We start from the raw sequence: 72,089 nt of genomic DNA, 5'->3' as shown, positions 1-72,089 counted from the left end.
TAAACATTGCAAAATGAAGTAGTTATCTCGCCATTAGTACATTACTATACGTGGGAGTTCACTGTGTGCAAATTAGCTGCTGTGTTTACTAAATTGCAACAGTGATGATTATATTTCAAAATTACTTCATTGGCTATAATGCGCTTTGAGCCATCCGCTGGTCATGAAAAGCGGCATATAAATGTAAATCTTTCTTTATGTGAGGGCCCTAGGCAGGTAGCATCCTCAGACTATTCCACTATGGGTGTATCACAGCTGAGGTCCATCATGTTCTGAGTGGTTGTTTGATGCGTTGTGATGTTATTTCATTCCCTTGGCCACAATGCTATTCTCCACACATTTCATCTCCTTGTGTAAGAACCATAACAGGGTGTCACTGACAGACGTGTGCTTCGTGTTTTGCCAACCCGTTTACAATTGTCCTGGGGTCTCCAGGAATCAAAGATTAATCTCCTAATTACTCTACTGCCATGAAAAATCATAGGGATATTACAACAGTGATTGTGCTCCAAGAGTGCTTCATTGAATGTAAAGCCTGAGGTTGTGAAAGGTGCTTTATAAATGCACGTCTTTCTTTTACTCATTATAAAAATGTTTTTTTTTAATTTTCCTTGAAAATTTGTGTTTGAAAATCACTTGTGTTTGTTAATTGAATAATAATTGGAAGCTGGAGCAAAGAAAGCTTGATGATTGGAAGTAGGAGGCCATGGGAGTTAGGCTCCAGTTATGCATCCAGCCATGGTTTGCTGCTCTCAGAGGTTTCAACCAGTTTATGAAGCCTTCTCTCCCTTGCAGCCCTCTGATGTCTTGCGGGTCCTGCCCTCATTTACTTGTTAATGGAGCGTAGATTTGGAATTGCACCATTTTCACAAAGATATAGAAATTATTCGTCCTAAATCATAAATTTTTACAAACAGGTTGTAAAAGAGGCATTTTCCATGTAATGCTGTATTTAATAGGACTGATACAGTTTACATTTTAACATTTAGCACCCAGCCATGTCTGTGAGAATCATTGTGTGCTGCTGTATTTGTTTATCATAGAAAGGTTGTGCAATATATTATGTCGAGTCAACGGTAGTGAGTTGGTAGCAAGCTCATCTCTGGGTCAGAAAGCGTGAATGAGGTTTGCACTGTTTGCAAACGTGTGTTCAGCTCTTGTGACTAATGAGTTCACATTCAGACTGCTGAATGGTTTCCCAATCTACACCCACACCAGTGAAGGGAGAACTTTGCTCCTCCATCGTGGTGGTCCAGTACTGCTGTTGCTTCTTGTCAATTGGCCTATGCTCAAACTCTCCCACTTCTCCTCTGGGTACTCACTGTTCTCTCATGGTTGCAGAGTGCGTTCCCTGAACCACTTCAGTCACAGGATTTCTATTTTCGTTCATGGGATGTGGGCATCGCTGGCTAGGCCAGCATTTATTGCCCATCCCTGAGGGCACTTAAGAGTCAACCACATTGCTGTGGGTCTGGAGTCACATCCAGGCCAGACCAGGTAAGGATGGCAGATTTCCTTCCCAATGATTTTAATAATCTTTATTGTCACAAGTAACACTTACATTAACACTGCAATGAAGTTACTGTGAAAATCCCACACTCCGGCGCCTGTTCAGGCACACTGAGGGAGAATTCAGAATGTCCAAATTACCTAACAGCACATCTTTCAGGACTTGTGGGAGAAAACCGGAGCACCCGGAGGAAACACACATAGACACAGGGAGAATGAGCAGACTCCGCACAGACAATGACCCAAAACGGGAATCAAACCCAGGACACTGGCGCTGCAACCACTGTGCTACCGTGTCGCCATTAAGGACATTAGTGAACCAGATAGGTGTTTACAACAATCGACAATGGCTTCATGGTCATCATAAGACTTTTATTTCCAGATTTTCTTTTTATTGAATTCAAATTTCACCAACTGCTCTGGTGGGATTCGAACCCAGGACCCCGGAGCATTACCCTGGATCTCTGGATCACTAGACCAGTGACAATACCACTACACCACTGCTTCCCTGAGATTCCTTCCTCACTCTCATATGCTCGTTTATACTACGCTGCATTGGGACATGATTGGCTGTTAAACTCTTTGGAATGCCTTATGGTCATGAAATGGGCAATATGAATACAAAACTTTCTGCCCTCAATTCCTCCCTTTCTTTGTTTCCAATTTTTGATTTTCCCTTCTTTTCTTCCTTCTCACTCTCCTGCGCCTGCAGGTTTTTTTTCCTGCCCTGCCGCAGCTGTTAGTTACTTTCCCATTTGCTGTCCCACAGCTACTTATATCTCCGGGGCGGGTGGTGGAGTGTCACCAGAGAAGTGGTTCTGAGTGGATTGTTAAAGCTGCAGGCTGATAAGAGCCCGGATACTGATGGACCTCATCCTAGGGTCTTCAAAGAAGTGTCTAGTGAGATAGTTGATGCATTGGTTTTAATTTTCCAATCCTCCCTGGATTCAGGCAAGATCCCATTAGATTGGGAGGTAGCAAATGTAATTCCTTTATTCAAAAAGGGAGGGAGACAGAAAGGAGGAAACTACAGGCCAGTTAGCTTAACATCTGTCATAGGGGAAAAAAATTAACGTTATTATTAAAGAAGTTACAACAGGGCACTTGGATAAGCTCAAGATAATCAGGCAGAGTCAACATGATTTTGTGAAAGGGAAATCATGTTTAACAAACTTATTGGAGTTCTTTGAGGAACTCACATGTGCCATGGATAAAGGGAAATTGTTGGATGTACTCTATTTAGACTTCCAGAAGGCATTTGATGAAGTGCCACATCAAATGTTACTGTGAAAAATAAAAACTCATGTTATAGGGGGCAACATATTGGCATCGCTCGAAGATTGGCTGGCTAACTGGAAGCAGAGATTAGCCATAAATGGGTCTTTGCAGGTTGGTAAGATGTAACGAGTGGTGTTCCACAGGGAGCAGTACTGGGACCGCAACTGTTTTTTTAATTTGTTCATGGGATGTGGGCATCGCTGGCTAGGCCAGCATTTATTGCCCATCCCTGAGGGCATTTAAGAGTCAATCACATTGCTGTGGGTCTGGTATGAATGTGAGCATGTGGACGATCACTTGGTGCACATAAGCCACTGAGATGCTTTTGTGGATTAGTTGTACCTGAGTGCAAACTATTTCATGTGATGAATGCCAAGGGGTTGATTTGAAAAGGCGAGGCCTAGAATTACAGCCGTATAGCCACTGTTCCTTTAAGTTCTAACTAGACTCCCAAGCCACCAAGATGGTGGTCATGAATTGCATTTTTATTATGAGCCTAAAGTATTGGTAAAATATCAGATTATTGGTAAAGGCCAAATAAACAATGCACAGAATTACTGGCTGAAACAGGCATTAAAGTCCTTTGAAACTCTTACATTCAAGGGTTTTATTGCCTCTTTGAGACCCTGACAGTAAGATACCATCTTTTAGTAACATGAGGAAGCCAGCAGTAAGCGAACAGAAGTTTATTTAACCATATACACTATTCTGCTTGAGGCAGCAACTTGCTCCCAGTGCAGTCCTTGCTGGGAGAACTAACCACACCAGGCCCTGCTTTGGGCCTGCTTTTATGTTCATTAGTAACAAGCTCCAGCTGGGTGGTTTCCACCCCTAAAGTCCAAAAGTCCCCCTTCAGCCAGCAACAGTTAGGACCTTCTGTACCACTGTGAAGGTCCTGCAGCAGGGTCTCCTGACCCTGCGGTGGGATGACCACGCAAACTCTCCTCAATATGTTTTTTTAATTTAGAGAATCAATTCTTTTTTTCCCAATTAGGGGGCAATTTAGTGTGGCCAATCCACCTACCCTGCACATCTTTGTGTTGTGGGGGTGAAACCCACGCAAACACGGGGAGAAAGTGCAAACTCCACACGGACAGTGACCCAGAGCCGGGATTGAACCGGGCACCTCGGTGCCGTGAGGCAGCAATGCTAACCACTGCGACACCGTGCTGCCCTGCTCTCCACAATATGACACTATCTTCCACGCTAGGTTCTGAGAACCTCTGAACAAAAGGCCAAAGAACCCCGTTTTCTCCACCGCTCAACTGCATGAGGCAAAGTTTTGCCAGTCCCGGATCCCGCTCTGTCCATGCAAGCACCTGAGTAGCTGTCACTGGTAAGCTGTGCATAAAGTTGAGAGTTGTAACCACCTTATCTGCCACTGGTGGCAAGGGTAGACTGCTGAAGGAGTCGGCATGGGCAATCTGCGCACCCAGGCGGTATTGAAATTAATATTTATACATGGAGAGCAGAAGCATCCAACACTGAATTCTATCAGATGCAATGGTGGGATTCCCATATCCTCCCTAAAAAGGCCGAGCAGTGGCTTGTGATCTGTCGCAATGGACCACTCCTGGTCCTTCCTTAATAATGCGTGGAGTGAAGCTCATAAAATAGTCAAGTTTGCAGTGAACTTCCCATCATAGTTAATCAGGCCTAGGAATGACTGGGGCTCAGTGGTATACTTTGGGGTCGGGGCCCCTTTTATAGCCCTAATCGTATCCACTAGGTGTTGACCGTCCCTGTCCACCCTGTAACCTAAGTAGGCCACCCCTCTAGCGTGGAGCACACACTTGCGCCTCTTCAGCTGGGCGCCTTCTTGGGAAACCACCGAGCACTTCCTGCAAGTTATCGATATGCTCCTTCTCCGTTATGCCCATGATGAGCACGTTGTCCAGATCGACGGCCATCTTCGGCAAGCCCTGCAAGATATTCTCCATTTCCCAGCGGACTTCTACAAAACATTTGCGACAGCACTGGCCCCGCACCTACGTCAGTCAGCGCTGGCGTGAACCTATGGTTGTTACAGATGGGAGCTTTACCTGACATTTTGGTCAGGCCAAATTGCTGACGTAGTTGGTTCCAGGATTGGAGGGTGGCTATTACCACCGGGCTGCTGGAGTGTTGTTTGGGTGGGGATGGGAGTGCCACCGTGGCGAGGGCCCGGAGTGAGGCCCCCTGCAGGAGGCCTCCTCCGCATGCACCCACTCGGCTTCTGGCTCTTTGATCCATCCCCTTACACGCTCAGCCGTCGCCGCCCAGTGGTAGAGTTGTAGGTTTGGGAGGGCACGCCCCCCCCCGGATTTTGTTTTTTGCAAGACCTTCTTTGGGATCCTAGCATTCTCCCCCCCCCCCCCCCCCCCCCCCAAATACAAACACCATGATTAGTTTGTCTAGTGCTTTGAAAAAGGCCTTGGGATGTAGATCGGGGTGGATCTGAATAGGAAGAGGTACCTGAGCAGCAAGTTAATTTTGATCGTCTGGATTCTCCCCGCGAGGGTGAGTGGGAGTGTGTTCCATCTTTGCAGGTCCTTTTTTACTTCCTCTGTCAGACTGGTGAGGTTCCATTTGTGGATCCCTTTCCAGTCATGGGCTATTTGGATCCCCAAGTAGCGGAATCCAAGGTGGGCCCTGCCAACGGCTTCCTCTGAGCAGCCATGTTATTTATGCCACACACTAGCCTATCCCTCAACAGTTCGGAGGTGGATGGCCGAAATTCAGCTTGCCGTCTTCGGCTGGTCAAGAATCAGTGACTGATTCACCCAGAGACCGGACTGCCGTATTAAAACAATACCACTGTAGAATGGTGGACGGCTTGGGATCATAATGTTCAGCAACCATCTCATCAAATGATTTGGAGACAAGTGCGGCTAGATAAGTCAGGCTTTTTATGATCACAAAATTTCTGGCTGCAGGCGGTCAGGAGGAAGACTTTCTGGCAGTCTTCCCCCAAAATCCTATTCGCCTGGAAGAAACACCTCGGGTGGGATTCTCTGCCGGTGGGATGCTCCGTTTTGCCAGCGCCTGGGGGTTTCCCGACGGCGTGGGACTGCCCCACAATGGGAAACCCCATTGACATGCTGGCGTAACGGAGCATCCCGCCGGCGTGGTGAGCCAGAAATGTGGCATGGTGAGGCGCAGCGTCCTGCCCCTAATGTGCTCCACATGCTGGCTCCTGCGTTTAAAGGCCTGGATCAAAGGCTTTCAACTGTATTTTGAACTGCTATGTCCCTGCACGCAAATTACCAGGAGGCTCGGCGGTTCCACGAGCGAGTCCGGAGTTTCCTTTCTCTCTCGTCGCCAGTTTATTAACTTGAGGAAGTCAACCGTAAGAAAACAGAGATTTAACCATATACAATATTCTGCTTGAGGCAGCAGCTCGCTCCCAGTACAGTCCTTGCTGGAAGAACTAACCACAGCAGGCCCTGCTTTGGGCCGGCTTTTATGTTCATTTGTAACGAGCTCCAGCTGGGTGACCTCTGCCCCCTATCTGTGAAGCTCATACTGCATGAGTCCTGTGGGGAGATCAACAATGGTGCAGGTCATTGTATGGGTTTCAATGTTGTTCAATGTGGTTCGAGCTGCAACATTCAGGTGGAGGGGTTGTTCCACATGTCACCTGCAATAATTCTCTTATTTCAAATATTCAGCTGAATGCGCAAGAATGAAAATAAAATGAGACAAATAATTAAACTGTTTGACTTTGGGAAAACCATCACTGATCCTGCCTCTGTTCCCAGTTACGAGAGAAAGGCTTCCATTATGAGCAACGCTTTCCCTTGATAACTCAGGCGGGCACTCATTAAGTATCCATTTAAATACAACTAGGAGGCCTCCTGCTGTCTTCAAGCATGCTCTGAATTTGGCACATGTAAACATGGAACAAATTGCACATGGTGTTTAAGGCCTCCAATAGTCACTGGTGAGGCTCTGTCTGTGGTGCAGGGTTCTTGGAAAATTAAGGTGTAGTGCCACATTTGACCATGAACAGTCTTCCCTGTCCCTCCACACCAATCTCCCCCCCCCCCCCCCCCCCCCCCCCCCCCCCCCCCCCCCAGACCTCCGCCGCCCACCACCTCACCTCCCCCACAGCAGTTAGCCTGCTGAAGCACACACATGGTGAGTGGTCCCTTGGGTGGAGTGGTGAAGCTATTGACGGCTGCGGAATTGTCTCACGGTAAGGGATCAACACTTTGAGGAGGGCAAGTGGGAAACGTTGATCATAAAGCATCTGGAGAAACGATTACTGCCACGTTCCTAATGCTACACACAGTAAAATTTGGGGATTTCAATCCCAAGGAAGGATGTGCTTTTATCGTCTCAGGAGCCTGTCAGCTGCCGCAAATGCAGATTTTCTCCATCACTGGTATTAACAGGAGATTCTTGCGGAAATATATGGAGCTGCAAAGAGATTGGTGCAGCACTGTCTGACAGGAGTGGGAGGAATCCTGATTAAACAAGACCTTTTCTGCTGATCTTGCCATCTCCAGATGTTTCCTCAAAAGTCTGATTCAAAATATAAAGAAGTAAATGTAAGTTGTTCATCATCTGCCTCAGCTAAATGTGAATGATGATAGGCGGAGGCAGGGGGAGTGGTGTTGTTGTTGTGAATCACAGGCATCGGGAATGAAATTTCCCTTTTAAGATCAGAAAAACACTGTTTGCTTCCTTAATCGAGGACCTTGGGTTGAGCGGGGGGGGGGGTAGAAATTAGTTTCAGCCCATTTTCTGTCCTTGAAGCAGGCACTAAGTGGTTGGGTAAGAAACTGGGTCAGAGGTTTGCTCAAAAAGTGGGCCTCAGATCTTGGAACTCATCAGCATATTACCAGAGAGCTGCTGACATCAATCGGGTGCCTATGGAGACAGCTCGCCAGTTCCACAGGGGTGAAGCTGGTCAGGTTGCCTCCCTGGCAACGCCCCGCAGGTCGGTGGGTGAGGACGGGGTAGGCTGATAGTGGGCCAGGTGCAGTCTTCCAGAACATCTGTGGAACTGGGAGGAGCATGTTGCGCCCTGCCCTTGCCCCCCCCCCCCCGCCCCCCCCGGCCGCCCCACCACTCCACACAATGTCACATAGCGTGCATTTGAAAGATAACTCATCGGGATGACGCAAGCATAAACTAGAAAGCTGAGGGGAGCAACGCCCACAGCACTCAACTCAAGGCCAAACAACTTCACTGAATGATGACAGGGCACCTCATGAACCCGGCTTTCCATGTGCCATGTCTGGGCATGTGTTTAGGTCTTCAATTAGGGAGAAGGGAAGGAACTTTTTGTTTGGCGAGAGAAATGCATATTTTTATTGAGAACCCACAACTGAGGAACACCTGAAAAATGTGGAGAAACATAAAGGTCAATCAGTAATAGTGGGCAGCACAGTAGCACAGTTGTTAGAACAGTTGCTTCACAGGGTCCCAGGTTCGATTCCCGGCTTGGGTCACTGTCTGTGTGGAGTTTGTACGTTCTCCCCGTGTCTGCGTGGGTTTCCTCCGGGTGCTCCGGTTTCCTCCCACAGTCCACGATGTGCAGGTTAGGTGGATTGGCTATGCTAAATTGCCCTTAGTGTCCAAAAAAGGTTAGGTGGGGTTACGGGGATAAGGTGGAGCTGTGGGGATAGGGTAGAAGTGTGGGGATAGGGTAGAGGTGTGGGGATAGGATAGAGGTGTGGGCTTAGGTAGGGTGTTCTTTGCAAGGGCCGGTGCAGACTCGATGGGCCAAATAGCCTCCTTCTGCACTGTAAATTCTATGATTCTATCTCTAGCCACCTGTGCATTTCCACGTTCATCACTCCACAGTCAGGAGCCATGCCTTTCAGCTGCCTAGGCCCGAGGCTCTGGAAATTCCTCCCTCAAACCTCGGTACCATTCTCCCCCTTTCAGTCACTCCGTAATTCATACCTCCTTAGCTAGCTATTGGTCACCCGTCCTAATGTCTTCTTGTGTGATTTGTGTTGAATTTAATCTGATTCGGCCCCTGGAAAATACTTAGAATGTTTTTAAAAAAAATTAGGTTGAAGGCACTATATTAATGCAAGGTGTTGTTGTTGTACCGAACTGGTGCAGATTGAATTGTAAGAACCTGAATAATGTAGGGAGAAAGGACAGCTGAAGCAAGTAATGCATTGCAATAAAGCTTAATTTGAACACAGATGCAAAGAGGAGGAAAAGCCCTAAGTGTATCTGAGTTGTCACTGACATTGCTTCAACAATGTAAAGGCGCCCCTGTGTATTGATGCACTGTATAAATCACTTGTGTATACTCCTTGTCCAATGCTTTACTAGTTGAGCTTAAGTTTATAATCAATCGGGGTCTCTCTGCTATCAGGTACTGTACTTTTGGCCAGTGAAGGGGGCCATTGTGTTTGGCTGGGATTCGATATCTGTGAATCTGCTGTGTTGAACCTTGAAGCCATTGCGATGAATAAGGCTGGGAAGGAACGTGCAGCTGGAACTTTTGCAGCTCAGTCAGACGAGGTCATGGAAACCAGACTAAATAGCCTGACTTCAGGGCACGGCTCTGCATCTGTCTGAAAACCGATCCATGTGAGGAAGAGGGATTAAAATCCAGGCAGTGAGGGGGATGGGGGAGGGGGAAATCGAGAGAGAGCGAGACAGTGAAAGAGAGGAATGCAAAGAGAGAAAGGAACAAGAAGGATAGACGTACACTAAATTAAAAGAAATTAGATTGTGATTGAAGATCAAAAAAGGCAGGAGGAATTCAGGGAAGGGAAAAATAGGTAATGGATTTAAGCAGCACAACATCGAATACATGCTCACGTGTACCTTGTTCAGCTGGAGGGCGAGTGGGGCGAGACTGAGAGCAAGTGGGGATATGATGTTAGCCTTATTATATCTCTTCTAGTGCGGGTATGCCAAGCCCTATGGCACACATCAGCAAGCACGGTATTTGCCAGGTTACTTGCTTCAACACAGACACAACGGAGGTGGTTTGGTCTTTTGGCTGCCGTTTTTTAAACTCTTTTGGACAGGCAGAAGTACAAATAGGGCAGAGGCTATGTCAGTGAAAATTCATTGCACCTTGTATGTTGCTGCAATTTAAGTCAGAGCTTGTGAACAGAGACGCAAATGGATTCAGCAACAGCGCGCATGACTTGGGCAGATGGAGTAGAGAAAGGACATTTTGTGAAGGGAAGCATGTTGGATTACTGCGCCTTTTTATTTTTCATTCGTGAGGTATGAGTGTTATTGGTAAAGCCAGTATTCATTGCCCATCTGTAATTGTTCTTGAGAAGGAGTTGCAGAGCTGCCTGATGACTCAATTTATTCCTACATTTGTATTTGAAATTGTATGAATGAATATCAGGTGAGAACAGGGTCAGGCTCAGCCAAGAGACCATCTCAGAGTCAAATAGTCTACAGAGAACTATTGCCTATTGGCCCACACATGCAGACCGGCCATTTTGATGAAGCAACCAGTGCCTGAGAAACCATACTCCGGGAAGACGTCATTGCACTGCATAGAGGGAGCTTCGCATTCCCTCCCATGATAAACTAGAGCACTGTTTGGTCAAGACCATACAGGTAAAGTGCAAATTATGCCATTCACCCAACTGTACTTGTCCTTCTAGATAGAAGTGAATATGGGTTTAGAAGGTGCTGCCGAAGGAGCCTTGGTGAGTTAATGCAGCGCATCTTGTAGATGGTACACACAGCTGTTACTGTGCGTTGGTGGTGGAGGGAGTGATGTTTGTGGAAGGGGTGCCAATCAAGCGGGCTGTTTTGTCTTGGATGGTGTCAAGCTTCTTGAATGTTGTTTGAGCTGTCATCCAGACAAGTGGGGAGTAGAACAAAGAACAAAGTAAAGTACAGCACAGGAACAGACACTTCAGCCCTCCAAGCCTGTGCAGACCATGTTGCCTGTCTAAACTAAAATCTTCTACACTTCCGGGGTCCGTATCCTTCTTTTCCCATCCTATTCATGTATTTGTCAAGGTGCCCCTTAAACATCTCTATCGTCCCTGCTTCCACCACCTCCTCCAGCAGCGAGTTCCAAGCACCCACTACCCTCTGTGTAAAAAACTTGCCTCGTACATCTCCTCTAAACCTTGCCCCTCGCACCTTAAACCTATGCCCCCTAGTAATTGACCCCTCTATCCTGGGAAAAAGTCTCTGACTATCCACTCTGCCTATGCCCTTCATAATTTTGTAGACCTGAATCAGGTCGCCTCTCAACCTCCGTCGTTCCAGTGAGAACAAACCGAGTTTATTCAACCGCTCCTCATAGCTAATGCTCTCCATACCAGGCAACATCCTGGTAAATCTCTTCTGCACCCTCTCTAAAGCCTCCACATCCTTCTAGTAATGTGGCAACCAGAATTGAACACTGTACCCCAAGTGTAGCCTAACTAAAGTTCTATACAGCTGCAACATGACTTGCCAATTTTTATACTCAATGCCCTGGCCAATGAAGGAAAGCATGCCGTACGCCTTCTTGACTACCTTCTCCACCTGTGTTGCCCCTTTCAGTGACCTGTGGACCTGTACACTAAGATCTCTCTGACTGTCAATACACTTAAGGGTTCTACCATTCACTGTATATTCCCTACCTGTATTAGACCTTCCAAAATGCATTACCTCACATTTGTCCGGATTAAACTCCATCTGCCATCTCGCCGCCCAAGTCTCCAAACGATCTAAATCCTTCCGTATCCTCTGACAGTCCTCATCGCTATCCGCAATTCCACCAACCTTTGTGTCGTCCGCAAACTTACTAAACAGATCAGTTACATTTTCCTCCAAATCATTTATATACTGCGAACAAGGCAGCACAGTGGAGCAGTAGTTAGCATTGCTGCCTCATGGCGCCGAGGTCCTAGGTTCGATCCCGGCTCTGGGTCACTGTCTGTGTGGAGTTTGCACATTCTCCCTGTGTTTGCGTGGGTTTCACCCCCACAACCCAAAGATGTGCAGGGTTGGTGGATTGGCCACGCTAAATTGCCCCTTAATTGGAAAAAAAATGAATTGGGTACTCAAAATTTTGAAATATATATATATACTACAAACAGCAAAGGTCCCAGCACTGATTCCTGTGGAACACCACTAGTCACAGCCCTCCAATCAGAAAAGCACCCTTCCATTGCTGCTCTCTGCCTTCTATGACCTAGTCAGTTCTGTATCCATGTTGCCAGCTCACCTCTGATCCCGTGTGACTTCACCTTTTGTACCAGTCTGCTATGAGGGACCTTGTTAAAGGCCTTATTCCATTACAATCCTGACTTGTGCTTTATAGATGGTGGACAGTTTTGTGGGGGTGGGGGGGGTCAGAAGGTGGGTTACTCGCCACAGGATTCCTAGTCTATGACCTGCTCTTATTGCCACAGTATATGGCTAGTCCAGTTCAGTTTCTGGTCAATGGTAACCCCCAGGATGTTGATAGTGGGTGAATTCAGTGATGATAATGCCATTGACTGTCAAGGGGCGATGGTTTGATTGGAATGATTTTTCTGGAAGAGATCCTTGCTTAATATCCGTGAGATGCTTGAATATTTTTTATTGTTTCAATGTAGTTAGCTCCTTTCCTCTGAGCCTGTACGGATAAAGTAGAGCTTTCAGTAAATCTGAGCATTGGGCAGTTCATGTAAAGACCTGTTTTACCCAGTGGAGCAGAAGCAGACTTATGGTTTCCTGTTATTATTTCGTCCCCGTTGAGTGTTCAGTTCTCAAAGTGCTATAAGGGAATGTTGTTCCATCCTCAGTACCAAGTTAGCTACTTTCAGACGGTCTACAAAAGAATATTTACAACCTTCACCTTTAACCCCCTTAAGTGAGGTGTCATTAGTCTCCTCCCACCAGTGATGGAGACTGGAGCTTCAATGATGACTCTTGAATCTTCCCTTCACTGTAACCAATCGATCTCTTCCACTCGCATGAGTATTTCACATCTGATTTTTTCTGCGGCCATAAAATGCATCTCATGTTGTTTATTTCTGAATTTTTCCTTCAAATTTGTTTTGGTATTGCTTTTCCAATGTTGAAGGAAGAAAGACTTGAATATTATTGAAAAGGGAAACATTTGCCAAAGATTTTTGCCCTGCCATGATCAGGACAAAAGCAAGAATGCCAAATTTCAAAGGATTGCCATAATTCTTTTTAAAATAAATTTAGTGTACCCAATTCATTTTTAGGGGCAATTTAGAGTGGCCAATCCACCTACCCTGCACATCTTTGGGTTGTGTGGGTGGGCTAACCTCTTGATGAGTGCACAGGTCAGTCCACCAATGGCCATCAGTGAGACCACAGTTCGTTGTTCATCTCCGACAATTGCATTTGTCTTGAAAAAATACTGCATTCACTCAATATACTGGAGCGGCACGGTGGCTCAGTGGTTAGCACTGCTTCCTCATGGCGCTGAGGACTCGGGTTCGATCCCAGCCCCGGGTCACTGTCTGTGTGGAATTTACACATTCTCCCCATGTCTGCGTAGGTTTCGCCCGCTCCACCCAAAGATGTGCAGGTTGGTGGAATGGCCACGCTAAATTACCCCTTAATTGGGAAAAAAAAATAATTGGGTAGTCTAAAAATTAAAAAACACACTCAATATACTGAACCCAGTCCTTGGTACTCACATCGAATGGCTCCAACCTCCCAATGTAGGGCATCTTGGTTGGCTGAAGGGAAGCCTTCTGAGGCCTTGATGCGTGGTCTGGGTCTGCAATATGTGGTGTCGATGGCAGCTCCACCTCAACTTCATCGCTAGTTCAGAACCCGATGAAGTGACTACATGGGAACACATAGTTGGATACAAAACAACCACAGGTTTATTTCTCATACAGCAATCTCTCCACTCCCTGAATAGTCTTCCTCCCCGAACTGCATCCAGGTCGGGGTTCAAAAACTGAAAGACTCCCTTGTTAAGGGGTAGTCCCACCCAGTCCATAGGGGAAGTTCGTATTCTGAGGTGATCATGGGAAAATGGAGTGTGCACTCCACGTGATGTTCGAGATGGTGCTAATTTTGAAATATCCAGGAGCTTGGAGAGCTAATCGTTCCCTGTTGCTTTCTTCATGGCAATGTCGCAGCCAATCAGAGCTGACCTTTCAACCAATCAGCGCCCTTTCTCCTACAGTTCAAATTATGGCGATCCAGGGCAGCACGGTGGCGCAGTGGTTAGCATTGCTGGCTCACTGCGCCGAGGTCCCAGGTTCGATACCGGCTCTGGGTCATTGTCCGTGTGGAGTTTGCACATTCTCCCTGTGTTTTTTTGGGTTTCGCCCCCACAGCCCAAAAGATGTGCAGGGTAGGTGAATTGGCCAAGCTAAATTGCCCCTTAACTTGGAAAAAATGAATTGGGTACTCTGAATTTATTTTTTTAAAAGATGGCTGTCGCAAATCATATGACCTTAACATTTGGGTTAAAGTCTTTGGAGTTTCCAGACTGCTTGTCTCCATGTTTCATACTGGACAGCAGGTTAGATCAAGATAAATGGCTTCCCCCCATCCAAACCAGACAGGGTTTGCCTCAAAAGTATTAACCCAGTGGTCATGTTATCCAAATAAGTTCCAGGGACTGCACCCATATTACCTCAGGACGCAACAGATTAATCAGAACCATCAGTCATCAGCCAGTCTGAGAACCAGACTCTGAAACCAGCTGAAAGTCATCAAGCAGCTAAAGTACTTGCCCTATTCCAATTTCAAGGTTCACCTGAGAACCAACTTCTTAGACATTCTACCGCAAGAAACTTTGCAACCTGCTATGAACCCTGGGCTGGATTCTCTGTTTTTGGGATCATGTCCCCATGCCGTCGTAAAAACTGTGGCCTTTCACTCCAGAAAAACTGGCATGAAAGGGTCACATGTTCATAACCCTGCAGGGGGCATAGCAGTGAACCATTGTAAAACTAGCAGCTTTTGCTGCAGATACGGGTACCCGCAGTTCTGGATCAGAGGCCGCGCATGCGTACGGCGGTGGCCTCTAGCGGCCATGCCGTGCTCCATGGCGGACTCAGACATGGAGCTGGACCTTAAACATAGTGCATACAATCGGCCGCACGGCCGACTCTAACCGCCCGCCCAAAAATGCCCCGGGCCCATGTGAGGACCCCCTGCCCTCCATTCGGCCCACCCCGACCATGAGTGGTCCACAGTGTCGGCGACGGAGAATGGCGGAGCGGGTCTCCAGAAATGGCCGCAAGTAGGGGATATGCGGCGTGGAGTACTCTCTGAGGACACCGCTTTTTGGGGCCCGGGGAAATCGGGGAACTGGCGTCGGTCCAGATTCCATGCACGGAAATGGATTCTCAGCCCTGGCGCCGGCTGCAATTTTGGCATCGGGTTGCGGAGAATCCAGCCCCCTTTGTTTTCCAAAATCTTCACTTCAACTTTAAACCATCAAATCCATTCAAGAAACAACTGACCTTCCACATGGGAGACCAGAAATCATAAATCCGATACTGAATTAACTATAATATGTAAATGTACACCAACTTGATCTATATCCGATTTGTGTGTGCGTGTGTTAATTTGGGGTTTGTGCGTGAGAATAAATAATCTTTACTTTAAACTCACCAAAGTTTGCTGCTGAATTATTCAATTGGAATATACATTCTGTAAGAGTCCTTCATGTTTATTAGCTTTGTTCCCATTTCTTTTATTTTCTTTTATTATTTTGGCCTGTGGGCCCATAATCGGGATTTGCCTTTAAGGAAAAGACTCAAAATTGAAACACCCTATTTGCCAGGACACTGTATGCCCAGGACTCACATTTTGGAGGAGAAGCCACACTCCTTGGCACCAAGTGGATCTTTGGAACTAGTTTTGGAAGGAGTTGGCTCTCTTGGTTAACTGGCTACCAGTGGGTTGGCCAGAGACAGTGTTCTGCCTGACGACAGTCAGTGATTGGTTTCTGTGTGATGCTTTCTGAGAGAACTTAGTAGAAGTGTTTAGATCTCTCTCTCCCTCTCTCTCCCTCTCACACTCTCACTCTCACTCTCTCTTTTTTTCTTTCTTGCTCTCGCAGAGAAAATCATCTCAGCCTAGAAGAAAAAGTACGAAAATGAAAACCTCAATTTGAGAAAGACATTAACTGGAAGTCATCCCAGTACATCAAAGTTCCTTATACTTTTATTTTTATTCGTATTTAATTTCCCTTTCAATGACTCTTTACTTTCTGTGTTGTTTGTAATAACAATATAATGATCTTTATTGTCACAAGTGAGCTTACATTGCAATGAAGTTACTGTGAAAAGCCCCTCGTCGCCACATTCCGGCGCTTTCACGGGTACATTTAGGGAGAATTCAGAATGTCCAAATGACCTAACAGCACGGCTTTCGGGACGAGTAGGAGAAACCGGAGCACGCTGAAGAAACCCGCGCAGACACGGGGAAACGTGCAGACACCACACAGACAGTGAACCAGCTGAGAATCGAACCTGGGACCCTGGCGCTGTGAAGCCACAGTGCTAACCACTATGCTACCGTGCTGCACCTCGTCTGTGTTGCATAGAGAGTCAATCAGTTAGGAAAGGGGGATTGAGAAAGGGGTACAGATCATTACATTTTCTGTCTGTTTAATTATAATACTATACATAATAAATGTTTGTACATAATAAATGTTTTAAAGTTACAAGCCTGGTTACTGTCGATTATTGGGCTCAACCAAGGACCTCCGGTAGTTTAAATAAAATCTAATTTCGCCATTAGCCCAAGGTGTCATTTAAAAAAAAATTTAGAGTACCCAATTCATATTTTTCCAATTAAGGGATAATTTTAGCATAGCCAATCCACCTACGCTGCACATCTTTTTGGGTTGTGGGGAAGAAACCCACGCAGACACGGGGAGAATGTGCAAACTCCACACAGACAGTGACCCAGAGCCGGGATCGAACCTGGGACCTCGGCACCGCATGCTCACCACTGCGCCACCGTGCTGCCCAGCCCAAGCTGTCATTGTTGGAACCAACAATTCTACGGACACGTGCTTGTAGGATTAGAAGAGCGGTTTTAATATACTTACAACAGAGCCAGCCTGTTAGCCGTTGAACTTTCGGTGAACTGGCCGGCTGACCCTGTGGCACTGATCTTTATATAGCAGCTCCCGGGGGAGGGGTCCTGGGCGGAGCCAAGGGATAAGTCCCGTACAACTCTCGAGCATTCCCAGCGCTACTCCCCCAGGAGGACAGGTGGTGCAACTGCACTTACAATAGGCACATGTATATACAAGTTATCATCCGGTGTGAATCACATTCACCACATTCACCCCCTGTGAAAAAAATCGAGTCCAGCGGGGGTGGTGGTTCACAGAGTTAGTCTGTCCGGTGGACGAATTGTTCTTTTCGATCTGCGGAGCACCGGGGTTGCAGCCTCTTGCGGTGGCTGGGTGGGTGTTGAGAGCTGGGGTACGATGGCAGACTCCAGGGTGGGTCTCGTCCAAACTTTATACACCTCTGGCTCGACTGGGGGCGCTGGGGGCGGGCTGGTTCTGGCGCGTGGAACCGGTGGGGTGAGCTTGCGGAATCGGGGGCGCGAGGAGGCGGCAGCATAGGGAACGGGGTAAGGGGTTCCTCAGTGAGGGTAGGGGGGGCTGGATCCAGCGGGTGCCAGGTCCCGAAGGGATACTGTGTCCTGGCGACCGTCCGGGAACTCCACAAATGCGTACTGGGGGTTGGAATGGAGGACGCGCACCTTTCCAACAAGGGGGTCAGTTTTGTGCCCCCGACGTGCTTCCTCAGGAGGACCGGGCCTGGTGTCCTCAGCCATGCCGGAAGTGAGACTCCCGTGGTAGTGCCCCTAGGAAAAATGAAGAGTCGCTCGTGAGGGGTTTGATTTGTAGCTGTACAGAGGAGGGATCTGATAGCATGGAGCGTGTCTGGGAGGACTTCTTGCCATTGGGAGACTTGGAGTTTTCTAGAACGGAGGGTCAGCAGGACAGTCTTCCAGACCGTCGCGTTCTCCCTCTCCACCTGCCCGTTCCCCCTGGGGTTGTAGCTGGTAGTCCTGCTCGAGGCGATGCCCTTGTCGAGCAGGTACTGATGCAGTTCGTCGCTCAGAAAGGACGAACCCCGGTCGCTGTGCACGTAGCTGGGGAAACCGAACAGGGTGAAGACACTATGCAGGGCCCTAATGACTGTGTGTGAGGTCATATCAGGGCATGGAATGGCAAAAGGGAATCGGGAGAACTCGTAGATGATGTTGAGGAAATAGATGTTCTTGTTAGTGGAGGGGAGTGGCCCTTTGAAATCGATCGCAAGGCGTTCAAAGGGCCTAGAAGCCTTGACCAGGTGGGCCCTGTCTGGTCTATAGAAGTGCGGTTTGCACTCCGCACAGATCGGGCAGTCCCTGGTGACCGCTTTTACCTCCTCGTTGGTGAAAGGCAGGTTTCGGGCTCTGATGTAATGGTCGCGCCGGGTGACCCCTGGATGGGAGAGGTCCACGTGGATTGCTTTCAGACGGCTGGGATAGGGCATCCAAGGGCTCGTTGAGCTTCCCCGGTCGATATTTGATATCGTAACTGTAGGTGGAGAGTTCGATCCTCCACCGAAGGATTTTATCATTTTTTATTTTGCCCCTTTGCGAGTTGTCAAACATAAAGGCAACCGATCGTTGGTCGGTGATGAGGGTGACCTGCGAGGTAGTGCCTCCAGTGACGAACAGCCTCCACGATCGGGGCAGCACGGTAGCATGGTGGTTAGCATAAATGCTTCACAGCTCCAGGGTTCCAGGTTCGATTCCCGGCTGGGTCACTGTCGGTACGGAGTCTGCACGTCCTCCCCGTGTGTGCGTGGGTTTCCTCCGGGTGCTCCGGTTTCCTCCCACAGTCCAAAGCTGTGCGGGTTAGGTGGATTGGCCATGCTAAATTGCCCGTAGTGTCCTAAAAAGTAAGGTTAAAGGGGGGGTTGTTGGGTTACGGGTATAGGGTGGATACGTGGGTTTGAGTAGGGTGATCATTGCTCGGCACAACATCGAGGGCCGAAGGGCCTGTTCTGTGCTGTACTGTTCTATGTTCTATGATGGCTTGTACTTCCTTCTCGACTGAGGAGTGTCGGAGTTCTGAAGCGGATAGGGTACGGGAGAAAAATGCAACGGGCCTCCCTGCCTGATTTAAAGTGGCTGCTAGAGCTACCTCTGAGGCGTCGCTCTCAACCTGAAAGGGAGTGGATTCATCCACCGCCTGCATGGCCGCTTTGGCGATGTCCTCCTTGATGCCGCTGAAGGCCTGGCGCGCCTCAGCAGACAGGGGAAATCATGTGGCCTTAAAGAGTGGGCGGGCTTTGTCCGCATATTGAGGGACCCACTGGGCGTAGTATGAGAAGAACCCCATGCACCGTTTGAGGGCCTTGGGGCAATGAGGGAGGGGGAGTTCTAAGAGGGGGTGCATGCGGTCCGAGTCTGGGCCCAGGACTCCGTTCTCCACGAAGTAGCCGAGGGTGGCCAGTCTGTTTGTGCGGAAAACGCATTTCTCCTCGTTGTAAGTGAGATTTAATTTCTGTGCCGTCTGGAGAAAACGGTGGAGGTTTGTGTCGTGGTCCTGCTGGTCATAGCCGCAGATGGTAACATTGTCCAGATACGGAAATGTGGCCCGCAGCCCGTACTGGTCTACCATTCGGTCCATTGCTCGTTGGAACACCGAAACCCAGTTGGTGACGCTGAAGGGAACCTGGAGGAAATGGAAGAGGCGGCCATCGGCCTCGAACGCCGTGTAGTGGCGGTCCTCCGGGCGGATTGGGAGCTGGTGGTATGCAGACTTCAGATCCACCGTGGAAAATAGCCGATATTGGATGATCTGATTAACCATGTCTGCAATTCTAGGGAGGGGATACGCGTCTAGGAGCGTAAAGCGATTTATGGTCTGGCTATAGTCGACGACCATGCAAAAGTTCTCCCCGGTCTTGACGACCACCACCTGAGCTCTCCAGGGACTATTACTGGCCTCTATGATCCCCTCACTGAGCAGCCGTCGGACCTCCGATCGGATAAAGACCCTATCCTGTAGGCTGTATCGCCTGCTGCGAGTAGCTACTGGCTTGCAATCTGGAGTGAGATTGGCGAAGAGAGGAGGGGGGGAGATGCGCAGCGTGGCTAGGCTGCAGATAGTGAGTGGGGACAGGGACCCGCCGAAGCTGAGGGTGAAGCTCTTGAGGTTGCACTGGAAATCCAGGCCTAATAAGAGTGGCGCGCAGAGGTCGGGCAGGATGTAAAGTTTAAATTTAGAATAACTAGTGCCTCGAATTGTGAGCGTAGCAACGGTGCGTCCTTGGATTTGGACTGAGTGGGAGCCCGAAGCGAGGGCGATAGCTTGGCTCATCGGAAAAATAGAAAGCGAACAGCATCTTACCAGCTCTGGATATATCAAGCTCTCGGTGCTCCCGGAGTCAAAAAGGCATGGCGTGCTGTACCCGTTGATCTGGACCTCCGCCATCGAACTTCGTAGGTGCTTGGGGCGGGATTGATCTAGGGTGACCGCGTTGAGTTGCGGGCCGCATGGTGAGTGCTCGAGGTAGTCGTATTCTTCAGATGAGCTTTCTGAGCATACCGATGCAGATGGGGCCCGTGGATCGCACGTGGTGAGCGGCGAGGAAGTTGGCGGTCCCCATGAGTCGCACGTGGCGGGAGGGGGCGGAGTCGGGGCATAGGCCGCAGCGTTTCAGGCCCCGCGGGCCCGCTGGTGTTGGGAGCGATTTGTTCTCTCTGCAGGGGAGTTAAAAACTGGGTGCCTTTTCGCGAGGCACACTCTGGCATAGTGGCCTTTCCTCCCGCAGCTGCTGCAGGTCGCGGATCGGGCTGGGCAGTGCTGCCGCGGGTGCTGGCTTTGGCCACAGAAATGGCAGGCAGGGGCAGCTGAGTAGCTGGCTGGAGCAGCTGAGTAGCTGGCTGGGGCCGCAGAGTAACTGGCTTTGGCAGCGCGGTAGCTGGGGGGCCGTGCGGCACAGGCCTGGGGGGACTTTTGGTCGGGGGTCCACGATGGGGTCGTGGGGTCCGCGGGAAACGACATGAGGCTGTGGAAGGAAACTTCCATAGTGGTAGCAGCCACCACAGTAGTGTCTAAGTCCTGGGCCCCCTTTTCTAGCAGTCTTTGGCGCACATAGTTAGACCTAAGGCCCGCTACGAAAACGTCCCGCACAGCAAGCTCCCTATGCTCAGCCGCAGTAACGACTTGATAATTACAGTCATTGGAAAGGTTGTTCAATTCCCTTACAAATTTGGCAAGCGTTTCTGTAGGTCGCTGACGGCGAGTCGTAAACACGTGGCGTGTATAAACCTTGTTAATGGACCTAACGTACATTTTGTCCAGTATTGCCAGTGATGCGGTGTAAGAACCGGCTAGATTCAGCTGTGTGGAGATTCTGTGGCTTACCCTCGCGTGCAGTAGGCTGAGTTTTTGTTCCTCCGTTGTTCCAGCGGTGCTGGCTTCTGCCAGGTAGGCTTTAAAACATCTCAGCCAGTGGGAAAAAAATTCCTTCGCCTCTGCATCCTGTGGGTCGAGTTCTAGGCGTCCGGGCTTGAGGGCTGCTTCCATGATTTCTTCGACTGTTTCCTAAGTATATTAAATTGTTGGAACCAACAATTCTACGGACACGTGCTTGTAGGATTAGAATAGCGGTTTTAATATACTTACAACAGAGCCAGCCTGTTAGCCGTTGAACTTTCGGTGAACTGGCCGGCTGACCCTATGGCACTGATCTTTATACAGCAGCTCCTGGGGGAGGAGTCCTGGGCGGAGCCAAGGGATAAGTCCCGTACAACTCCCGAGCATTCCCAGCGCTACTCCCCCAGGAGGACAGGTGGTGCAACTGCGCTTACAATAGGCACATGTATATACAAGTTATCATCCGGTGTGAATCACATTCACCACAGTCATGCCAACTCCAATGGTAAGAAAGGGCACACCTCTCTCCATGTAAGACTGCTGATTATAGGCTTGAGAAAACCAATGCATTTTGTTGGTGATACTGTTAAAAAACAGCAAGGATCAGACAGAGGAAGAAAGCAGAAATGCACTGGCATATTGGAAACAGAAGGGTTGGCATTGGCTTGACATTACCCAAGGTTGTAGCTAACACATCTCTGCGGTAGACGTTCACAGCCCCAGTTGTAGCTCACCATCTTGTATTTGATTGAATAAATCCATTTTACTTTGCTGGTTTTGGACAGAAATGGAAATTTGCAATGTATAAGTAGTTTCCTAGAAAGGTGGGTGGCACAGATAATGGCTATGCCTCTATTTTAGAAACTAATAATACCATAAGACAGCATAGGAGCAGAATTAGACCACTCGGCTCATCGAGTCTGCTCCGCCATTAAATCATGGCTGATAATGAACAAGTGACTGACATCAAATGGTAGGGGAGCTTAATTCAGAGCATACAAAAAAATGGATATGAGCCTGTGCTCATCCAATAAAATAAGTAAAGTCACCGTAGTCCCAGATAACCATAGGTTGCTTTTCCCTTTGAGGGGGAGAGGTGACTGGCAGTGATTTAACCTGAGGATCACCACACCTCAGGCCAAGGAGCAGGTTTGAGAATAATATTAGCCAGTATGGGAATTGAATCCACATTGTTGGCCTCACTTTGCATCACAAACCAGCTGTCCAACCAACTGAGCTCAGCCAGCCCCTCGGGAGCTATCCATGCACCCTAAACTGGGTCAGTAGCACAGGGTAAAAGAACGGGGTGTCTAAGAACAGGACATGTTGTGTTGGTGACAAAGGAGCCTGTATTCCTTTGTCTAATATCTCAGACAGGTACCAAAACCATATGACAGTGAACAGCTTCTTTGTGATCTGCACATTACTGTCAATCCTTAAACAGATAGCATGCTATGTTATAAATAGGCCCTCAACTCCCAGAGTATCCAATGAAATATTCCATTCCAGAATCAGAGCAGGGCACAGACAGGTCCCTCAAAGTCTTGAAGTCGACTCAATTACACATCCATATGGGATCATTATATTGAAACAATAAGAAACAGAATTTAAGATGAGCATCCATTTTAAGCATTATATTAATAACTGGTGCACCTTCGATTTCTCCAGAATGGGTTAATGTGTCCTGTGGATTTTCTTTCCCTCTTGTTCCTGATAAAAGTGGAAAGATTTAGATGGGATCAGTTATCAGCTAGTTATCCTTGAGGTTCCCCGAGGTACTGGCGGAATACTGATAGGGACCGGCATGCATTATTCAATGAGAAGAGCTGAATAAAATGAGCAACGTATCCACTACAAGAACACCAGCGCAGCCTGGGTATAATTAGAGAGCTGTCACTTGTCTCTGTCAGTGTTCGCTCCCTTAACATAGCAAGAAAAAAAACACATACACACTCACACACACAAAGTATTCACACTTCTACAGAGAGAGAGGTTCAAAACTAAATATAAAAATGTACAGCACAGCTACTGCCCTCCCCTCACACAGCTTAAGTTAGTTTGCTGCATGCTGATGGATCCCATAGAAAAACAAAATCAATTTAATTATCAGTGAATTGTTGCAATGGTGGGGATTTTTCAATGGGTTGAGACGCAGTTCGATTGGGGTACTAAGTGGTGGCATGTGTTTGACAGTGTCTTTTCACCTCCAGAAGCTGGGCATGGCTTCAGCCTTTAGACAGATCGGGTGAATGACTAATCCCGCTGCCGGCTGTGAGGCCCACAGAGAAATGGGGTGGAGCAATCTCAATCCAGTTCGTGGTCGGTCTGGATTTGCAACATGAGACCTGCCTATTATTTGCCACTAATTGAAATTAAATTAGCAATCCCTCTCAGAAAAGCCATTAAGATGACAGTATGAGAAATGGAAATGTCAGACTGGTACAGTATTGGATGTTGTTTTCAGGTTGGAGTTAAGGCGCGATGGTGAATCTTGCATATGGTTGTAGCTTTGAACAAAATGGTAAGGAATGTTTGAATTAAAAGCAGAGACGATCTTCACCCAGTATTAGGACACTGGTGGAAGAGTCTTGCTCTGTATCTTGCTCCTCATGCCATCTTTCATCAGCAGTACAGAGGGGGTTTTACCCTCAGTATCCAATGGATGTAAAGAATGTAAAGAGAGCTTTATTCTACGTTTAACTGTGATGCATCTGACTTGCGATTGCTGATGTACGGTGCAATGGGAAATTTTCACTGCATTCAATTATCCTGCACCTGACCTCAGAGTGCTTCACGGGCCAAACAAAAATCTAAAATAAAAAGTCTAGTGGTCTAGTGCCCACAAAACCATTACCATTTGTTGTAAAACCTCATCCCATTCACCAATGCCCTTCAGAGAAGGAGACCTGCCATCTTTATCTGGTCTGGCCCACATGTGACTCCAGACCCAGAGCAAGTGGTTGACTCTTAAATTGGCCTCTGAACAAGGGCAATTAAGAATGGGCAATAAATACTGGCCAAGCCAGCGATGCCCACATCGCATGAACTAATTTATTTAAAATGTATAGGAAGTTTTATTCCACATTTAATTGTGGTGAGAGATAAGGAAGACTTAAATTTATATGCTGGTTTTCATGAAATTAAGATTTCCAAAAGCACATGACAGACAATGAGCGACTATTGAAGTGTCGTCACTTTTGTAATGTAGGAAATGTTGCCGTTGAATTCCACATAGCAAATTCCCGCAAGGCAATTTGACTGCCAATTTGCTTTTTAGTGATGCTAATTCAGGGATAACAGAGGAGAACACCCTTGCTCTTCTTCTGAATAATTCCATGGGAGCTTTTACATTCAAAGGAGAGGGAAGACGGGCGTCTGTTTAACATCTCAACTGAGAGTGGACACCTCCAACTGTGCAGCATCCACTTTGTACTGCAATGGAATGTTGGCCTCAATTTTGTGTTTAAATCTCAGCGGAAATAAGTTTAGTGAAAGGGCGGGGGAGTGGCTCTAGGTAGTGTCGGTGCAGACTCGGCGGGCCGAATGGCCTCCTTCTGCACTGTAGGAATTCTATGGCTCTAATTGGGACTTCACAACCTTGCTATTACTAAGCCATAACCAAATACCTACCTTGAAGCTGACAAATCATCATAACAGCCCAAATGGGAAACCTGTCACCTTTACCTGTTACTCCAGTCCCACAGCAATGTCACTGAATCTTAACTGGCCTCTGGCAAGTTGCTCTCTTGCACCTACTGTTATATAATAGGTTCTTTAGATGTCTCAGTGATGAAATCTTGAGACTTGTATGTTTAAACATGAACCATTTATTGTTAATTTTAAACTATTTACAGATCCCAGATGTTGTCATACATGGAACTGTTTCACCATGCAGGCTGTCTTATGGAGTGTTCCCTCTGAGTCTATTACAATGCAGCTCTTTATATCATACTGTGGACGGTCCTATTCTCCAATCCCTCATTAGCCCTTGCTCTGCCGAACACCTTTACATTGCAATGGGCTGCAGGCACATAACACAACATCCACTTTTCCTCTCAATTGTAACTTTTCCTCCTTTGCAATTGAGAATTAAATGCAATCTTTACTTTTTATCCCCTCTCCTCCCACCTCAAGTCTCTGACTTTACAAATTTAAACAGTCTTGAGGCATGACAGGTCTTCCGCATATTAGTCTGTCACGTTTGGAGGAATGGTAATAGTACTCTGAGTTCCTGGCACTCCATTGGATTCAGTTTTTGCACTTGTTCAAGTTGTGTTTCCCTTTAATAACAACTCGTTTTTCTGCATACATTGGGGTTTCCCCCCATTTTTCCGAAGGGAATGTGCCCTCTGTTCATTCCTAGAGTGGACTGAAAAAAATTTTTTTGTGGTATACGCCATGTTCTCGCTGGACGTGCACATTGTGAACCTTCATTTCAACTTGTTTCCCAAACTCAGACAAATATTTATTTTGCTGTTTTATTCTCAAATCGTTTTGCAAGCGTATGAATCTTTTAAAGCGGCTTAATGTTTCTCAGCAGATCTGAGACATCCAATGCTTTATTCTGCATATTCTTTCTCTGTCTGCCGCTTGGAGATTTCTATGTCTTTTCCTTTCACTGCTTTCTCTTTGTTATTCAATTGCTTCTTCAGTGCTTCAGTCTGTTCCTTGTAGCTTTTGGCTGCCTCCTGGAATATAAGTCCTTTCTGCCAGCTTGTTCATCAGTTTGTTCAGAGTGACATTAAATTAATCTTGTTTCTCTTCGCAATTTTCCAATGGTAGCCAAACATTTTCCTAAGGGATTCTTGTAACGTGTGAAGGTCTTTCAACAGGTTTTCCTTTTCTTTGTGAAGCCCGATAGCTTCATCTTGCGTTTTCCCGTAATTCAATAAAATCCCAAGTTTTTGCTGCTTTGCTTCCATTCTGCTGTTTAAGACAGTCTTTATTTCTTCATGTTGCTGAGTAGTTATGCATTCCTTTTGCATTTCAACCTTGCAGGCCAAGCAAATGTTCCTTCAACTGTTTATTTTCTTGTTGAACTCTTGCCAACTCACACTGGCTGTTAGTGGATCATCTCCTTGACTCATCTCGAATCTTGTGCTTCAAATGTTCTAGAACAGATTCATTTACATTTTGCATGTTTTACTTCTTTCACATTACCTCAGATAGCTTTCCTTCATTCACAGCCATCTGTTTATTTCGCACTGCGAACTGCTGTTGCAGTTTGAGAACTGTGTCATCATTTTCAAGAAACTCTCGGTGGGATTCTCCGTTCCCTAGACTAAGTGTTGACGCCAGGGCAGGATTCGTGGAATTCCACGATAGCAAACCTGGTGCCGCACATGGACCGATTCAGTGAGCATTGAGGAGCTAGCACTGGCGCCACATGGAATACAATTGATTCCAATGAGAAATGGCACCAGCTTTGGCGGATTTGTGATTGACACTCAGGAGGCTGACAAGCTGCAGCTGCATATACACACTTCACTCCCTTCACACACTGTCCCAGCCAACAAGATGGAACTGATTGCGCTGGAGTGCGCCCATATAGCTGAGGGTCAGTTGGGGCCAGAGCGCACCTCGGGGGTGCCTTGGGGGACACACCCAAATAACCATGCAGCTGCATGGCTGCTTTTGCAGGCCACAGCAATGGTGTTCCGTGCCCGTCCATCCTGACCCATGGCACACCTCGTGGCCACCCCCTGCTACTCCCCGTAGCCCTGACAGAAGCCCGCCCCAGCCAGCGGCACTGTCAGCAAACAATGCCGATGTTGGACACTTTCCATACCCCCCTCTTGTTCCTTCTGCAGCCATGGTACCTGTTTCATGATTTTTAAAAGCACAAGTGAACCTCGCCATCTGGTATTTGGTCTATTTAAGGCAGAGAATCACAGAAACCCTGAAGAATACCAGGTCAGGGCCATTAATGATATACCAAGGATGTTTGCTGTACGTGCATTCTAGAATGCATTGATGCAGCTGTCGAGGCGACAGAGAATTGTGATTTGGCATGAAATCAGCGCCCGCCACGAATTCAGCGTCGGAACTGATTCTCCGTCCAATCACGTTTCACGATTTCAGTGTCAGATGATGAAGAATCCCGCCTTCTATTTTTGAGCCTTTTGGGTGCTTCTCAGCCTTTTCTTTATTCTGTACTATACTCTTTGGTGTGTGCAGTTCAATTGCACTGGCAGGTTGGCAACCATCTTGTGGTTGAATTGAATGTTGTCTCCCTTGCTCTGGGTTCTTCCTCCTCCCTCACTCTGCGGTATTTTGGTGCAGTCCCTCTGGGGTCCCTTGTTGCTTTGGGTGCTTTATCGGGCGTAGCCCTCTTTCTGGAATCTCTTGTTGCCCTTGGCACTTGATTGGGAGTTTCCAACTCACTGGAGTCTCTTGTTGTCCTCACTGCTTTATTGGGAGTTGTCCTCTCTCTGGGGTCTCTTGTACTTTTCTGTCAATAGTCATTTGTTTTTTTTGTGGTTAGATTGGATTTGGATTTGGGTTTATTGTCATGTGTACCGAGGTACAGTGAAAAGTATTGTTCTGTGTACAGTCCAGAAAAACTGTTCCATACATGAAAAAACATTGGACATCCGATAGATACACAATGTAAATGCATAGACACAGGCATCGCTGAGCATTCGGGAGTGTAGTACTACTCAGCGGAGAAGATACATGGAGAGATCAGTTCAGTCCAGAAGAGGGTCATTCAGGAGTTTGGTAACAGTGCGGAAGAAGCTGTATTTGAATCCGTTAGTGCGTGTTCTCAGACTTTTGTATCTCCTGCCCGATGGAAGAGGCTAGAAGCGAGAATAAACTGAGGGCGAGCAGTTGCCATACCAAGGTGTGGTGTCGCCAGATAGGATGCTTTCTATGGTGCATCTGTAAAAGTTGGTCAGAGTCAATGGGGACATGTCGAATTTCCTTAGATTCCTGAATTACAGCTTTAAATGTTGTTGCCCCGTTAGGACTGTCAAGGCAGAAGCACGGTGGTGCAGTGATTAGCATTGTTCCCTCATGGCACTGGGGTTCCAGGTTTGATCCCAGCTCTGGGTCACTGTCCGTGTGGAGTTTGCACATTCTCCCCGTGTTTGCGTGGGTTTCGCACTCACAACCCAAAGATGTGCAAGGTAGGTGGATTGGCCACGCTAAATTGCCCCTTAATTGGAAAAAATAAATTGGGTACTCTAAATTTATTTATTTTTAATTTAAAAAAAAGACTGTCAAGGCAGTAACTATTTATGTCACATCAAGCTGCTGCAGTTGTTGGTTTTCTTTGCTGTCTTGTTCCAATGCTTTTTGGATCTTTGATGGCTACCCAGAAATTGTGGCCTTTTCTTTTTTAAACTCCTTGAAATTTTAAAACATTTTTCCTCCAAACGAACACGGCTGGAACTTCTTTTCTTTTTTTAATATCCCACACTCCAGGAGGCCTGCTCGGCTCACATTCCGATCGGAGCCTTTTTTTTCAATTTGAAGGTACCACGCTTCTTTCTTAAACTCTGCAGATCTCTTTTTTTCTAACTCTGCAGGTTCTGCTTTTCAACTTTTAGCTGTGCTCTGCAGGTTTCTCACTTCTGCCTGTAATTTTTCCACTGCTCTGCTTACCTGCCTTTTTTACAGGTCTTTATTTTAACTTGCAGCTGCCTTCCAGCTTCTATATCAATATGTTGAACCATGGGGCTGCCACATATTCTATAGTGTAAGTACAGCCTCTTTTTTTTATAATTCTCGCTCACTGTTTTAGGGACAAACCAGATTTTTTAGGCTCAGTGTCACTCAAGGACTTCTTTGTTGAAACATGAACCATTTATTGTTCATCTTGAACTATTTCCAGATACCACATATTGTCCTCCATGGACATGGGTGGGACTGTGGCACAATGGTTAGCACTGTTGACTCACAGCGCCAGGGACTCAACCTTGGGTCAGTCACTGTGTGGAATTCATATATTCTTCACATGTCTGTCTGGGTGCCAAGGTTTCCTTCCACAGTCCAAAGAAGCGCAGGTTGGGTGGACTGACCACGCTAAATAGCCGCTTAGTGTCAAAAGATGTGGTTAGGTGGGGTTATGGCATTATGGAGGTATAGCAGGGCATGGGCCTAGGCAGGTTGCTCTTTCAGATGGTCGGTGCATACTCATTGGGCCGAATGACCTCCTTTTGCACTGTAGGAATTTTATGGTTCCATGGGGGATGGCTTATAGACTGTTCCCTGTGTGGCTCTATACATCATGACGTGGGTGGTACTATTCTCCAGTCCCATATTGGCCCCTGCTCTGCCAGCACATACAATGCAATGGCATGCAGGCACATAATACAAATGAACTGCTACAAAGAATCACAAGAGTGCAGCAGCAGTCACAACCACAGGACTGCCTGGGATCAACCCCATCACCACACAACCCTCTCCATAAGACCAGAAGACCATAAGATGTAGGGGCAGAATTAGGCCACTTGGCCCATCAAGTCTGCTCCGCCATTCAAACATGGCTGATATTTTCTCATCCCCATTTTCCTGCCTTCTCCCGATAACTACTGATCCCCTTATTAATCAAGAACCTATCTATAACTGTCTTAAAGACACTCAGTGAACTGGCTTCCACAGCCTTCTGCGGCAAAGAGTTCCACAGATTCACCATCCTCTGGCTGAAGAAATTCCTCCTCATCTCTGTTTCAAAGGATTGTCCCTTTAGTCCAGGATGGTGTCTTCTGGTTCTAGTTATTCCTACAAGTGGAAACATCCTCTCCACGTCCACTCTATCCAGGCCTCGCAGTATCTTGTAAGTTTCAATAAGATCCCCTCTCATCCTTCTAAACTCCAACGTGTACAGACCCAGAGTCCTCAAACGTCCTTCATATGATAAGTTCTTCATTCCAGGGATCATTCTTGTGAACCTCCTCTGGACCCTTTCCAAGGCCAGCACATCCTTCCTTAGATATGGGGCCCAAAACTGCTCACAATCCTCCAAATGGGGCTCTGACCAGAGCGTTATGCAGCCTCAGACGTACATCCCTGGTCTTGTATTCAAGCCCTCTTGACATGAATGCTAACATTGCATTTGCCTTCGTAACTGCCGACTGAACCTGCACATTAACCTTAAGAGAATCATGAGCAAGGACTCCCAGATCTCTTTGTGCTTCTGCTTTCCGAAGCATTTCCCCATTTAGAAAATAGTCTGTGCCTAAATCCCTCCTTCCAATGTGCATAACCTCACACTTTTCCACATTGTATTTCATTTGCCACTTCATTACCCACTCTCCTAGCTTGTCCAAGTCCTTCTGCAGCCCCCTTGCTTCCTCAATACTACCTGACCCTCTACAGATCTTTGTATCATCTGCAAACTTAGCTACAGTGCCTTCAGTACCTTCTTCCAGATCATTAATGTATATTGTGAAAAGTTGTGGTCCCAGTTCAGACCCCTGAGCAAACCACTAGTCACCGGCTGCCATCCTGAAAAAGACCTCTTTATCCCCACTCACTGCCTTCTGCCAGTCAGCCAATCCGCTATCCATGCCAGGATCTTACCCTGAACACCATGAGCTCTTAACTTATTTAACAGTCTCCTATGCGGCCCCTTGTCAAAGGCCTTCTGGAAATCTAACTAAATCATGTCCACTGGTTCTCCTTTGTCCAACTTCCTTGTTACCACCTCAAAGAACTCTAACAGATTTGTCAGACATGACCTCCCTTTGACAAAGCCGTGCTGACTCAGTCCTATTTTACCATGCACTTCCAAGTACTTTGTGATCTCATCTTTAATAACAGACTCTAAAATCTTACCAATGACCAAAGTCAGGCTAACCGGCCTATAATTTCCTGTCTTCTGCCTCCCTCCCTTCTTAAACAGTGGTGTTACATTCGCCACCTTCCAGTCCTCTGGGACCCTTCCTGCCTCCAGTGATTCCTGAAAGATCATCACCAATGCCTCCACAATCTCCTCAGCTATCTCTTTTAGGACCCTGGGGTGTAATCCATCTGGTCCAGGTGACTTATCCACTTTCAGACCTTTCAGTTTTCTCAGAAACATCTGGGGAACCTCCGGGGAACAAGAAATGGGTATTAAATGCCAGCCCTGCCAGTGACACCCACATCCTGAAAATCAATTCACAGGATTGCTGCTGAACAGCATACTGCAAGTTTTATTCTGTTTCTACACCAGCGCCTGTATCTGATTTGGGAATTCTTTGGAAGGACTTTGTGGTTTAATATTGGCATATTTCCCCAATGAGCAGAAATATTAGGTTTTTTAAAAAGATTTTATTTGCAGGTCCGATATGTGTGTGTTCAATTACCAAGGTTGCAGTCACTTCAGGCCACATCACTGTTTTACACTTATTGTTATTTTTTTTTCAAACAAAGGAGACGCAGAATCCTCTTGGCAACAATCGACATCTAAGAACTGAAAGCTTCCACTAAAGGGAATTGTCCCCACTGTGGGACAGAAAGGAGCCAATTGTTTTCTCAACAAAGAAACAATGATCACATACTGCAAAGTAATCTCTTGACAACATTGTCCCAAAGCTTTCTGCACTCCTGTCAGAGGAACATGAGGGATGCTTAAACTAAATGAGCACAGTAAGAAGTCTTACAACACCAGGTTAAAGTCCAACAGGTTTGTTTCAAACACTAACTTTCGGAACACTGCTCCTTCCTCAGGTGCTTAGAATGCTTCGCATTCTAAGCATTGTCTTGCATCTTTGAATATGTCTATATATATGTTTCTGGAACATACCTCTTCATTCACCTGAGGAAGGAGCAGTGCTCCGAAAGCTAGTGTTTTAAACAAACATGTTGGACTTTAACCTGGTGTTGTAAGACTTCTTACTGTGCTCACCCCAGTCCAACGCTGGCATCTCCACATCATAAACTAAATGAGACCGATTGTGTTAAGTCGTACTGCTCACACGATGCGGCGAGTTAGTGCTGACAAGTGACACTTACTTCAACTCAGTTTGGGTTGGCTTCGGACCAGAACGTCAGATTTTAAGTGGACCATTTGGGCATTTCTAAAATGCTGATTTTACGCCAGTTTTTTTCGCTTCCTTCACTGTCTCCTGAATGGGGTCACCAGTTTTCAAAACATCGATGAATTTTCATCAGCAGTAAAGCAAACATCCCAACCCAAATAATAATTCCCTTCATTATCTTTACTCTCTCATCACTTTAACGAGGTAAAATTCCTCCTCAAACCATCAGTTGCTTTGACTCTGAGCTATGTGCATACACCCCTCCTACACACTACCACTGGATTGGAAAGCTCCAAGGTCTGTCCATGATCTGCTCTGAATTAACATAATTAGAATTGTACAGAAACACCAGTAAACTAACAAATGATTTATTTTTCCTCAATTTGTCCTACTGTGACATGACTCATAGATAAACCCGGGCTCATTCATTTGCAAGCTGGCCACCATTATTTCTTTTTTTTTTAGAGTACCCAATTATTTTTTCCAATTAAGGGGCAATTTAGAGTGGCCAATCTACCTATCTTGCACATCTTTGGGTTGAGGGGGTGAAACCCACGCATACACGGGGAGAATGTGCAAACTCCACACGGACAGTGACCCAGGGCCAGGATTCAAACCCGGGTCCTCAGCGCCGTAGGCAGCAATGCTAACCACTGTGCCACCGTGATGCCCGGCCACCATTATTTCTGTTTAAGACTCAGCAAGCCAGACTAACTTTTTAGAAAGGGTGTTTCTCAAGAGTGGAGTCTCTCTCTCTCTTAGTTTGATATCATATGAGGAAAATTCAAGAGTAGCATCTTAAATACCAGACTCTTCCCTCAACAGCCAGTGTAAAACTGTAATACCAGCTGAATAGACATGGGGCTGGATTCTCCATTTGTTCTTTAAGAATGAGGGCTTGTTAGGAATGTTTCATCAGATGGGCCTGAAGTATTGAACTTGTCAAACAATTATGTTAGCTGATCATTGGGTCCTAACATGAGAATGATCTCTGTGCCTACAACATTACCTTCGGAAAAAGTCCTCACGAGTCCCAGTGAGTTAGCATTGTATCTTGCTTGAGTAACTGTCAAAGGCTTACAAATTAATTTGTTCAAACCAAAGGTGGTCAAGCAGTGTCAGAGGTGCTACAATATACTCTTGGAGTTCAGGGCAAGAGGTGTCCTCATAGCCCACTGTTTCAGCAAACAAGACACTCCGCCCTGAGAATTCCCCTTCAAAATTGCTCAGCCTTGCTATCGCTCTCCAACCTTCAAAAACGTTATCAAATCTTACCTTTTTGAAAGAGTCTTTAATCACCTCTCCTAACTCTTGCTCGGGTGTCCAATAATTCCACCCAGCTTTCAAGGCACCTTCCAATTTTTCACTGCATTAAAAGCATTATTCAAGATCATGTTGCTGATCCTGAAGAAAGTGTGTTTGTGGAGAGTTGGTGCGATTGGACTTTGCTGTGATATCCTGTGGTCAAGTAGTTTAAAAATCCTACTGGACATGTAGATTCTCATGAAAAGTGCCCACATTTGCCTAAAGTACCAGAGGCTCGCATCCCAGAATGAACAAACAATAAAACAGGGTCATAAGAATACGGTTTTTCCCTTCTACGCTGTGCCCATGGTGTCAAATAGCTGCAATGTGTTCACCCCTTTAACACAGAAGGTGGAAAAATTAGATGGCAAGAAAAGTTGGAAAGGCAATGAGGGTTGTGGGACTTGGCCGTTGGTGGTGAGAGCAGGTTTAATTGGGGCAGCTAATCAAAAAGGAAAGCTTTTTTACTTTTACAGGTTAATCCAATAAGGACGTGTAGGAGCTGTTTAAAAAAAACATGGCAACCCCCAGGGACCAGCCAACATGCGCGCCTCAGTACGGAAAATCAAATTTAGCTGTCTATTATGGAGCGAATGGAAAGGTAAGATTATGATAATTTAACAGTTATTCTGCCTTTGGAGATGTGCGATTTTTTTATGACATATTTCCTTTAAAAGCAACAAACCAGAATATGAAGAGACAGCAAATCATTTATTTATGATTGCAATCTAGTGTGTGTCTAACAAGTTAAAAACAACTGCACCCAACACTCACTCATCAGATGTAGCACAGCCAAGCTTGACAGCTCTGAGTTTTAACATATCAATAAAGGAGGTAATTTTTTTTACCCCCAAATTAAGTGGTTCTGCTTATCAAAGGCACTAAGCGGTGATATATTCTGGAGATGATTCTGTCAGAATTATATTATTTTATTTCCATTGTGATCTTGTTTTGTTTATACCTGTAAAGCTGAAACTATTTGTGAAAATTTGCAGGGAAAGAGTGGAAGAACATCTTTAATTTTTGCAGCAATGCTGCATTGCTCAGGAACGTCTCCAACAGTGAATTTGTTTGAAGCATTGTGACTGAGTTCTTGTAGAAAATGCAGCAGCCATTTTGCCCACAGCAAGGTGCTGTACAGTTTTGGTGATGGAGGAGGCTTTGGTGTTGGGTCATCTCCATATTTATTCATCACACGGTGCTGTATAAGGTATCTAATATTTATGTGAGCTACTGCAGACTTCATTTGAACATCTCAGTCAAGGGACAGTATTTCCCTTCTTAGCTCAAGTCATAGAGTGGAACCAAAAACCACATCCTTTTTTTTCATAAATTTAAGAGTACCCAATTCATTTTTTCCAATTAAGGGGCAATTTAGCGTGGCCAATCCACCTCGCCTGCACATCTTTGGGTTGTGGGGGCAAAACCCATCCAAACACGGGGAGAATGTGGAAACACCACATGGACAGTGACCCAGAGCCGGGATCGAACCTGGGACCTCGGCGCCGTGAGGCAGCAGGGGTAAGAGGGACTGAGGTTTATTGCCACTTTGAAATGAAGCTGTTCGGTGAGAGTTTGATCTCTTGGCAAAGCACAGGATCGGCAGATGAAACAATAGGGGGGTTATTCAATGGGTACAAAGAGGAAGGTTCATTGAGTTTCTCAGTCAGATGTAGTCCCTCTGTCATCTGTTTTCCTGCAAATGGATGAGTATGACAGTTAACACTGTCACATGTAAGATCCTTGTTGCTGAGGCAGCAGTGTGTTACCTTACACTCAAAGTGTTGGTGACTGACAAATGTATTCACTGTGATTTTACAATGAACATAATTTGCAGTATGACCCGGGGAAGGGAATGAGTAGGAGTTGAGAAAGCAGAAGGAGGGAGTTTTTATTTAACAAGCATTTTCCAGTCACCATGCAGGCCGCTCCATGCAATCCCAAATGTTATATCATAGATCACTGAGCATTCTGTAAGGCAGGGCTATCAAGTTTTGTTTTGTGGGCTACACAGCTACATATCATGGAGCCAATGGCCACATATATAGTTTAAACCAACAATTTGGCATGTATGTTATGATTGTTGACACATGAATGAAAAGTTTGTTGATACCAATAAATGGTTTGATTTGAGATTTATCTACTATCCAGACAATAGAATTTACAGGGCAGATTTATGGAGTTCAATCCAGGCAAATGCGAGGTGATGCATTTTCGAAGATCAAATTCAAGAGCGGACTATATAGTCAATGGAAGGGTCCTGGGGAAAAGTGATGTACAGAGAGATCTGGGAGTTCAGGTCCATTGTATCCTGAAGATGGCAACGCAGGTTGATAGAGTGGTCAAGAAGGCATACAGCATGCTTGCCTTCATCGGACGGGGTATTGAGTACAAGAGTCGGCAGGTCATGTTACAGTTGTATAGGACTTTGGTTAGGCCACATTTGGAACACTGCGTGCAGTTCTGGTCGCCACATTACCAGAAGGATGTGGATGCTTTGGAGAGGGTGCAGAGGAGGTTCACCAGGATGTTGCCTGGTATGGAGGGTGCTAGCTATGAAGAAAGGTTGAGTAGATTAGGATTGTTTTCGTTGGAAAGACGGAGGTTGAGGGGGGACCTGATTGAGGTATACAAAATTATGAGAGGTATGGACAGGGTGGATAGCAACAAGCTTTTTCCAAGAGTGGGGGTGTCAATTACAAGGGGTCACGATTTCAAGGTGAGAGGGGGAAAGTTTAAGGGAGATGTGCGTGGAAAGTTTTTTACGCAGAGGGTGGTGGGTGCCTGAAACGCTTAACCAGCGGAGGTGCTAGAGGCGGGGCGGTAGCATCATTTAAGAGGCATCTAGACAGGTATATGAACAGGCGGCAACAGAGGGAAGTAGACCTTGGAAAATAGGAGACAGGTTCAAATAAAGGATCTGGATCGGCGCAGGCTGGGAGGGCCGAAGGGCCTGTTCCTGTGCTGTAAATTTTCTTTGTTCTTTGTTCTTTGATTTAATGTAGTAAAATTTACACTTCACAGGCGGGTTCTCAAACAAACATTCAAATGAACTTTGGCGATATGGGGCGAGATTCTCTGGCCTCCCGGCAGCCTGTTTCCCAGTGGCGGGAGGCGGCCTGCTGTTGGCCAGTGGCAGGATCTTCTGGTCCCACCACTGCCAATGGAATGTCCCAGTCAATCTACCCCACAACATCCGAAAATCCACGGTCGGGGTGCACCATCGGTGCGAACGGACGATCATGCAGGGTGAACATCTAGAAGATTTTGCCCATTAGGTTAGGTGGTCAAATGCTTGGTTAGCGAGATAGGTATTCAGGACCACCTTAGAGGAGGAGAGAGTGCGGGAGAGAGGCAGAAGCTTTTAGGGAGGAAATTCCAGAGCTATAGAGCACAGATCTGAAGGCAAAACACCAAAGATTATAGATCATAAATTTACAGTGCAGAAGGAGCCATTCGGCCCATCGAGTCTGCAATGGTCTTGGAAAGAGCACCCTACTTAAGCCCATGTCTCCACCCCGTCCCCGAAACCCAGAAACCCCACCTAATCTTCTGGACACGAATGGACTGAAGAAAATTGGGTATGTGAAGAAGGCCTGAATTGAGGTTTATGGTGAGCGGGTGGGTAAGTGGAGCTGAGTCCACAAAAAGATCTGCCAGATTTTATTGAATGGCGGAGCATGCTTGAGGAGCATGAGGGCCTCCTCCTGCTCCTAGTTCTTATGTTCTTATGTACTTAATACCTGATAGAATGGCAAAATCATTTTTGGGCTAGGAATTCAACTAATAGTCTGGTTTAGCTGTGGGCCTTTAACAAATGGAATTTGTCATTAGCATCACACCTCCAGGTTACATGGTCAATTAGGAAAAGTATGTGGGATGATGTATTTATTCTGTCAAAAGAAGGTTTTCCAATTAAAGTGATCAAAGCAATGGAAAGAAGGATCCACCAAGACTTGGATAGTTGAGGCTGCAGTTCATATAGCAATTGAGAGGAAACTTCGGAAGACTTCTCCCCAGATGTCTCACTCTTACTTGGTGTCCTGCTGTGGGACATGAGGAGGATGCAGTGAATTGAGCTCTGCTTGATTGCAGGAGAAGAGGTTCATTGGGACCTTTTATATGTTGATTTTACTGGCATGATCATGCCACAGGCCTCAGACGCATGGGCTTCAACCAATTGGCAGCAACCTCAAAGTGAACTCATAAGGCTTACAAAGGCTGGTCAATGGGCAGACCCATAATAAAATGGTCTTCCTGATTACCAGCATTAGCAATAATAATAATAGCATTGGCAGCTTACTTTGAGATTGGCTTTAGCAATGAAATATACACCATTTGGATCATTAATCAAATTTAAAAGCCACTTGTAACAGGTACTTAAATAGATAGATGGGAACTGAGTGCTGAATTTGCATAATTTTTGAATTGGGGCGGCACGGTAGCACAGTGGGTTAGCACTGTTGCTTCACAGCGCTAGGGTGCTGGGTTTGATTCCCAGCTTGTGTTACTGTCTGTGCGGAGTCTGCACGTTCTCCTCATGTCTGCATGGGTTTCCTCCGGGTGCTCCGGTTTCCTCCCACAGTCCAAAGATGTGCAGGTTAGGTGGATTGGCCATTCTAAATTCCCCTGAATGTCCAAAATAGTTAGGTGGAGTTACGGGGTTATGGGGACAGGGTGAGTAGGTTAGTAGGGTGCTCTTTCCAAGGGCCGGTGCAGACTCAAAGGGCTGAGTGGCCTCCTTGTGCACTGTAAATTCTATGTAAAAAAAAAGATTTGGACAGACTCCTCAGACCTTTAAAAATGGTGGGTAGCAGCCAGATGTAGAAGCCTGCCCCCACTTCCAACAGAACTAAATGTGTGCTGGTAGGTACAAGGAAGCAGGATGTGATTCACATAAATTTCAAAATCCAAAATTATCTCAGCAGGGGGTTCTGAGTTCATAGCTTGGTTAACAGTTTAAAGAGGTTATTACAGAATTCCCTGGGCGAAATTCTCCGCCCCCCCACGACGGGTGGGAGAATAGCGGGAGGGCCTTCCCGACATTTTTCCCGCCCTCCCGCTATTCTCCCCCCTCCCCGCCGAAGTCCCGACCCGAATCGCTGCCGCCGTTTTTTTACGGCCGGCAGCGATTCTCAGCTGTTAGATGGGCCGAAGTCCCAGCCCTTTCCGCCGTTTTTACGAATGGCAAACACACCTGGTCTTGCCGTTCGTAAAAACGGCGTCACAAACTCGCTATTAATAACCATGGCACCGATTGGCATGGCCGTACCACGGCCGTGCCAAGGGTGCCATGGGCCGGCGATCGTTGGGCACCGATCGCGGGCAGCGGGCCCGATGCCCGTGCACTACTTGCCCTTCCGCCGCCCCGCAGTATCCATTTGCGGGGCGGCTAAGGGGCAACCCGGCCCGCGCATGCGCGGGTTTCGCGCAAAAACGCGATGACGTCACCCGCGCATGCGCGGGTTGGAGTCTTCCAAACTGCGCATGCGCGGCTGACGTCATATGATGCGTCAGCCGGCGCTAACTCCGGCAAGCGGGCTTAACGATTTTCGTTAAGCCCGTCTTGCCGGAGCCTACGGCGTCGGGCTGCTACAGAATTGGTCCCCGGTCGGGAAGGGGCGCGCTGCCGTAAAACCCGCCCGGGTTTTACGGCAGCTTTACGATTTCTCCCGTTTTGGGAGAATCGCGCCCCCTGTCTTTGATGTGAGGTCTGAATAGAAGCTTGTTTTGGAAGAGATTAACCAATCAAAAAGCTTTGAATGGATTTTAGGAATGGGACTTTTTAAATTATTGTCTGGAATTCCGACTTAGCTTATCATTGAGTGGGGTCTGGGCATTACAGGTCTCAGCAGGTTCTGGAAGTTTCCACTTATATGTGGACTGCCAGTGGGCAACGTATGTGCAATCCCATGTTAGGAGTTCTTCGGGCAGAGAACAGGGTCCATTTCACCTGCATGAAAAGAAAATGCACCAAATTCCTGACCGCAGGATCGAGGAGCCGAGCACCAGATCAAGAAGAGTCCCTGACAGGTGAAAGGGAGAGGAGAAAGAGAAAGGTTCCAAAGCGGGAACCCAAGAAAGGAAGCCAGGAAGAGAGAACAGGAAGAGCTATTGGGAGGAAGTGCAAAGAAAAAGGGGCCAGGTATAAAAGGGCTGCAGGTTTTTAGCATTGAGAGCTCAGGAGAAGCACTGGAGATGAGAAGGCAGCAGGTAGTTGGTTATTCCACACTGCAGGTCATTCAGGCAAAGATGACCATTTGTAGTGGTACTGTTCTGCTCAGCCGAAAGAGCTGTGAGTTGGTGCTGGAGTGCAGACTCGGGAATCCTGCGGAATGAAATCTCAGAGGATGAGATTAAAACTCTACAAGGTAGGGGCAGCACAGTGGCGCAGTGGTAGCACTGCAGCCTTACGGCGCTGAGGTCCCAGGCCGATCCCGGCTCTGGGTCACTGTCTGTGTGGAGTTTGCACGTTCTCCCTGTGTTTGCGTGGGTTTCACCCCACAACCCAAAGATGTGCAGAGTAGGTGAATTGGCCATGCTAAATTGCCCCTAAATTGGAAAAATGAATTGGGTACTCTAAAATTTTTTAAAAACTCTTCAAGGTGGTGCCAGTCCGAGTTGGAAAAATTTATGGAGAGAATTCCAAGTCCAGCTGTTTGAATGTGATGACTAGAATCCCTCATGAGAGAAACAGAGACTAAAAGGGATTGATGGACTCACAGCATTTACTAATGTCTGGAGGGGCAGCACGGTGGCCTAGTGGTTAGCACAACCGCCTCACGGCGCTGAGGTCCCAGGTTCGATCCCGGCTCTGGGTCACTGTCCGTGTGGAGTTTGCACATTCTCCCCGTGTCTGCGTGGGTTTCGCCCCCACAACCCAAAAACGTGCAGGGTAGGTGGATTGGCCATGCTAAATTGCCCCTTAATTGGAAAAATGATTGGGTACACTAAATTTTAAAAAAAAACTAATGTCTGGATGGATTTAGAACATAGAACATAGAACAGTACAGCACAGAACAGGCCCTTCGGCCCTCGATGTTGTGCCGAGCCATGCTCACCCTACTCAAACCCACGTATCCACCCTATACCCGTAACCCAACAACCCACCCCCCCTTAACCATACTTTTTTATTAGGACACTACGGGCAATTTAGCATGGCCAATCCACCTAACCCGCACATCTTTGGACTGTGGGAGGAAACCGGAGCACCCGGAGGAAACCCACGCACACAGGGGGAGGACGTGCAGACTCCACACAGACAGTGACCCAGCCGGGAATCGAACCTGGGACCCTAGAGCTGTGAAGCATTTATGCTAACCACCATGCTACCCTGCTGAGAAATCCATGGGATCTGTCTTGGTTGCATTTTCCATTTCTCATGCAATGTAATATGTTTGACCGCATTTTGCCTACGAACCTGCATATAACTCATATTAACACTGAACATTGGAGTATAAGATGAATATTATTTTATCTTTCTAACCTTACATATGTAAAGTTTATTTTGTTTGTTGTGGAATCTTGCGACTTTATTTTCTGAGCAAATGTCTTGGATCTCAATCTTTGTCTACTTTAAACAAGGTCCCTAACCAGACCACACCAAAGAATTAGAGGGTCTGTTCCCGGATCATAACACAATCAAATTTGCAGGAGTGAGAGCTGTATTTCATTGTTAGATTGTTAGAAGTTACATTTATTTAATATCTATTTGGCTCCTGAGGTCTGTCCATGGTGAAATAGGGTCAGATGCTATGGAGGTGAAATGGAGGGTATCAGGGGCCTTGAGGCATGGGTGGGGTTGTGAGATGGCAATGAGTTGACACTGAATTGGTATGGAGGATATGAGGAGCAAGAGAGCGTGAGGGCTATCGGTCCCAACAGCTTCTGAATCAAGTGGGCTGAAGTCCAGAGAATGGAAGTGTTTGTCTAACCAGCCTACATTGGTGCTCTCCTGTTCCCATGGTCACCGGCGCTCTGCTTCAGGAGCTAGTGGCCCTGACTTCATAATCACTGTCATCAGCCCCGCCGTTATTACTAACACGCACCAAGGAGCTGGCACAACCAGTGATAGAACCTCGAAACGTCACGTTTGATTTCTAATTTCTTCATTTTGCATCACCTCTTAATTCCCTGCCCCTCCAATCTTGAAGAAGTCTGCTACCATCTGAGACTTTCTGAACAATATCTCGCATTCCAACATTTCCCACTAATTGCTACTATTCCTTTCGATTTATCACACATATAAATTCTCTTCTCCCATCACTGCACTGTGAATGCTGCACCTGAATCTGTGAGTAATAACGCAAGTAAGTGGACCCAGGAAATTTGAGTATGGATTCGAACCAGTTGTTAAACCTGTGCACCAGCAGAGGAAAATTGGCTTCCGTGTTGCTTTCCACCAGTGGCAAAGATATATTGTGGAAGTACATAAAGATGCTGCCCAAGCAGCCCAGTGCTGACATAGACATTGGCATCCTCTTTTTCCGATGTAGCCACATGCTTTGTTTGCTTCTATTTGTGATATGGGTTGTGGATGGGGTTGAAAATGACATTACTGTGCTTGCAGGGAGGCACAGTGGGTGTCACTGCTGCCTCGCAGGGACCCGGGTTCAATTCGGCCTAGGGTGACTGTGTGAATTCTCCCCGTGCCTGCATGAATTTCCTCCGGGTCCCTCCCACAGTTCACACATCTGCAGGTTAGGTGGATTGGCCATGCTAAATTATCCCGTAGTGTCCTACGGTTAGGCAGGGTTATGGAGATAGGGCAGGTAGGGTGCTCTTTCAGCTGGTCGGTGCATACCCAATGGACCGAATGGCTTCATTGTGCACTGTAGGGATTTGATGATTCAATGATTCTTTGTGTATACTGAATTGCAGCGTGCCCAGGGATGCAAGCACCAAGGTCTTTCTCTCTCTCTCTCTCTCTCTTTCTCGAGCTCTCTGATGGAAGTTGTTTGCAAAGCAGCTTGATACACACAATGCCCTTTGGAAGACTCTTATTGTGAACCGGATTAAACTGGATTAAAGATGGATCCACAGTGGGAGGGTAGGGGCGGGCAGGGCCGAGATAGTCTCAGATCGCTTGTGGTGATCATTGAGGCTGGTGAATTAGGGTTCAACTCAAACTGGCAGGCAACGCGGTCAAGCCAGGGAAAGTGGACCTTTACAGAGTTGCTGGCAATCTGTGGGGTCCTTAAAACCTTATCATCCATGCAATGCAACAACTGTGCTAAATTGAAATGGTGGAGTTGATTAAGTGATATATTTTAGCATCTGAAAGAGCCTCAGTAACACTGTTCGGGTTATCTCTGCATGAGCAGCAGGCAAGCCTCTGATCTAATCAAATTATTCAGTGTTAAAGACAGCCAGGCATTCCACAGCTCCACTCACAGAGCCCAGCTGAGATCAAATGCTAATCAGTTGCTCCCTAATATTTATTTCCTCTGTCAGCACTCCCTTCGTGTTTGTTTATAGAGCAGTGCCTCCTGCTGAATAGATGGATGAAACATGAATTAATAGAGATGCAGAAAGATGATTGACAGGCGGTGAAATAAATTCAAATATACTGCACGTTAACAGGAAATCAGTCAGCTAATAAATACATAGACAAACTGTCATTCAGACAGATTGCGCCGTAGATTAACAGCAAGAAGATGAGGTAAAATACAGATAGACAGGTGAGTAACTTAGATAAGGTACAGCAACACGTAGATCACTGATAGATGATCAGGAAGATGGGTTGATATTAGATCAACTGATTACTGGTACTCTCAAAGGATGAGTCAAAAATAGTAGATTTATAATCCCTAGTAGGTAGAAATAAATAGTTAGGCAGACTGATAACCTAGATAAATTTGACATTTAATGTCATGCAGAGAGATCATTTGGATAAGAGATAGATAAGATGGGCTAACTTAAATAAAATGGGTCGGTGGGTAAGCCTGGGAAGTGATTTGGGATCAAGACAGAGTGAGTGATAACTTAGATAAAACAGAAAAGTTAGATTGTCGAGCGAATAGTCAGAAAGGTAATGCACGAGGCAGATAGATCAAATAGGCTGATAGGATAGATAAATGAATAGATTGATGTACAACATCAGGTAAAGCAGAGTGGTCACATAGATAAGATGGGTCAATAAACAAAGGCAGTTTAATGAAGGAGAAGAAGCTGGTTGGGTTACAGATATAAATATATTATGGGAGTGCCGGAAAGGTGTAACTTGAGCAGGGTGGAGATGATCACGCACAACAAACAGAAGACATTCCAATCTGGATTCCTTTCTCTTTTACTCTGCCTTTCCGTCCTTGCGTTAATAAAAACAAAAATGGCCCTCCCTGAAGTGCAACAGTTCAGCCACAAACGGCATTTCATGGAACGGGTGGACGTAAAAAAAAACCCGCCAGAACTCACCATTAAAATTATACAGAGAACATAAAATGAAACGATCAAACAGGGGTTTGTGTGAAGGAAATATTTTTGCAAGCAATCATCGCCTTCACAATCTGAATGGGCCCTCAGACGCAGTTACATACATCCCCTGTCTCCCATTCAAGCAACTGCCTACAGCTATTTATGGAGCTGATGCTTGTTCACTGGTATCCAGAGGATCTGCCTGGGCAAACAAGGAATTGTCGATCAAGTGGAAATTAATTAGTAAATTGTTTTGGCAGAAGTTTCCAGCTTAATGATGCTTCCCCTCCCATGCCTGCGGATAGAGCACTTCCTGCACACCACTTTTGCACACCTCCTCCAGCAGTCCACACCCACCAACTCCCCTACCAACATAAATTATCCTGGCTGGGAAAAATGACTGCAAGAAATCGCAAGGGGAGCCTGGAAGGTAAAAGTGAAAAAAAAGGTTTTGTTTCCCTATACTGGGTCAGGTCAGAGGTTACATTTAAACTGCAACTCACACCAGAGGTCAGTTTTGTTTTTTGTTCACAGAGCTTCAAGTACTGCAAAGCTGAATAAAACTACCAGCACCTCCTCCAGTCATACTTACCCACTGTCCAGGAGATGTCACCTATATATACACACACTGACTCCATTCCCTCTCCTCCCCTCTCAATCGAGTGTCACTGTACAGAAATATTCCTGTAATTACCAGTCTCATCGAAGACCTGTTAACTGGGAGTAAAAATGAGGCTGTTGAATATGATAATTTATTCGTGAATTAGCTTAATGAGACTAAGCTACAGACACTGTTTACATTCTGACTGTTTTTCGTCGGTCTCCTCACTGTCTAATGCAACTGCACTGGGACACCAGACTGCTCGTCAGCTTTCGTCATTTTCTTGCAAGCTCCTGTGAGAGTTTTAATCTCTCAAGATACCAGGTTGATTCGATCAAAAAAGCATAAATTACTCACCTCAGGCCGCTATCTGCTGCAGGGACTAATGACATGACTTCCTCTGGTTTTCTGTTTACCCATTCTCTTACCAGTCACCCTACCTTTTGTCCTCTACTGTTCCCCCCCCCTGCCCTCACCTGCCTTTACCTGTCTTCTCACTTGACTTCACCTAAAAATTACTCTACCCCTTAGCTCATATGTTCTCTTACATACTCACTCCTAAGTTTAACCCTTAACCCAGAACATTCACTTCAATTGTCCACATCCTCCATCACATTCCATTCATTATCTCCATATGTACCCATGTCAACATACCTATCTCTTCAACCTCGCATGGGGCAGCAGGGTAGCATGGTGGTTAGCATAAATGCTTCACAGCTCCAGGGTCCCAGGTTTGATTCCCGGCTGGGTCACTGTCTGTGTGGAGTCTGCACGTCCTCCCCCTGTGTGCGTGGGTTTCCTCCGGGTGCTCCGGTTTCCTCCCACAGTCCAAAGATGTGCGGGTTAGGTGGATTGGCCATGCTAAATTGCCCATAGTGTCCTAATGAAAGTAAGGTTAAGGGGGGTGTTGTTGGGTTACGGGTATAGGGTGGATATGTGGGTTTGAGTAGGGTGATCATGGCTCGGCACAACATTGAGGGCCGAAGGGCCTGTTCTGTGCTGTACTGTTCTATGTTCTAGTTGCCTGCGCCATTATCTTCCCACATTGGCAGCACTTGTACCATTTCCATATCTAATTGTTTTCTGAATGTGAGTACGAGATAGGGAGGCAAGTTGGTTGTGGTGAGAAGTGGGAAATTATTTCATGGCCTAGTTCGTCCCTATCTCTGTGATCTCCTCCAAAACTACAACCCTCTGGAATAACTACATGCTTCTAACTCTGGCCTCTAGTGCATTTCCAATTCTAATTGCTCCAGCAGTGGTGACCGTGCCTTCAGATGTGTCAGCCTCGAGCTTGAGAATTCGTTCCCAACCTCGCTTTCATCTTTTAAGTCACTTTTAAGATCTGACTCTCTTAAGGGTGGGTTTTTCTAGCCCCCACCCCGCGCCATGATTTCTGGCGGCCAAAGTGGCTCACCATTGATCGCTGGTAGGATCATCTGTTCCCGCCATTGTCTGTGGCCTTTTGTGTGGTTCGCCCGCCCCACTGCTGGGGAACCCGCCTGGGATGGGGGGAGGGAACGGGGTCACCCATTGAGGGACGGAAAACCCCATCAGTGGTAAGGGTGGAAAATGCCACACTTTTGTCCAAAGAGTTTGGTAATCTGACATATCTCCTTTGGGACAGTGTCATATTTTGTTTCATAGCGCACCTTGGGATGATGCATTATGTAATAGGCACAATGTAAATTAAAGTTGTTTTGCTGTTGTTGTTAAACAGTTAGATTAAGTGAAAGAAATTCATTCCGTCTCATAAATTACCACATCATTGAATCAAACCTGGAGATCCGTTGCATGTTGCAGCAGTAAGACAATGCACACCTGCCCTTTACAGCAGAATAATACTGTGCTCATGGAATGGAATAATGCTCCTGATTTTTTAAAATAGTGCAGACTCTGTCTTTCTAACTCCACAGGAGATGTCCTATTAATATTGAAAATGGCACATCACATGCAGAGCTACAATTAGCCTGATTCCCACAGTGAAGCCCTCAGCAGTGGCCTTAAAAGGACAGGCCAGCTATAAGTAACAGTTACGCTGTTACCCCCAGAGCAATACCACGGTATTCTACTACTTTCTGTTATAGAATCCTATATAATAACAACTTGTGTATTACTAGGTATATATATATATTGTATAACTAGTCGATCGCTTGTAATATGGTACTCTGGCAGTCAAGATCAAAATTAATCTTTTAGGTCGAGCAGTATTAAAGAATGGTGCTAATGGAATCCTGTGGAGCAGTGGAGAGGGTGAAGGAGGATCAGGCAACCAGTAGGAGAGGGGACAAGGAATGGGCAAACTCTTTTGAAAGAATATAATCCTTTCTAGTGCATCTTAAACATGTACTTTGAAGTACTTAATTATGCAAGGGCATTGCACCCTTGTGTACCAAGTAGAGCTCATATTTTGCATGACATAAAAATACAGACCACGTATAGATTATACCTGAAAGTACATGGGGAATATTGCATCTAAATTATTCTGCACTGCAGATACAGTTTCCAGTGCACACAATCTAAGAGCAACTATATTTTGAACAGAGACAAATAAATCTGTATATTTATTCAATGATGCATTGTTTGATGTATGATATACAGAAGAACACGAGTGTGTTCCAGATAGTACCTGTATTTCTGGGTGCTTCATAGCTGCAAGATGATAAAATTGAGGAGGGAGAGCTAGGAATGCCCCTGACCATCTTGTAAGATTAGGAAACAGACAGATTTCTAGACTCTAAAGTTGTCAAGGGGTATGAGGAGAGTGCTGCATTAAGATAGAGGATCGGTGATGATACATAGAAGCATACAGTACTAAGAAAACAGGAGGAGGCCATTCAGCCCTTCAAGTCTGTTCTGTCAATTATTATGATCATGGCTGATCATCAATTCAAACCCAGCCCCCCCCCCCCCCCCCCCCCATATCCCTTGAGCCCTTTAATCCCAAGAGCTATATCTAATTATTTCTTGAAATTATGCAACATTTTGGCTTCATCTACTTTCTGTGATAGTAAAAATTCCAGAGATTTACCAGTCTCTGGGTGAAGAAATTTCTCCTCACCTCAGTGCTAAAAGGTTTACCCCTTATCCTAAACTATAACCCCTAGTTATGGACTCCCCCACCATCAGGAATATTCTATCTGAATCTACATTGTCTAATCCTGTTAGCATTTTATAAGTTTCTATGAGATCCCCAATCATTCTCTGAACTCCAATGAATAAGATCCTAACCGACTTAATCTCTCCTCATATGACAGTCCCGCCATCCCAGGAATAGCCTGGTAAATCTTTGCTGCACTCCCTCCATAGGCAAAAATATCCTTCCTCATATAAGGACACCAAAACTGCTCACAATATTCCAGGTGTGGCCTCACCAATACCCGATACAATTGTAGTAAAACAGATATATTCCTATACACAAAACCTCTCGCTATGAAGGCCAAAATGCCATTTGCCTTCTTTACTGCCTGCTGTACCGACGCGCTTACTTTCAGCGACTGATGCATGAGGAAACCAAGGTCTCGCTGAGTATTCACCTCTCTGAATTTACACCCATTCAAATAATAACCTGCTTTCCTACTTTTGCTACGGAAGCAGATAACTTGCACTTATCCACATTATGGATCTGCATCTGCCATGCATATGCTCACTCACTCAGCCTGTCCAAATCCCACAGAAGCAACTCTGCATCCTCCTCAAAGCTCACCCTCTCACCCTACTTTGTTTGTATCATCTGCAAATGTGGAGTTAATCGTTTTGTGCCCTCGTCCAAATCATTAATATATAATGTGAACAGTTGGGGTCCTAGATCAGATCCATGCGGTACAGCACTAGTCACTGCCTGACAATCAGAAAAAGACCCATTTATTCCAACTTTTTACTTCCTGTTTGCTGAGATTTGTCGAGCATGGTTTTCCTTTCGTAAATCCATGTGACTTTTTCTGATGTCACCACTGCTTTCCAAATGCTATGCTATGAAATCCTTGATAATGGACTCTAGCAACTTCCCTACTATCGATGTTAGGCTCATTGGTCTATAATTCCCTATTTTCTCCCAACCTCCATTTTTGAATAACCGGGTTATATTAGCTAACCTCAAAATCCGTCGGAATCATTTCAGAACCTAAAGAATTTTGGAAAATAACCACCAATGGATCTACTATTTCTAGGGCCATTTCGTCAAGTACTCTGGGATGAAGATTATCAGGCCCTGGAGATTTGTACGCCTTCAATAAGATTAATTTCCCCAAAACCATTTCTTTACTCATACTAATTTCCTTCAGCTCCTCACCAAGAGTTGTGTTTCTCAGAACTTCTGGTACATTATTCATGTCTTCCTTTGTGAGGAAAAAAGCAAAGTACGAATTTAGTTCCTCCGCCATTTCTTTGTTCCCTGTGATGAATTTCCCCATTTCTGACTGTAAGGAGCCTACATTAGTTTTTATCAATCTTTTTCTCTTTACGTACCTATAGAAACTTTTACAGTCAGTTTTTATGTTCCCCACTTGCTTACTTTCAAATTGTATTTTCCCCTTCTTAATCAATCCCTTTGTCCATTTCTTTTTTTTCCAATTAAGGGACAATTTAGTCTGGCCAATCCACCTATCCTGCACATCTTTGGGTTTTGGGGGTGAGACCCATGCAGACAAGAGTGCAAACTCCACACGGACAGTGACCCGGGCCCGGGATTGAACCTGGGTCCTTGGCGCTGTGAGGCAGCAGTGCTAACCACTGCGCCACCATGCTACCTCTTGCTGAATTTTAAACGGCTCCCAATCCTCAGGTCTATTGTTTTTACTTGATAATAAAAATAATCGCTTATTGTCACAAGTAGGCTTCAGTGAAGTTACTGTGAAAAGCCCCTAGTCGCCACATTCTGGCGCCTGTTCGGGGAGGCCAGTACGGAAATTTATATTGATTATGGGAATGATGGGAATTGATAATGTATATGTTTCTTCTTTGAATCCAATACTATCTTTAATTTACCTTGTAAGCCATGGTTTGGACACAGTGCCCTTTCTACCTTTGCGCCAAATAGGAATATGTTGATTGGTAGAGCAGGCTCAAACGGCCGAATGGCCTACTTTTGCTCTTATTTTGTATGTTTCTATGTTAGCATATTTTTGACATACATTAACATAGCGTTGGGTCTGCACTACCATAAGTGCAGTTCCTGCTCTGATTGCAAACCACTCAGTCCCACACAAACCCCTCTCCCACCCCTGCAACTAGCCACCTCCTTCCCAGTTCCCATTCACCCCGGAGCTTTGGAAATCCTACAGCTTGGGCTGATAAGTGGCAAGTAAAACTCTCTAACAAGGGAGAATCTAACAATCACCCCTTGACATTCAATGGCATCAGCATCACTGAATCCCCCAGTATCAAAATCCTGGGAATTATTGCTGACCAAAACAATTAACTAGATTAGCCATTTAGATACTGTGGCAACAAGCACAGGTTAGAGACTGAGAATCCTGCAATGAGCAACTCAGCTCCTGAATCCCCAAAGCTTGTCAACCATCCACAATGCCCAAGTGTGATGCAATAGTAGACGAAGTAGACGAACTAATGGCACAGATCATCGTGAATGATTATGATGTGGTAGGCATCACAGAGACATGGCTGCAGGGGGTTCAGGACTGGCAGTTAAACATCCAAGGATATATAACCTATCGAAAAGACAGGGAGGTGGGCCGAGGGGGTGGGGTTACCTTGTTAGTTAAGAACAAAATTAAATCTATGGCACTAAACGACATAGGGTCGGATGATGTGGAGTCTGTGTGGGTAGAATTGAGGAACCACAAAGGCAAAAAAACCATAATGGGAGTTATTTACAGACCTCCTAACAGTGGTCAGGACCAGGGGCGCAACATGTACCGGGAAATAGAAAAGGCATGTCAGAAAGGCAAGGTCACGGTGATCATGGGGGACTTCAATATGCAGGTGGATTGGGTAAATAACGTAGCCAGTGGATCCAAAGAAAAGGAATTCATGGAATGCTTACAAGATGGCTTTTTGGAACAGCTTGTCATGGAGCCCACAAGGGAGCAGGCTATTCTGGACCTAGTGCTATGTAATGAACCAGACTTTATAAAAGATCTTAAAGTAAGGGAACACTTAGGAAGCAGCGATCATAATATGGTTGAGTTCAGTCTGCAGTTTGAAAGAGAGAAGGCAAAATCGGATGTAATGGTGTTATAGTTAAATAAAGGTAATTACGAGGGCATGAGAGAGGAACTGGCGAAAATCGACTGGAAGCAGACCCTAGTGGGGAAGACAGCAGAGCAAAAATGGCAGGAGTTTGTATGCATAATTGAGGACACTGTACAGAGGTTCATCCCCAAGAAAAGAAAGATTATCCGGGGAGGGATTAGACAGCCATGGCTAACAAAGGAGGTCAGGAAATGTATCAAAGAAAAAGAGAGATCCTATAAAGTGGCCAAAAGCACTGGGAAATCAGAAGATTGGGAAGGCTACAAAAACAAACAGAGGTTAACAAAGAGACAAATAAGGAAGGAGAGGATCAAATATGAAGGCAGGCTAGCCAGTAATATAAGAAATGATAGTAAAAGTTTCTTTCAATACATAAGAAACAAACGACAGGCCAAAGTAGACATTGGGCCAATTCAAACTGATTCTGGAAGGCTAGTGATGGGAGACGAGGAAATGGCTGGAGAACTTAATAAGTACTTTGCGTCTGTCTTCACAGTGGAAGACATGAGTAATATCCCAAAAATTATAACTCAGGGGGCTGAGTTGAGTATGGTTGCCATTACAAAAGTGATGGTGCTAAAAAAGCTAAAAGGTCTTAAAATTGACAAATCTCCTGGCCCCGATGGGCTACATCCTAGAGTTCTGAGGGAGGTGGCTGAAGAAATAGCGGAAGCGTTGGTTGAGATCTTTCAAAAATCACTGGAGTCAGGGAAAGTCCTGGACGATTGGAAGATCGCTGTTGTAACCCCCTTGTTCAAGAAAGGATCAAGACAAAAGATGGAAAATTATAGGTCAATTAGCCTAACCTCGGTTGTTGGTAAAATTCTAGAATCGCTCGTTAAGGATGAGATTTCTAAATTCTTGGAAGAGCAGGGTCAGATTAGAACAAGTCAACATGGATTTAGTAAGGGGAGGTCGTGCTTGACGAACCTGTTAGAATTCTTTGAGGAGGTGACAAGTAGGTTAGACCAGGGAAACCCAGTGGATGTGGTCTATCTGGATTTCCAAAAGGCCTTTGATAAGGTGCCACACAGGAGGCTGCTGAGTAAGGTGAGGGCCCATGGTGTTCGAGGTGAGCTACTGGCATGGGTTGAGGATTGGCTGTCTGACAGAAGGCAGAGAGTTGGGATAAAAGGTTCTTTTTCGGAATGGCAGCCGGTGACCAGCGGTGTCCCACAGGGTTCAGTGTTGGGGCCGCAGCTGTTCACCATATATATTAATGATCTGGATGAAGGGACTGGGGGCATTCTAGCGAAGTTTGCCGATGATACGAAGTTAGGTGGTCAGGCAGGTAGTGCTGAGGAAGTGGGGAGGCTGCAGAAGGATCTAGACAGTTTGGGAGAGTGGTGCAGGAAATGGCTGGTGCAATTCAACGTGAGAAAATGTGAGGTCTTGCATTTTGGAAAAAAGAATCCAAGCATAGACTACTTTCTAAACGGTGAGAAAATTCATAAAGCCAAAGTACAAAGGGATCTGGGAGTGCTAGTCGAGGATTCCCTAAAGGTAAACATGCAGGTTGAATCCGTGATTAAGAAAGCGAATGCAATGTTGTCATTTATCTCAAGAGGGTTGGAATATAAAAGCAGCGATGTGCTACTGAGCCTTTATAAGGCTCTGGTTAGGCCCCATTTGGAGTACTGTGTCCAGTTTTGGGCCCCACATCTCAGGAAGGACATACTGGCACTGGAGCGTGTCCAGCGGAGATTCACACGGATGATCCCTGGAATGGCGGGTCTAACATATGATGAACGGCTGAGGATCCTGGGATTGAATTCATTGGAGTTTAGAAGGTTAAGGGGAGATCTAATAGAAACTTACAAGATAATACATGGCTTAGAAAGGGTGGACGCAAATAAACTGTTTCCGTTAGGCGAGGAGACGAGGACCCGTGGGCACAGCCTTAGAATTAGAGGGGGTAAATTCAGAACAGAAATGCGGAGACATTTCTTCAGCCAGAGAGTGGTGGGCCTGTGGAATTCATTGCCGCGGAGTGCAGTGGAGGCCGGGACGCTAAATGGCTTCAAGGCAGAGATAGATAAATTCTTGATGTCGCGAGGAATTAAGGGCTACGGGGAGAATGCTGGTAGGTGGAGTTGAAATGCCCATCAGCCATGATTGAATGGCGGAGTGGACTCGATGGGCCGAATGGCCTTACTTCCACTCCTATGTCTTATGGTCTTATGGTCTTATGGTCTAATACTCTCCACTTGCCTGGCTGAGTGCACCTCCAACAAAACTCAAGAAGCTTGACACTGTCCAAGACAAAGTGGCATGTTTGATTGGCCCTCAACCCACCACCTAAAGCATTCATTTCCTCCACTACCAGAGCACAGTGGCAGTAGTGTGTATCATCTACAAGCTGCACTGCAGTAACAAAGTTTCTTCAAAAGCACTTTCCAAACCCTAACCTGTCACTAAGAAAAACAAATGCATCAGATGTATAAGAACACCATGGCTTGTCAGTTCCCTTCCAAGCCTCACACCATCCTGACTTGGACCTATATCGTTGTTCCTTCACTGTTGCTGGGTCAAAAACCTGGAATTGCTCACCTAAAAGCACTGTGTGTCTATCTACACAAGGTAGACTGCAGTGGTTCAAGAAGGCACTTGACCACAATCTTCTCGAGGGCTATTAGGGACGGGCAATAAATGTTGGCTTTGCCAGTGATTCCCACATTGCAAGAACAAATTTTGTAAATCAAAACAAAGGATTTAGTGATCCAGTGGAACCGACCTGTCCCCTTGTTCATGACATTTGTCTCTGAAAATATGAATACCGCAAGAACATAGAACATAGAAAAATACAGCACAGAACAGGCCCTTTGGCCCACGATGTTGTGCCAAACTTTTGTCCTAGATTAAGAACAAATTAATCTACACTCCATCATTCTACCATAATCCATGTACGTATCCAATAGCCGCTTGAAGGTCCCTAATGTTTCCGACTCAACTACTTCCACCGTTCAACAATATCCGACTGTTAACGCTCTCTCCTCCACCCTCACCCTATTTTACTTTTATCAATTCATCTTTATTTTTCCATCTGTTTTTCCCTTGGCATTGTCCCCTCCACCCCATCCCCCAAGGGCAAAGGTCAGGAAAAAAAGGCCTAAAATGTAACAGATTGTTCACTGGTTAAATATTCAAATGAATAGCTGGTAGGTTGAGAACAAAGAACAATACAGCACAGGTACACGCCTTTCGGCCCTCCAAGCCTGCGCCGATCACGTGCCTATCTAGACCAACCGCTTGTATTCTTCTAAATCTGTCATGTGCCTATCCAGATAAGTCTTAAAGGTCGCTGAGGTATCTGCCTCAACCACCTCATTTGGACACCACCACCCTCTGTGTAAAGAAACTTCCCCCGCATATCTCCACTGAACCTTTCCCCCCTCACCTTGAACTTGTGCCCCTTGTAATTGTCATTTCCGCCCTGAGAAGCCTCTAACTGTTCACCCTATCTATATCCCTAATAATTTTCTAAACTTCTATCAGGTCGCCCCTCAGCCTCCATCTCTCACGGGAGAACAATCCCAGTTCATTCAATCTCTCCTCATAGCTAATACCATACATACCAGGCAACATTCTGGTAAACCGTTTCTGTACCCTCTCCAAAGCCTCCACATCCTTCTGGTAGTGCAGTGACCAGAATTTAGGAAACTTCCAGGGTCTCTGTGAAATGTTCTTTTTGTTCCTGGATAATGCTTCAGTAGAAATTGAATCAACATCCTGGAAAACCCAAATTAGAATAAGAACATAGGAAATAGGAACAAGAGATGGCCATCAGGCCCCTCTTGTCTGCTCTGTCGTTCAGTTATATGCTGGCTGACCTTCGAGCTTAATGCCATTTTCCCGCATTCTCATCATATCTCTTGATGTCTTTACTATCTAGAAATCTATCAACCTCTGCCTTGAACATACTCGATGACTGAGCATCCAAATCCCTCTGGGGTAGAGAATTCCAAAGATTTACCACCCTCTGCATGAAGAAATTCCTCCTCAACTCAGTGCTAAATCGCTTACCACTTATTTTAAGAACTATCCCCTGTTTCTAGATCCCCCAGCCATGGGAAACACCCTTCCTCCATCTACCTTGTTGAGCTCTGCAAGAATTTCCTACATTTCAAGAGATCACCTCTTATCTTGCGAACTCTTGAGAATCCAGCTCCTCAATCTCCCCCTCACAGCACAATCCCACCAATCCAGGAAACAGTCTGGTTAAACCTCCCCCTTTGGCCAGTATATTGTTCCTTAAGTAAGCAGAGCAAAACTGTACACAATTCTCCAAGTGTGGTCTCACCAAGGCTCTATACAACTGCAGCAAGACATTTCTACTCCCGCACTCAAATCCCCCTGCGAGAAGGCCAACATACCATTTGTCTTCCGAATCACTTGTTGCCCCTGCATGCCAGCTTTCAGTGACTCATGAACAAGGACACCTAGTCCATTTGGACATCAACACTTCCCAAACAATTCTGTGCATTTTTGGTTTTCCTACCAAAGTGGATGACTTCACCATATATTCACATTTTATCCCCTCAGCCATGTTCTTGTCCACTCATTTAACTTGTCTAAATTCCTGTGAAGCCTCTTTGCATCCTCCTCACAACTTACATTGCCACCTAAGTTTCTGTCATCAGCAGACTTGGAAATATTACATTTGGTCTCCACATTCAATTCATTGATATGGATTGTGAGTAGCTGATTCCCAAACACTGGTGTTTGCCATATACCACTACTCACAGCCGGCCAACCATTGAATGGCAGGTTTATTTCTACTCTGTTTTCTCTCCATTAACCAATTCTCATAGAATCATAGAATCCCTATAGTGCAGAAGGAGGCCATTCAGCCCATCAAGTCTGCACCGAACCTTGGAAAGAGTACCCTACCTACACACATGCCCCAATCCTATCGCCGTAACCCAGTAACGCCACCTAACCTTTTGGATACTAAGAGGCACTTTATCATGGCCAATCCAGCTCACCTGCACACCTTTGGGTTGTGGGAGGAAACCAGAGTGCCCAAAGGAAACCCACGCAAACAACAGGAGAAAATGTAGACTCCACAGAATTATCCGAGGCCGGAATTGAACCGGGTCCCTGACGCTGTGAGGCAGCAGTGATAACCACTGTGCCACCATGTCCTCAATCCATGTCAGTATATTATTCCCAATCCCACACGTTCTAATTTTGTTTATTAACCTCTTCCATGGGATCTTATCAAGAGCCTTCTGAAAATCTAAATTAAAATGAGAACTAGTTGCCTCACATCTCATGAGGAGTAGAGAGGCGGAAAGCTAATAAAATTCAGTACATTTGTGATGGTCAATTCCAAAATGATTCCAAACATCTTAATTGTGCCAAAACAGATCTGTTCCCTTTTGCGCCGGAATGTGGTGACTAGGGGCTTTTCACAGTAACTTAATTGAAGCCTACTTGTGACAATAAGCAATTATTATTATTATTATTAATGAACTTGTTATTTTCTCCAGAGCTCGAAATAGCTCTGAGCGCTCCTCCACACACAGCTTTAATTTAGGAATAATTTTTTTTTAAATTTAGTGCACGCAATTCTTTTTTTTCTCAATTAAGTGGCAATTTTGCGTGGCCAATTCACCTCCCCTACATATCTTTTTGGATTGTGGGAACGGCACGGTGGCACAGTGGTTAGCACTGCTGTCTCACGGTGCCGAGGACCCGGGTTTGATCCCGGCCCCAGGTCACTGTCCATGTGGAGTTTGCACATTCTCCCCATGTCTGCTCATAGGATGTGTAGGGTAGGTGAATTGGCCACACTAAATTGCCCCTTAATTGGAAAGAAATATAAAATTGGGTACTCTAAATTTAAAAAAATAAAATAAAACATATTTTTGGATTGTTGGGGTGAGACCCACGCAGAAACGGAGAACGTGCAAACTCCGCAGGGACAGTGACCCCCAGGGCTCAGCGCTGTGAGGCAGCAGTGCTAACCATTGCACCACTGTGCTGCTCCATTATTTGAGTAATAATAGTGCAAACCATTCTGGCATTGTCCACAGTGATGTTCACGTAGAGGAAGCTTTCATAAGGACAAGAGGGGGCGATTCTCCGAGCTCCGCGCCGGACCGGAGATTCGCCGCAACCGCGCCACAATGCCCCAATGCCGGCGCGCGATTCTCCGAGGAGAATGGCGCCGAGAATCGGCGCCATTTGCGCCGGCGCGTTTGGCGCGGCGCCATTTGCACTGGTGCGTTTGGCGCGGCACTGGCCGCTGATTTTCCGGCCCTCATGAGCCGAGCGGCCGCGCCGATACGACAGAGTCCCGCCGGCACCGTTCACCCTTGGTCGCTGCCGGCGGGAACGGTCGGGGGGGGGGGGGGCGCTCCTTCACCAGGGGGATCTCCGATGGGGTCTGGCCCATGATCGGGCCCACCGATCTGCGGGCTGGCCTGACCCATTCCCCCCGCACCTACTTTCTGGCGTGGCTGGCCCCTGAACACAGACGCCATGTTGAGTCGGGGCCAGCGCACTAAAGAAGTCCCCCGTGCATGCGCAGGTTAGCGTGGCCCAACTACGCATGCGCGGGTTGGCGTGGTGCCCAGTTGACACCGGGAAGGGAGGCTGGAGCGGCGTGAATCGCGCCAGCGCCGTGCTGGCCCCCTGTGGGAGCCAGAATCGGTTGTATCCAGTTCGCGCCGTCGTGAAACGCAACGCCGTTCACGACAATGCAAAGATTTGGGCTCCATATTGGAGAATCGCCCCCAAGGAGTCCACCACACTGAGTTAGATTGAAAAACTTTGGTTGATTTACAGTTGTTATATACACACTCCCGGTAGATACTTCCTGGGTCTCTCTCTGATCGGTGCCTTACTGGCCGACCTTTATGCACAGCTGAATGACATTCCCTCGCCCCTCAGTGAGGAAGCGAGTACTCAGTGAGAACCACGAGGAAGTTAATCATTCCCACCCCGTAAGTCTCATGCGGGATATGACAGCAGTGAGCCAATTTGACTGGGGCTTATGAGTAGGGAGGAATATCAACACACTCGATGCCAGTTATTCCCATATAACCAGCAGCGGCCCTAAGGTTGCTGGCGCCCCGGGCAAGCTGAACTTCGGCGCCCTTACAAGTGCCAATTTTAAAGGCCTCCAGCGCTGCGCTCCATCACCTTTCCCCGCTGCGGATAGCCTTTTCCTGCTCCCCTTGGTGGCCCTCCTCTCGCCGAGGACCCTCCGTGCATGCAGCCACTGCCTCACACAGACACTGAGCAGCCGCCAGCGGCTGAACCAGACCGGCAGGCGGCCGAGGCCAATCAACATGGCGGCCGCAGAGGGGGCGGAGCCAGGGCCGGGGCTGAAGGAGCACCCCACGTGACTCCGGGCTGAGCGTGGGCAGCTACTGAGCATGCGTAGCTGCCATCAAGCGGAGGCAACATGTTGCAAATGCGCAGATCGTCCTTAGAATCTTACAACCTTTCGGCCACTGAATTAATTAGATTTGATTTATTGTCACCTGTACCATGAAACACATAGGACATACAGAAGTACATAATGCAAATACATAGACATAGACTTGATGGTGCCCCCTAGCACATGGCGCCCCGGGCGACTGCCCGAGTTGCCGGTACCTTGAGCCGGCCCTGCATATAACCCAATCCACTGGGGCCACTCCTGCATTCTGACCTATTGTCCATATTCCCGCCAGGCCATATGGGGTGCGTGGCTGAGAAGTTCACTGTGCAAGCCTTGCTCTGTGACAAATGTTGTATATGTGTGGGCGTGCCAAAAATTCAGAGGGACCGCACAGGAAAGTAAATGGACGAGCACAGCAATGAAATGTTAACGGGAATTGTAATCACCAACAGCTAATTTCACGGAGCGGGGAGAATTCCACTGGTCACAATATGTCGTGGGATATCTCTTGAAGTATTCTTCAGCTGGTATTACGTTTTGAACATGTTTACCACACAGGGAAAATGATTGAATACATTTCTGATGCTTTTATTTTCATGCAGTGAATGAATCGTGAAATCTTCCTCCTATAGTGTGATGTGAGGCAGTGACCCTAAAATGGAGTGTGAGCAATTTGCTCTTCCCACAGCATTCTCTCCCACTTCCTTTCACAACCCTATAGGCATGCATAAGAACAGCGACAGAATAAGATCAGGAGACAAAAAGCCAGGATTTTGGTCCCCTCACTCTCACAATTTGGAGTCAAGCGCTAAGTGGCTTCAACTATCTCCGTCTGCGCTAAAAGTGTAAGAAGAAAAATAATAGCATTAAAAGCACCAGTGCATCTAGGGCTTGGCTTTCTTCTTAGATCCTCCCTTCTCATGCCCCCTTCTCACCTGAATCTTTTCAGCTCCTCTCCTCCCTGAGGAACTTTTTCATCTTTGCTGATTCGGTTTAGTTGGAGGTCGAAACTTAAAAAAACAAGAAATTGTTGCTCAGAAGCGATCATGGTGTTAAAAAGATTGGAGTCAGAGGCAGCAGACAGCCCTGCTCATCAACGCAAGTATATAACTCAGAAATCTGACAACCGCCAAACAGTGGGGATGTCACCCCCGGCAGAAAATGCCTGGTACACGAACCATCAACCATCACCAAACAAGCAAGAAATTAGATTTCACACGGAAATAATATTGGGTGGATGAAGGAGTTTTTCACCTCAGCCAGCAGGAGAAAATCCCTATTTTAACACATTCGGAACACAATTATATGTGAAAATTGCTGTTGCTACTTCTCGTGAATTTTCACCTGTTTCTTCTTTCTCTCTCTTTTAGTTCCACAGTACCTAGTGTTCATTCTACATGTGTGGGCCTAGGTAGTCAGTGACAGCAGACTAATCAATCCTTTGTGGGAGCATCATAGTTCATCCTATCTTTGCCCTTGTCCAATGCCTGTTAACTGTACATTAATTGGATTTCATTGTGTGCGGGTTGTGAGCATTGACTGAGGATTCGTTTGTGCCCTGGTAAATAAGAGCAGACTAAAACAGTGGTTGTTGGGTTAGGAGGTGCATGCTTGTCATGCGTATCTCTGTAAATAAATGGTTATAAAACTGTGGAAAGATTGGCTCCAGATCAACATTCAACAAATGGTTTATGGAGTATTACAGGGTTTATATGTCTATATGCCAAATGGCATATAGAAGAAGGAATCTGGCTGGACTTTTCCCTCTTTTACCCAAGAGCAGAGAGGGAAGCAGTAGCAACCCTGCTGTTAATGTGGGGCTAGGAATAGCCAAGACAGAACACACGGGAGGTTGAACTTGAGACCTTTCTCATCTTCTCAAATCAGGATGAGATTCATTATTTAGCTTGTTGACAGTGGCACACTACCACTTTAACCCTTTCAGCATCACATGCCAGGATCTGAGGCACAAACGGGAAAAGACTTTAAGCCAGCTTACAAATGGGGAGGAGGTAGTTTTAAGAGAGTTATATTTGTATTGGTAAATACATTTCTTTGAAAATGTTTTTATTAGGGTTTTTCTTTTTATACAAAACAGAGATGAAAGTGAACATACATAGAAACAATATACATCAGTTACAATTCATTTTTACAAGCTTTGACTTGGCCTCCCAACCCCAACTCCCCCTATTTCACAAGTCCCCCTCCCCTTCTTACTATCTGGTGTGTCTTCTTTGTTTGTTTGTTGGTTCATCAAACCTGAACCTATTGGGGTAGCATAGTGCTACGTATGTTGCATTGTGTTTAGTTGTGCTTATTCAGTTGTTCCTGTTCATAGGTGTTTGGTCTGGAGGGAGTGTGGGTGGGGCCCCCTCTCCCATTCCCCATGTGGGGTATTGGCTCCCCCCCCCCCCCCCCCCACATGTGGGGTATGGTTGGGTTCCGTGTCTCTTTGTTCCTTCCCTCCCTCCTTCTCCTCCCTACCTCCCTCTCCCCTGCCCCTCAACCCTCTCTCTTTCCGTTTGTGTCTAGTTCTCCCCCCCCCCCCCCCCCCCCCAGCCCTTATTGGCTGCTAGCTACAAACAGGTCTTGGAACAAGTTGATGAATGGCCTCCACGTCGGATGGTGAATTTGATTTTCTCCATTTGGAGAAATTCCGACAGGTTGGACAGCCAGTCCGCAGCTTTGGGTGGTGCTGCTGATTACCAGCTGAGCAGGATTCTTCAGCAGGAGATTAGGGAGACAAAGGCGAGGGCACCAGCCCTCCTTCCCAAAAAGAGTTCTGGCTGTTCTGATACCCTGAAGATTGCCACTTTTGGGCATGGCTCCATCCTCATCCCCACAACTTTGGACATCTCCTCGAAGAAGGTTGTCCAGAACCCGACAAGTCTGGAGCATGACCAGAACGTGTGGATGTGGTTAGATGGGCCTCTCTGCCACTGTTCACATTTGTTCTTCACGTCTGGGAAGGACCTGCTCATTTGGATTCTGGTTAAGTGTGCTCTGTGTACCACTTTCAGCTGCATGAGACTTAGCCTTGCGCATGTGGAGGTGGAGTTGACCCTGTGCAGTGCTTCGCGCCAGAGTTCCCAGTCTGTTTCAAACCCGAGGTCCTCCTCCCATTTTTCTGTTGTCTCATCCAGTGGAGAGTGTGCCTTTCCCAATAGTCACCCATACACATCTCTGCAGTTTCCCCCCTAAGTTGTCCGTGCCCAGTAGGTCCTGAAATAGCAATTGTTTCAGTGCCCATGTGTATGTCTTGGATAATCTGTAGCATCATCTGTCAGGGAGAGTGGGAATGTGTCTCACCTCTGCAGGTACTTTTGAACTTTCTCCAAAAGTCTGGCGAGGTTCCACTTGTGGATCCATGTCCAGTCGAGGGCTGATTAGATCCTCAGGTAGTGGAATTTGTTCCGGGCCTGTTTAAATGGCAGTCTCTCCAGTTCTGCCCCTCTCCCTTGCGCGTTCACCTGGAAGATTTCACTTTTGCTCAGGTTGAGTTTAAGGAGATTTGATCCAGCAATTTAAAACATACCACATTTATCTACACTGTGCCATTTGCCAGATGCAGGCCCATCTCCCTTCACATTGAGATTTGACTGTTGTCATCTGACTCTACTCTTAGTAAGGCTTTGTAAATAATCAGCAATGATTCTCCTGCACAACACTGTGGAACTGCTGCTCTGTCATAGGTGCCTTCTTTCAGAGAAAACACAACATTGAGGGGCTGTAAAAGATCCCATGGCATTAACTGAACATTTCCAACATCCTGCCTAATATTTATCCCTCAATCAACACCACTGAAACAAATGATCTGATCATAATCACTGTTCATGGGACCCAGCTGTACACAAATTGGCTGTTTCATTACAGCAGTGATTGTTCTTCAGAAGTATTTGGTTGACTACAAAAGGACACGGATACTTTATAACACTCCATCTCCTGCGTTGGTATCTAAATCATACAATGCAGATGATTTTTACAACGCCCTTATATTATCTTCACTTTGCCTTCCAGCCCCTAATTAATCTTGAGTGTAGGATGGGAAATGAAAGGTAGACAGATAGAAAAGCAAGGGAAAGGTGGGGGAAGAGGCACAGGGGCACAGGATTGTGAGGCCTCCACAGCAGTTGCAAAGATGTACAGCCTTTGGCAAAAGTACAAAGAAAGGGAATGGCTGAGCGGAGGCGGCTCAGAGGGGAGGAGTGGGAGGGTCCATTCAGAGAGATAGGAGGCATGATAGGTTCTCAAAAGCATGACAGGGAATAAAATGAAGAATCAGGAGAGAAGTGACCTGAGCATCAAATCCACCTCATGCTCAAAATTGCGATCGGTAATTCGCAATATCTTTTTTATTTTTAGAAAGGGGCTAGCCAACACTCAAAGTGTTTAATTAAATGCATGATGCCTTGATTGGTATTAATAGATATTAATCAAAGCAATGTAACACATTGTAGCGCATGTGTCCTTCCTCATTATACAGCAGACAATATACAAAGACAGAGATATGCAGATGACAACAACAACTTCTATTTATGCAAAACCTTTAACAGGGTAAAATTGCCAAAGCATGTCACCAGATTATCATTAAAATTTTACATAAAACCTCATAACCAATAAGCGGGCAGATAACGAAGATGAGGTCAAAAAGGTGGCTTTGTATCAACGAGCAAGTGGAGATGGTCGACAGCTTTAAGTTCCTGGGGGTCACCATCACCAACAGTCTGTCCTGGTCCACTCATGTTGATGCAACAGTCAGGATGCCCAACAACGTCGCTACTTCCTACGGAAGCTAAATAAATTTGGCATGTCTGCATCGACTCTCACAAACTTCTACAGATGTGCGACAGAGAGCATCCTATCCGGTTGCATCACAGCCTGGTATGGCAACTGCTCGGCCCAAGATCGCAAGACACTATAGAGTGTGGTGAACTTAGCCCAGCGCATCACACAAGCTTGCCACCCCCACATTGATTCAGGAAGGCAGACAGCATTATCAGAGACCCCTCCCACCCAGACATTGCCTTCTTCCAGACCCTTCCATCCGGCAGAAGGTACAGAAGTCTGAAGACCCATACATTCAGACGTAGGAACAGCTTCTTCCCCACAGCTATAAGACTCCTCAACGACCTCCCCTCGGACTGATCTTTTCTCTGTGAGAACACTATTCACGACGCCCTATGCTGCGCTTGCTCTGTTTGGCCCCTTGTTCCACACCGTACCCAATCACTGTTTGTCGATGTACCATTTGTCAATGTTCTTTGTTGATTATTCTCTTTGTCTACTATGTACTTACTGTGTACGTTCCCTCGGCCGCAGAAAAATACTTTTCACTGTCCTTCGGTAAATGTGACAATAAATCAAATCAATCGATCAACCAATCAATCAAATTTCTTGAAGGAGGAAAACAGAGGAAGAGAGAGACAGAGATTTAGGGAAGGAATTCCAGGGATAAAGGCCTTAGGAGCTGAAGACATAGTGGTCAATGATGGAATGAATAAAATCAGATTTAAATCAGTGGCTGGCGGAAACAGTGACAGGGAGGGGCAAGGATGGATTTGAAATCAATGCTGAGAATTTGAAATCAATGGGCTGAATGTTCGGGCCCTGCCTGCTGGTGAGATCTTCATGTCTTGCTGATGGCGCATCCCCATGGCGGGTTCCTTAGTGCGCAGGTGGTGAACAACCCAAAATGCCATTGATATCAGCGGGACAAGAAGATCTTGCCATTGGCCCATGGTGAGCTGTCTCCACTGCCAGGAAGCATGCCACAAGGCGGGGCGAGGGGGGCGGTGGAGTGGGGCACGGCGAGGGGAGTGAATCCCATCCAATGTGTTGCATGACTTGGAGTGAGTTAGGACGCAGACAAGAGATGTTTGCTTGGCCTTAGGTTTATGTAAGGTGAACTTGGGAGGCCAATCAGGAATTTGATGGAATAATCAAGTCTACAAGTAATTAGGGTATGGATGAGCTAAGATAGGGCGGAGTGGAGGGATGTCTTGAAATGTGAATTAGTGTAACAGGGTCAGATTTCGGGGTCAAATATGATTGTTAAAGAACATTTTAACCCCAGGCCCTTGATCATCCTGCAGCAGTACAAATTCAACTCTGCTGGTAAGGGCCTTCATCTCTGCCTTCATAGCCAGACTCCACCAAATGGCCGAGCACTGTGATTTCTGTGCAGTGCTCAGCGATATGCTGCACAACCTCCTAGTTTGCAGGATAGGTAACCTCAGCATCACCAAAAAACTCCCAGCTGAAACTAAAATCACATCAGACAAAGTGATCAAGATGGCTACGGTGACAGAGAATTCCATAAACCATGCTTCTGAGTGAATCAGTTGTGGGGTGGGTGTGGCCACAAAGCACCCAGTGAGATCAACAGACACAATAGAGAACCAGACACGGTCCTCGGGTCTGGTTCAAAGTCAGAGAACTGGAGAAAAAAACGGGTCATCAGCCCAAGACAGAGATGGACTGATTTCGATGTAGGGGAGATCACTCTTGGGAAGATTGCCATTGTCGCGTGTTTGCCTCTTTTCGTTGCAACTATAGAAGCCATAACCAGGCTTTTTGCCGAGGAGGCGAAGTGTGCCAAAACAAAAAAAAAAGCAGCAGCAGCAGCAATCCACCATACCACTGAACCAAGAGGGCAGCATGATGGCACAGTGATTAGCACTGCTGCCTATGGCGCTGAGGATCTGGGTTTGAATCCCAGCCCTGGGTCACTGCCCGTGTGGAGTTCGCACATTCTCCCCCTGTTTGTGTGGGTTTCACCCCCACAACCCAAAGATGTGTAGGGTAGGTGGATTGGTCACGCTAAATTGCCCCTTAATTGGAAAAAAAAATAATTGGGTACTCTAAATTTATTTTAAAAAAATAATTATTGGTTAATTCACTTGTGTTGCACCTCTGGGACCTGTGGGACTGGAGTTGACCATGCACTAGCCCAGGGTGTCATAACACTGTGCCCCTCTATAGAAATAATGAATTGGGTACTCTAAATTTATAAATAAAAAAGAAGAGCAAAATTACGCTCAAAACGAAAGGACAGACTAGCTTTCATTTATGGTGTTAAAAAATTCCACCAATGTGTTTATGGACGGCAATGACCGACCATCATCGCTATTGGGTCGATTGAGAGAGCACAAGCTAATACACCCAATTGCCTCTGCAGGATGCAGCATCGAGACTTGCTGCGAATGGCCGACAGCTATACCTTCCAACATAGGCCTCGCGCTCAATGTGGATGCATTGAGTTCACTCCACTTGCCAAAGCTTGCAGCACCACCGGCAGTACCCCAAGAAATAACTTTGATGCTGAACCTCTTGGACACTTTGCTGGTTTCATCCGGATGTATACAAAATTGGACACTGTGAGGTCCAGTATTACCCAAGGTAAAATGGATGATACAAGCATGATGGCTCATGAGAAGCCTGAACAGTTGAGGCCCTATCTAACCCGCAGGGATTGAGGGCAGCACGGTAGCATGGTGGTTAGCTCCAGGGTCCCAGGTTCGATTCCCGGCTGGGTCACTGTCTGTGCGGAGTCTGCACGTCCTCCCCATGTGTGCGTGGGTTTCCTCCGGGTGCTCCGGTTTCCTCCCACAGTCCAAAGATGTGCGGGTTAGGTGGATTGGCCATGCTAAATTGCCCGTAGTGTCCTAAAAAGTAAGGTTAAGGGGTGGGGGGTTGTTGGGTTACGGGTATAGGGTGGATACGTGGGTTTGAGTAGGGTGATCATGGCTCGGCACAACATCGAGGGCCGAAGGGCCTGTTCTGTGCTGTACTGTTCTGTGTTCTGTTCTGTGGATGAACTAACCTGTGAGGATGGGGCTCTGGAGTCGTCCTATCACCCTCAGCGAGGGAGCCCCTCGTACAAGAATTTTTTTATTTTTTTTATTTTAAAATTTAGAGTACCCAATTAATTTTTCCCAATTAAGGGGCAATTTAGTGTGGCCAATCTACCTACCTTGCACATCTTTGGGATGTGGGGGCGAAACCCACGCAAACATGGGGAGAATGTGCAAACTCCACACAGACAGTGAACCTGGGACCTCGGCACCATGAGACAGCAAAGCTGACCACTGCGCCACCGTGCTGCCCCTCCCTCTTACAAGAATTACACAGCCCCCACCTGGACCAAACAAAGTTGAAGATGCTGGCTTGCAATCATATCTGCTGGCCAGGAATCGATAAAGCTATTGAGGAAGTGCGACAACAATGTATTCCCGGCCAGGCACAACAACCATAACCTCCTTTGGCCTATCTCCGCTCCTGGGAATGGTTGGGTCGCCCATGGATCAGAGTGATCGCTGACTATATAGGCTCTTCTTGGGCAGGATGTTTCTTGTCTTGTTAGGTGTTTAATCCAAATGACAGTCCATACAAGAGATGGGAACTACCACCTCGGCAGCTACTGTGGAGGCCTTCAACCGGGTATTCGCCCTACCTGGTCTAACAAAAGCCACTGTGTTTATAATGGCACCCCTTTTACTGGGGACGATTTTGAACACTTGATTCAGGCAAATGGAATTCGGCACACCAGGACGGCCCATATCATTCTGCCTCCAACAGGTTGGTGGAAAAGGCCATACAGACTTTTAAAACAAAAATGCTATAACGAAGGAATCAGACTGAGTGTTGTACCATCAGCTGGCCAAATTCCTATTGTCCTGCAACACCACCCATCACACCTTCATGGGGGTCACACCGGTTGAATTGCTTATGGGTTATGAGCGAAATTCAGTGACCTCGTTGTGCCTGGCACGGATCCGGATGCAACCGCGAATCATGCCTGAGCCCCAAATTGGGCTCTGCAATAGGCCGGTCACGAGTCACACGACTTGCTCTGCTTGGCGCGACCTGATCTCGTCCTCACTGGGCGAGATCAATATCTGAATATTTAAATGGGCCCACAGCTCATTTAAATACAAGGATACTAAATTCACCAGCCACACCTGGGAGACCTCGGCAAGGCAATGTTTAGTACGAGTACACACAAACGTGGACCAAGTAAATGACACCTGATAGGGTCTTCCAGGACACTGGAGACCCCCGGGTGGTCGGTGACAGGACTGGGTTGGACGCTCGCCCTCCCTCTGGCACCTAGTCACCATTGCACTACCAGCCTGGCACCCTGGTAGTACCACCTGGCTTTTCAGGGTGCCCGGATGGCATTGCCAGGCTGGCAGCATCAGGGTGCCCAAGTGGCAGGCTGGCACTGCTGAGGTCCAGGTCCAGGGCCCTTTAAGGGGGAGGCTTTGTGGTTCACATGACTGGCTCAGGAGCAATCAAGCAGGGGCACGGGATCCTTGACCAACAAAGAGAAAGCGCAGGGCCCTGGGAACAGGTGACGAGCAGTGTGTATACCGGAGCTGGGAGTTAAGACTTATCTAGCATTCCTCTGTGTCTGAATGGTAGCCTTTCCCGACTGTGAGTAAACCCCCTTCATTGGCCATAGGGGCTGGTTTAGCTCACTGGGCTAAATCACTGGCTTTTAAAGCAGACCAAGGCAGGCCAGCAGCACGGTTCGATTCCCGTACCTGCCTCCCCGGACAGGCGCCGGAATGTGGCGACTAGGGGCTTTTCACAGTAACTTCATTGAAGCCTACTCGTGACAATAAGTGATTTTCATTTTTCATTTCATTGTTTTGTTTTTTTTTAAATTTAGATTATCTGCGAAACCCACGCAGGCACGGGGAGAATGTGCAAACTCCACACGGACAGTGACCCAGAGCCGGGATCGAACCTGGGACCTCAGCGCCGTGAGGCAGTTGTGCTAACCACTAGGCCACCGTGATGCCCCTTCATTTCATTGTTACTGGAAGTCTGAAGTGTATTATCTCAAGCCACCACAATCATATGCAGGATGCTCTGCAACAGCTCACCATGACTCCTTTAATAACAGCTTCTAAGCCCAACCTCTACCACCTAGAAGGACAAGGGCAGCAGTCAGATGGAATCACCACTACATGCAAGTTCCCCTCCAAAGCATATACTATCCCGATTTGGAACAATATCGCTGTTCCTTCACTGTTGCTGGGTAAAAACCCAGGACTCTTACCTTAAGTGCATTGTGGGTGTACCTCTACAGTACATGGACCACAGTGGTTCAAAAATGCAAATCACCATCACCTTCTCAAAAGCAATTAGGGATGGGCAGTAAATGCTGGCCTCGTCAGCAATGCCCACATCCCTTGAAAGAATAAATAAGGAAAAATATTCACATAAACACACAGGCACATTGATACACAGACACATGTATGCAGTCAGAAATGTACATACACTTGAAGAAAGATAGACAGGCCAAAACCTGCGACATAGAGGCTCATAGACACAAAAGAAAGACAGCTCATCAATTGTATCACACATACACACATATATAAAACATTGTATGTACATATAGACAAAAACAATGAATGGGCGAACACATAAAAATATATTAGCACAGTTACACATATACGCAGATGAACTTATGCAGACACATGCACAGATGCAGTCATATAAAGCCACAGATGCACCAAGATTGATGCACACAGAAGGGAATGTATAAGAAAGTTTACAGAAAGCTTCTCTTAATGGGTTAGGATTATGTGCTCCTCAGCATTGCTGCAAATATCCTTCTGCCAATGATAGGGAAATAACCCCAATTCTTTCAACAGGCTTCCAGACATTCACTGAGGAGCTAACAAAGATTAAGGTATCTTTCACTTCTATGTCCCCCACATGTAGGGCCTGCTCCTTTGTGAGGAATTTACTTGAATTTCAAGCTAACTAATTTTGCCACTTTGCTGAGTGTCTGATTCAATTATTGTCATTTCCCAATGGAGCTAAATCCTGTGGAATAAACCTCCCGGAAGCCAGAGTAGCTTTTGACAGCAGTCAGACCTCCCTGTCCTGCAGCCAGTGGTGAGGTTATCACAGTAACTCAGGCTAGGATAGCAGAACAGCACAACTGTGATTGAAGCATATTCAGGCTTCACAGTCAATCAAGGACCAATCCATTGGTGACATCAGATTGCCAACCTCTTATTCTGCTTTCTATCATCAGCATTGTTACTCTCTTTAGCTGTAGCCTACCATCACTTCTTAAAGAGCCTGAAGGGCCAAAAACAACTTTTTTCTGCAACTGGGGAACAGCTCCGGGAAGGACTCAGCATCATTAGAGGATCCCAAGTGGCCATTTTATGTATTAGTGAGCATTATTTCCAATATTTACTGTGATTACAGCAGCATCAAGCTCAAGAATAATTTATTCCCAATTGCACGCCACCTAAAAGACCTAAAAGTCAGAGAACATTGATCACACAGAAAGATACCATTCTGCCCATCAAATCCATGTTGGCTCCCTTTGCAGTAATCCAGCCAGTTGTGCTCTCCTTGCTCAATCCCCAATTCCCTGCACATTTAGTTCCTTTTGAAATCACGGATTGTGTTTCAGTTTCTGTCACCCTCGGGACAGTTAATTCCAGGTCACTACCACTCACTGTGTCAAAAAGCTTCCTCGAAACTCCCCCACCCTCCCCCCGCCTTAAGGCTATACTTACCGATGTCCCTCCCCCCCGTCCCCCAACAGGTTCTCTATGTCTGCTTCACATTTTGAGAAAACAGTTGTAAACCTCGCTGACGTGGCACCATGCAGCCGAGGGGACAGTTCCAACATGGCGGGGGGGGGGGGGGGGGAGGGGGACAATATGATGGAGAAGTCCTTTGATTATATCATAATTCATTGGAATTGAGGTCCCCGACCTCCCTTGTTATGTCACCGGTGGGGTGGGGGGAAACCAGAAAATGATATCTCGCCAACGAGATTCTCTGCGGACTCTTTAGAACTGGGCCATTAAGCCTATAATGCCACAATCCTTCTGCCAAATTACATCACCTGACACTTATCAGTATTAAATTCTATCTGCCACTTGTGCACCCATTTTACTAGCCTTGCTTTGTCCTCTTGCAGTTAGCTTGTATCATTCTCACTGTTTGCCACTCCACCAAGTTTGGTATCAGCGATAACATTTAAAAATTTTACTTTGTATCCTTAGAGTCAAGTCGTTTATCGATAGCAGAATATAGAATCCACACTGAGTGAAATAAAGAACTTTGATGTATTTACAATAATGGTATTTACACTTCCCAATAGATTCCTTCCAGGTCTCTCTCTGGTCGGTGCCTCAGTGGCTGACATTTTATGCAGTGCTTAATGGAGCCATCAATGGGGGAGCTCCTGCTCCGTGAGAACCACAGGGAAAATAATCATTCCCACCCTGTGAGTCCCATGTGGAATATTTCACTCGCACTGACCATTTGGGAAACCCACTATCTACCACCCTCCATCAACCATAACTCACTGTGGGGAGGCACGGCAGTGCAGTGGTTAGCACTGCTGCCTCACGCCGTCAAGGACCCGGGTTCGATTCTGACCCCGGGTTCGATCCTGACCCCGGGTCACTGTCCATGTGGAGTTTGCACATTCTTCCCGTGTCTGCGTCGGTCTCACCCCCATAACCAAAAGATGCGCAGGGTAGGTGGATTGGCCACGCTAAATTGCCCCTTAATTGGGAAGTAAATTAATTGGGTACTTTAAATTACATAAACACCTCATAACTGACTGCTTTCTGTCCTTAAGCTATTTTCTTTTTACCCAATTGGATACTGACTCACCTTTTCAACAAGCTTCAATTTTGTTAACCAGCCTTTTACATAGATACACAGATGCAGAGAAAATAGAAGCAGGAAGAGGCCTTTTGGCCCTTCGAGCCTGCTCCGCCATTCATCGCGATCATGGCTGATCATCCAACTCAATGGCCTAATCCTGTTTTTTCCCCATAGCCTTTGATCCCATTCACCCAAGTGCTGTACTAGCCGCCTCTTGAATATATTCCACGGTTTAGCATCAACTACTTCCCGTGGTAATGAATTCCACAGGCTCACCACTCTTTGTGCGAAGAGTTTTTAAGGTAAAGATAGATAGTTTTTTGAAGAATAAAGGAATTAATGTTTATGGTGTTCAGGCCGGAAAGTGGAGCTGAGTCCACAAACGATCAGCCATGATCTCATTGAATGGTGGAGCAGGCTCGAGGGGCCAGATGGCCTACTCCTGCTCCTAGTTCTTATGTTCTTATGTCCTTAAATGTCTCCTTATATCTGTCCAAAATGGTTTACCCTGAATCCTCAGACTGTGACCCCTGGTTCTGGACACACCCATCATTGGTAACATCTTCCCTGCATCTACCCTGTCGAGTCCCATTAAAATCTCTATGAGATTCCCCTCATTCTCTCAATCTTCTGAACTCCAGCGAGAACAATCCAAACCTAGTCAATCTCTCCTCATATGACAGTCCCGTTATCCCTGGAATCAGTCTGGTAAACCTTCGCTGCACTCGAGAGAGAGAGAGAGAGAGCAAGAACATCCTTCCTCAGAGAAGGAGACCAAAACTGCACACAATACTCCAAGTGTGGCCTCACCAAAGCCCTGTACAATTGCAGCAACACATCCCTGCTTCTATACTGGAAGCCTTCTTTACCTCCTGCTGCACCTGCATGCTTACCTTCAATGACTGGTGCACAAGGACACCCAAGTCCCACTGCACACTCCCCTCTCCCAATTTACAACCATTCAGGTAGTAATCTGCCTTCCTGTTTTTGCTTCCAAAGTGAATGACCTCACATATATCCAAACTATACTGCATCTGCCATTGATTTGCCCACTCGCCCAACCTGTCCAGATCATGCTGTAGGATCCCTGAATCCTCATCACAGTTCACCCTCCCACCTTGTGATACCTTGTCAAACACTTCTAAAAAATGCCAGACAGATAACATCCATCATGTTCCCTTCATCAGCCTTCTATTACTTTATGAAAATTGAGTATGAATTGCTTTTTATACACTCGGGCTGGGCAGTAACAGACCACAGTCAGTTTAGCATTTAGAACATAGAGCATACAGTGCAGAAGGAGGCCATCCGGCCCATCAAGTCTGCACTGACCCACTTAAGCTCTCACTTCCACCCTATCCCCGTAACCCAATAACCCCTCCTGACCTTTTTGGTCACTAAGGGCAATTTATCATGGCCAATCCACCT

The 72,089-nt window shown here is 46.4% G+C and overlaps 1 long non-coding RNA gene across 1 annotated transcript; it reads right to left on the bottom strand.

Moving 5' to 3' along the window:
• Window positions 1–15,441: 15,441 nt before the first annotated feature.
• LOC119977266 lies at window positions 15,442–44,499 on the bottom strand. The gene is made up of 3 exons (XR_005463145.1): window positions 44,390–44,499; window positions 22,763–22,819; window positions 15,442–15,779 (listed from the first exon to the last, which is right to left on the bottom strand). It is a non-coding gene; the product is annotated as an uncharacterized LOC119977266 (long non-coding RNA).
• Between the last annotated feature and the right edge of the window lie 27,590 nt (window positions 44,500–72,089).

The sequence above is a fragment of the Scyliorhinus canicula genome, chromosome 1 (genome assembly GCF_902713615.1).
Source record: "Scyliorhinus canicula chromosome 1, sScyCan1.1, whole genome shotgun sequence".
Taxonomy (NCBI): domain Eukaryota; kingdom Metazoa; phylum Chordata; class Chondrichthyes; order Carcharhiniformes; family Scyliorhinidae; genus Scyliorhinus; species Scyliorhinus canicula.
The sequence above is the reverse complement of the archived record's forward strand: the minus strand, read 5'-3'. Positions and strand labels throughout refer to the sequence as shown.